Source organism: Salmo salar, chromosome 21 (genome assembly GCF_965601325.2).
Source record: "Salmo salar chromosome 21, fSalSal1, whole genome shotgun sequence".
NCBI lineage: Eukaryota > Metazoa > Chordata > Actinopteri > Salmoniformes > Salmonidae > Salmo > Salmo salar.
Genome location: NC_138311.1, coordinates 34,434,127 through 34,506,215, shown reverse-complemented (window position 1 = coordinate 34,506,215; position 72,089 = coordinate 34,434,127). Strand labels below are relative to the sequence as shown.

General features: G+C 44.0%; 3 protein-coding genes across 3 annotated transcripts; 1 reads left to right on the top strand and 2 right to left on the bottom strand.

Moving 5' to 3' along the window:
* Positions 1–1,705: 1,705 nt before the first annotated feature.
* LOC106582197 (matrix-remodeling-associated protein 5) lies at positions 1,706–12,694 on the top strand. Its single transcript, XM_082967110.1, has 4 exons — positions 1,706–2,162; positions 2,277–6,514; positions 6,677–7,712; positions 9,509–12,694. Exons 1-4 carry the CDS (start codon positions 1,762–1,764, stop codon positions 11,640–11,642), a joined length of 7,809 nt encoding a protein of 2,602 aa, XP_082823236.1. The 5' UTR covers positions 1,706–1,761; the 3' UTR covers positions 11,643–12,694.
* Positions 12,695–21,265: 8,571 nt separating this feature from the next.
* On the bottom strand, positions 21,266–25,773 carry arsh (arylsulfatase H). The gene is made up of 11 exons (XM_014165092.3): positions 25,686–25,773; positions 24,534–24,680; positions 24,230–24,351; positions 23,976–24,098; positions 23,695–23,897; positions 23,306–23,526; positions 23,060–23,196; positions 22,709–22,843; positions 22,461–22,620; positions 22,244–22,365; positions 21,266–22,133 (listed from the first exon to the last, which is right to left on the bottom strand). The coding sequence occupies exons 1-11, from the start codon at positions 25,688–25,690 to the stop codon at positions 21,727–21,729; spliced, it is 1,782 nt and encodes a 593-aa protein (XP_014020567.2). The 5' UTR covers positions 25,691–25,773; the 3' UTR covers positions 21,266–21,726.
* A 14,363-nt stretch (positions 25,774–40,136) lies between these two features.
* LOC106582229 (uncharacterized) lies at positions 40,137–69,267 on the bottom strand. The gene is made up of 10 exons (XM_045704691.2): positions 68,979–69,267; positions 56,830–57,201; positions 56,666–56,719; positions 53,850–53,882; positions 53,514–53,546; positions 47,176–47,259; positions 45,841–45,858; positions 43,845–43,961; positions 43,690–43,743; positions 40,137–42,747 (listed from the first exon to the last, which is right to left on the bottom strand). The coding sequence occupies exons 1-10, from the start codon at positions 69,037–69,039 to the stop codon at positions 42,716–42,718; spliced, it is 858 nt and encodes a 285-aa protein (XP_045560647.1). The 5' UTR covers positions 69,040–69,267; the 3' UTR covers positions 40,137–42,715.
* Positions 69,268–72,089: the final 2,822 nt, after the last annotated feature.

Below are 72,089 nucleotides of genomic sequence, written 5' to 3'. Positions count from 1 at the left end.
GGCTTTTTTTTATGGTGGTTTTGGAGCAGTGGCTTCTTCCTTGCTGAGCGGCCTTTCAGGTTATGTCGATATAGGGCTCGTTTTACTGTGGATATAGATACTTTTGTACCTGTTTTCTCCAGCATCTTCACAGGGTCCTTTGCTGTTGTTCTGGGATTGATTTGCACTTTCAGGTGTTTGGAAATTTCTCCCAAGGATGAACCAGACTTGTGGAGGTCTCCAATTTGTTTCTGAGGTCTTGGATGATTTCTTTTGATTTTCCCATGATGTCAAGCAAAGAGGCACTGAGTTTGAAGGTAGGCCTTGAAATACATCCACGGGTACACCTCCAATTGACTCAAATGATGTCAATTAGCCTATCAGAAGCTTCTAAAGCCTAAAGACATCCTTTCTGGAATTATCCAAGCTGTTTAAAGGCACAGTAAACTTAGTGTATGTAAACTTCTGACCCACTGGAATTGTGATACAGTGATTTATAAGTGAAATAATCTGTCTGTAAACAATTGCTGGAAAAATGACTTGTGTCATGCACAAAGTAGATGTCCTCACCGACTTGCCGAAACTATAGTTTGTTAACAAGAAATTTGTGGAGTGGTTTTAAAATGAGTTTAAATGACTCCAACCAGTGTATGTAAACTGTACCATATCGGAGCCCATGTATCTACATATGTGTAACATATACGCAGGAAGCAGGTGCAGAAGGTGAGTTTAATAATCATGAAGATAATGCAAAACAGGAGAAGCGTACTGAATGTAACCAATACTGTGTGATTACTGAGGCTACTGAGGACTATATGAAAGGAAAGTAATCAGGGTGGTGATGAAGTCCAGGTGTGCGTAATGATGGGGAGCAGGTGTGCGCAATGTTGGTTGCCTGGACCGGTGGTTAGTAGCTCCGGTTATGTCGACCGCTGGAGGGAGGGAGCAGGAGTAGGCGTGACAATACGTACCGAATCTTCATGAAATGGAAAGATGCACATCCCTACCTGCCAGTGGCAGTTGGTGCCGTTTTAGATGAGGGGGGACAAAAAAATATATATTCATGAGCATGGCCTTATTTCTATTACAGCATGTTGAATGACTGTCATTCATATTCCATTCACCCAGTTCAATGTAACAGCGACAGGTTTAGGCTACTACATGATACTCAAATTTTCCCTTTACCCATCATGAGGTTGCTACTACCTAGTCTATGAATGAAAGTTTACAACATAGGCACACAGTGACACATGGACAGACAGTAACAAATTCAATACCGCCTTGTACACTCTTGCCTGCATCTAGCTGATCTAGGTTGAAATCATTAGTCCAACAGTTGCAAACGAGAGTTTCTATTGGACAAATTCAGGTATGTTTATCCCCGTTTCGTTCCGTTTGCGTCAGTTTAAGAAACGTTTTTCAACAGAATTGGTGGAATGTCCTTTTTCTATTGTGTTATTGACTGTATGTCTGTTTAACCCATGTGTAACTCTGTGTTGAGGCTGTTGAGGCTACTGTAGACCTTCATTGCAAAACAGTGTGTTTTATATTGAGTATAGTTTTATCTAAAACTGATAACTTTTTAAATGTTTTACAATTGTAATATTTATGGTCCTCCTCTTCTTCCTCTGAGGAGCCTCCACTGCTACCTACTGAGTCTCAATCAGAATCAATGGAATTGGAATGCTTATTTGGGTGAGGAAATACTGATTCTTCTCTTCTCTCTCAGGGGTGTTGAAATGTCCGGGGCCGCAGTGCCCGGTCTGTGCCTCACCCAAACACATGAAGGGTCATGGCCTTTTGCAGCAGAAAGACCTATCCTGCACCTCGCCTGTCATCTCCACCAATCCCAGAGCCTCATCTCAGGAGGATGGCGAAGTTCAACCAATAGAAACCTTTAGAGAGGCTTTAGGCAACGCCTCCCTGGGGATGTCTGACCAACAGGGGAATGCCGTTGATCTGAAGTGTAACATCACACACTCCTCACAGACTCCTGACATTACCCCACCACACCTCTCCTCCTCCTCCATCCCCCTCTCCATCTCCCTCTCCCTCTCCCTGGACTGTGGGGTGGATGGGCACGGCTATGAGAGGCTGTGGAGGCTGCTGGCCTACTACAGTGAGATGCCTGTCAGGCTTCAAAGAGAAATAATGTTGAGTAAAGCCCCAAGACTTGCCTACAGGTATGAAAATACAGAAGCACACAAGACACATTCCTGTGTTATTTTCCTCTTTACCTGTACAATTTTGTTGTAACCCCAACACATAGATCAAATCTGTCCTTTCTTGTCCTTCAGGTACAGACAGACATCAGAGAAGGAGGGCTACTACCATACAGGGGTCAGGGCCAGTATTCAAGCCCAGCCTGCCTGGTTACTGCAGCCCCATGTCAGTCTAGAGCTCAACAGAGCTCAGTCCAGCGCCCACAGGGTTAAACTGACCCTGTCCACCCTGGTGTTTGCCCCCCCAGACCCCCCATCCCCACAATCCTGGGTTCTCATCCAGACCAACCACACCCACACAGCTTTTACTGCAGCTGCAGACAGACAGATCCACCTGCCCTGTCCTGTCCTCAGCTCTATTGGAGACCTAAGTTCTGGAGACCACAGGCTCCAGTGGGTTTTCCCAGATGGTTCAACAGTCTCCTCTCCCTACCGCAGCTCAGATGGTAGGGTCAGGGTGTCTGGCCAGGGGTTGGTCCTGCAGAGAGTGGATCACTCTGATGCTGGACTGTACTATTGCGTTGCCCGGGCTGGGGGAGATGTTGATGTTCTCCCCCTCCGTCTGGCGGTGGTAGAATCATCCAACCCTCCCCCAGGGGAGGAGCTGGGCCCTGCTGTGACTGGATTGGTTGGAGACCCTGTCAGTCTGCCGTGCGAGGCCTCTGGTACACCGAGGGTTGAGGTGAACTGGGTTCTTCCTGGCGGGAGAGTGGTAGGGAGTAGGAACGAGGGGAGGAGAAAGGACGAGGCAGGGGTGAAGGTCTTGGCCAATGGTTCCCTGTCTCTCCCCAACCCTGCGCTGGGAGATGCAGGCCTGTACCGGTGTGTAGCGGTGAACCAGTACGGTGCTGACTCTCTCTCCACCAGACTGATGCTCACCCCGCGTCCTGACACCTCATCACATATGAGATATCTCATGAGGCCACAATCTGCGGCGGGGGTGTCCAACAGGGTACGAGCCCCTCTAGGGGGTGAGGAGATTGAAGCGGGGGGGTCAGGAGATGATGAGGGGGAGAACATTCTGTCCACTAGGGCAGGTTACAACAGGACACGGCGTCCCCCCATCAGATCCCACATGGTGAGGGTGGAGGGAAGCAGACCACCCCAAAAGGGCAAGAAGCCCTTGAGGAGAGGCTTCCCTGTGGAGCAGAGGAGGAACAGGCTGGCGGGCCGGCGGAGCTTTAACCTGGCCAAGCACAAAATAGACCCTCAGAAATGGGCCGACCTGCTGACTAAGATACGTGAAAGGACTGCCCCTAAAATCACAGACTCCCTGTATGTACCACCCCCAACAAGAGCACAGACAACCACCTCAGCCCCAACTGAAGCACAGACAACCACCTCAACCCCAACTAGAGCACAGTCAACCAGAATACAGACCGATAGCAGACATACAGAAAGCAATCACACAACCAGAAGAAAGCCAGGCAGCACACAGCCAAGTAGCACACAGCCAGACAGAATACAGACAGAGAGAATACAGACAACTAAAACACAGACAACCAGAATACATACAGACACCACAATACCAAACAGCACACCAGAAGTAAGCGTGGGAAGAAACTCTGATCAACGACTTGTATTGGACTCAGAGGCTGATACCTCAAAGAGTTCTTCCACAGATGTCCCCAGTCTACAGGAAGAGTGGTTAAACACCATCCATACATCACTAATCCCAGATCTGCTAACAAAGGATAGAGTGGCCCCAGAGAAACCAAACACTTCAGATCTGAGCAATAACTTCCCCCAGAACCCTAAGTCAAACACAGACACAGACACAGAGACAGGGACAGAAACAGAGACAGAGGGTTCTCCTAAAAGCACAAAGCCAACCTCCAATGTCAATTACACTAGCACAGAGGAAAGGAGACAGAGTGTTATCCCTGTAAGGACTACAGGTGAGGGGGAGAGGACTGGAACAACAAACTCTGGAAGGGTAATGTTCTCCAACTCTGTTCCGTCGCGGCCCAGAATCCCCTGGAATGCCAGCAATAGGCCTGGCCAGAGGAGACGCATCAACAGACTCAGAGGACGACCCATGCCCCGCCAAAGAGTCCCAGGTCCAACCTCCTCTCGCCAGAATACCCTAAATCCCACTACCACCAGAGCAGCACTTACAAAGCCCAGGAAACTGCCAGTACCTGCTACAACCATAACTAGAAGCACTACTACTACTACTACTACTACTCCATCCTTAACTAGGATCACTGCTCCTCCATCAAGCACATCTGTCTCCCCCCCTGCCTCCCTTCCTGCCTCACCCCCTTCACCCCAGACATACACAGACAGGGTGACTCACTTAACAAACACTGCTGCTCCGCTCCCTAAAAGGTCCCAAACGACTATCACACACACACGCACACACAGTAGCACACACACAGGCAAACATACACCCACAGTCACTCACAGTCACACAGAAAAACAGAGTTATGCTATAACAGAGGGTCAGGTCGGGGCCACTCCAAAAGAGCAGGATCCATCTGTCTTCAACCAACACAACCCAGAGGATATCAAAGCAACTACCCCTCGTTCTGGAACCACACCAGGTGGAACAACACCTACTGGTACTGAGAAAGAACCCAGTGAGATAGAATCCAGTGAGATAGAACCACTCTACCCAGAAACTAAGGAAGAACTCAGTGAGATAGGACCACCAGCCACTGAAAAAAAAACCAGTGAGATAGAACCACCAGCAACTGATGAAGAAGAACCCAGTGAGATAGAACCACTAGCAACTGATGAAGAAGAACCCAGTGAGATAGAACCACCAGCAACTGATGAAGAAGAACCCAGTGAGATAGAACCACTAGCAACTGATGAAGAAGAACCCAGTGAGATAGAACCACCAGCAACTGATGAAGAAGAACCCAGTGAGATAGAACCACCAGCAACTGGTGAAGAAGAACCCAGTGAGATAGAACCACCAGCAACTGATGAAGAACCCAGTGAGATAGAACCACTAGCAACTGATGAAGAACCCAGTGAGATAGAACCACCAGCAACTGATGAAGAACCCAGTGAGATAGAACCACTTTACACAATCACTGAAGAAGAACCCAATAAGATAGAACCAGTCTATCTAGCACCTGATGAACCAGAGGAGAGACAGCCAGAGTTAGAAATAGACACCTCTTTTTCATCTACAAAACAACTACTGCCCCCAACTACAGCTAATACAGCAGCTATCACTGCTTCAGCCATCACCTCCTCTACAGTCATCACCTTTATTAGAAGAACTACCACTATAACTATTCCTACAACTACTACCACTATTCCTACAACTACTACCACTATTCCTACAACTACTACCACTATACCTACAACTACTACCACTATACCTACAACTACTACCACTATACCTACAACTACTACCACTATACATACAACTACTACCACTATACCTACAACTACTACCACTATTCCTACAACTACTACCACTATTCCTACAACTACTACCACTATACCTACAACTACTACCACTATACATACAACTACTACCACTATACCTACAACTACTACCACTATTCCTACAACTACTACCACTATTCCTACAACTACTACCACTATACCTACAACTACTACCACTATACATACAACTACTACCACTATTCCTACAACTACTACCACTATTCCTACAACTATTACTACTATACCTACAACTACTACTGCTATACCTACAACTTTTGTTTCTACAAATACCACTACTATTCCTACAAATACCACTACTATTCCTACAACTACTACTACTATTCCCACTACTACTACCATTCTTACTAATACAATAGTCTGGAGGAACCCAGGAGTAAACTCCATCCCAGACTCACATGGTAGTCGCTACCGCCCCCCATCTTACCCCACCTACTCACAACACTCCAGCAGCCAGCACCCCTATGTCATCATTAGGCCTGACCCAGTAAGAACTCCACTTCAAACTCCACCCCCTATAAAACACGCACCCTCTCTACCACACCCTATCAAGCCCAAACTTCTTCTCCCAGACATTTTAGAGACCCCTTCCTCTGCAGTCTCAACCACCAGAGCTCCCTCCAGCTCCCCAAAGACCTCCACACCCACCACAGACAGTCAGGCTGGACTCAACCCTGAGTCCACCTGTCCTCATTCCCCTCCCGCGTCTCCAGTCCATAGTGTGACTGCCCAACGCCCCCCTCAGACCTCCGTCTTGCGTGTCCGGCCCCGTATCGCTCCCCCTCACATGCGCTCCATGTCTGTCCCAGCTGAGATTGATGCCCTCCTGCCCTGCGAGGCCATTGGACAGCCTCCTCCAACAATCACCTGGACCAAGGTCTCCACAGGTACGCTACACACACTACTCTCAGTTATACACACAATACATGCTACTGTCACTCACATATACACAAAATGTACTTTGTCATACCCACACGTTACTCAATACATTCACTATTGCCACTCTTACACACAATACGCCACTCAATATTTATTTCTGTCTGTCCCAGGAGCTGTGATGTCACTGGACTACAAGGCAGAGCGTTTCCAGGTCCTACCCAACGGAACCTTTCTCATCCGGAGCGTGCAGGTCCAGGACCGGGGGACATATATCTGCAGCGCACAGAACTCTGTGGGCCTGGACCGTGCATTGGTGACCCTGGATGTCTGGTCCCGCCCACCCCGCATTCAGCTACCCAACCACAGAGATGCAACGGTGCCCCAGGGGGGTGAGGTGAGGTTAGAGTGTCAGGCTCAGGGGGTGCCGGTTCCTCTGCTGTCTTGGGTACTACCTGACCGCACCGTCCTAACCCCTGACCCTAACCCCAACCCTGCCCTTGGCACTCACCCCCGGGTGTCTATATTCCCTAATGGTACTCTGCGTATCTTGGTGGCCGGCCCAGCAGACAGAGGACTGTATCGCTGTGTAGCCTCCAACCCAGCAGGGGCTGGCAGTCTGTCAGTCCGACTCCATGTGTCCTCTCTTCCTCCAGTCATCCAGGAGCCCAGAGAGGAGAGGGTAACCCGGCCCGCTGGTTTGCCTCTCTACGCCCAATGCTCTGCCCGGGGAGCTCCCGCTCCCTCCATCCGCTGGAGGACCCCTGACGGCACCTTTCTGCTCCCCTCTCAATTCCTCAACGGGAACCTGTTTGTCCTCCCCAATGCCACCTTGCTGATACGCAAGCTAGCCACTAAGGACTCTGGGAGCTACGAGTGCCTGGCGACTAATGCGGTGGGCGGGGATAAGAGGACGGTGAGGGTGGAGGTGACTGGAGATGGAGGAGGAGGAGAAGTTGTCTCCATGGATAAAATTACCTTCTCTTCCATTAACAGTAAATTTGATCTTCCCCCCTCTTCCCCCGTCCTTAACCCTCCCCTCCCACCCTCCTCCCCCCTCAGTAAGGCTAGGATCCTCTCCACCTCTCCATCCAGTTCTATAGTCATATATGGTGAATCTCTGCTCCTTTACTGTTCAGCAACTGGCAACCCAGAGCCTAGAGTGGTCTGGAGGGTACCTGGCAAGAAACTAGTGGATGCCCGCTACAGGTGCGTGTTTGTCCTTATTGATTACCAATCTTTTTAATCGAGTCCAGGACCGCCCCACTTATAGAGAACGCACAAGGTGCAATTTCTAAATGTGGTTGTGCATCAGCAGTTTTTCTCCTGTTATGTCAGTCACTATAAGTCATTCAATTAGCCCATGTCAGCTAAATATTTGTAGATTGGTAAATTAGTCTAGCCTGATATCTAAACTTGTAGTTTACATAGTTGAATTACCAACCGTGGCCCCCACTGATTTCTTTAGTCACTCTCACCCAGATATAATATAAAAAACTGCAAACATTTATGTCCGCCCTATGGCAAAATGGGTAGAATTGCAGGAAATTAGCTGTAAAACAGAAACATTTTCTCTACACCTCATGGAAAAATGTGTATAATTGCATGAAATTAGTTATACAATTGCTAAATCTTCTCTCCACCTCATGGCAAAATGTGTAAAATTGCAGCAAACTTGCTTTAAAACTGCAATATTAGGAACACCTTCCTAATATTGCGTTGCACACCCTTTTGCCCTCAGAACAGCCTCAATTCCAATGCTTCCCACAGTTGTGTCAAGTTGGCTGGATGTCCTTTGGGTGGTGGACCATTTGGGAAACTGTTGAGCGTGAAAAAAACAGCAGCGTTGCAGTACTTGACACACTCAAACCGGTGCACATGGCACCTACTACCAAACCCTGTTCAAAGGCACTTAAATCTGTTCTTGCCTATTCACACTCTGAATGGCAAACATACACAATGCATGTCTCAATTGTCTCAAGGCTTAAAAATCCTTCTTTAACCTGTCTCCTCCCCTTCATCTACACTAACTGAAGTGGATTTAACAAGTGACATCAATAAGGGATCATAGTTTTCACCTGGATTCACCTGGTCAGTCTATAACCAAGTTTCCATCGACAGTTTTTATGCAAGTAAAGTCATATAAAAACAAAATCATGATAGCTGTGATGGAAAGGAAGTTTCGGTGTAATTGAATAAATGCAGACAGATAATTTGTTCGTTCGACATGGTGGGATCTTTTTGTGTCTGTAAAATTAATTGTGCAGGAAATGGCGGTAGAATAATCATCATATTGAGGTAAATTTGGAGTCATGCAATGATATGGTGTGAGGTCCTCCCACTACGACTCCGTAAACCATACAGTTTATTAGGCTACAGATAAAATAAGTTATGATGAACTTCACAGGGGGGTCAAAGTGCACGGTGATCTTGACGCTCCTTTCCAATAAATATCGAGGTTCTTATTCTGGTGACAAGATGATCGATCCTTGACTGCCATTTGACAATTAAAAATATTCTTGCTCTTATCCATAATAATCTCATCATGTAGACTAGCCAACCCACACAGCCTACCCACACTGTATCTGCAAACTGTTGGCTGGAGCGCATGTGATGAGACCAGAGTTGACACATTTGCTATTTAAGGCAACAGTTTTTGTGACAAAGAGTTGAAAATGCGATGGAAACACATTGAACTTTAGATTTGTTTTATTTTTTATTTGATACATGAAAACTTAAGCGAAAAAGTACATTTTGTGTGAACTATGTCGTCACCCGCTGATTTCTATCCGCAACAAGTCCATTTGGTGGAAACATGCCACTGGTGGGAAAATGTACATATTTTCTTAATGCAGATTCTAGAATAATCGCATGAAAATCTGTTGCCGGGACAGAAGGAAACCTAGCTACTGTCATGGAAAGAGCAGTTGTTCCTAATGTTTTGTACACTCAGTGTCTGTGTCTGGTGCTTATCTAACCTTATCCTCTCTGTGTTGTATTTCCAGTTTTGACAAGAGGATGAAGGTGCACAGTAATGGAACGCTGTATATCCAGTCCGTGACGGAGAAAGACGGGGGGGACTATTTATGTGTCGCACGAAATAAGATGGCTGATGACTTCCGCCTCCTCCAGGTCACCGTGGCCACAAAGCCTGCTAAGATTGAGCCAAAGCAGCCATCCAATCTGAAGGTGGTATCGTACGGAGCAGCTCTAAAGGTAGACTGTCTGGCGACCGGCCAGCCCAACCCTGCAGTAAGATGGAGCCTCCCGGATGGAACCTCAGTGAAAAGTCTCCTGTTGCAGGTGGAAGAGAGAGGGAGGCGCAGCCGGCGACTGGTGGTTTTTGACAATGGAACACTGTTCCTCCCCTCGGTGGGGATGGGGGAGGAGGGGGAGTATGTCTGCCACGCTGAGAACCATGGGGGGAGGGACACTATGAGTGTGATGGTCAAAGTCCTCACCTCACCTCCCTCCTTCCCCAGTACCAAATATGAGGTCGTCAAGGTGCAACAAGGGGGCGCAGTGGCTCTGAACTGTGGGGCTAAAGGAGAGCCTGTCCCTACGATCACATGGCTCTCTCCAATGAATCGTGTCCTCCCAGTGGAAGGATCAGGTCCGGTTGCGGTGCAGCAAGACGGGTCCTTGGTGATCCAGGGGGCTAGAGGGGCTGACGGAGGAAACTACACTTGCCGAGCCAGCAATGCTGCTGGGGAGAGGAGCAAGGTGATAGGGGTGGAGGTGATGGTGACACCACCCAGCTTCACTCTCAATGGGGCTGGGGGTGGGATCAATGGGGCAGACAGACAGATAGCTGTTGTTAGTGGTAGTGGACTGAGTGCTGTGATCTCCATCAGTCAGTCTGCAGGGAGGGATCATAGGGTCAGTGCAGGTAATTGTGTCAGTAATAATGGAGACAGTAAAGTAGGGGACCAAAGGGTCTCAGCAGTTAGAGGCCAGACAGTTCTTCTGCCATGTCCATCCCAGGGCTTCCCTCTCCCCCGCCTGGCCTGGTTGCTGCCCGGTAACGGGATTCTCCCGGTGCCCTACTATGGCAGCAGACTCACCGTCCACCGCAATGGAACCCTGGAGCTGAGGGGGGTGAGGGCAAGCGACTCCGGCATGCTGGTGTGTGTCAATCGTGGTGAGAGGGGTGAGACTCGGAGAATGGTACACCTGGAAGTCTCAGACACAAAGGACACACCTCACTCCAGAGGCCCAGTGACCACCGAGAAACCTTGCCCAGTAGGCCCAGTTAGCACAGAACAACCTCGTCCAGTAGTCCCAGTCAGCAGAGAGAAACTTCGCTCAGGAGGCCCAGACAGAGAGGAGACACCTCGCCCCAGAGGCCCAGTGACCACAGAGATATCTCGCCAGGAGACACCTCGCCCTACAGGCCCAGTCACCAATGAGAAACCTCACTTAGGAGGCCCAGTCAGCACAGAGAACCCTCTGCCAGGTGTCCCAGTCCAAGGGGACACACCTCACCCAAGAGGCCCAGTGCCAGAGGCAGGGAGGAGTGTTGTCCTGGAAAGGAAGCCTGTGGTCACCAGCATATCAGGCTCTCTGGTCAGCATCATCAACGGAGAAAATCTACAGCTACCCTGCCCCCAGACAGACAGCCCCAGTCAGGGCTCCAGCCAGACAGAGTCTCTGACCTGGAAGTTGCCCAGCGGGGTGGTCGTGTCTCGGGGACAGGCGGCAGGGACGGGTCGGTACTCAGTCCTGGATGACGGGACTCTGACGGTGCAGCAGGTGTCTGTGTTTGACAGGGGGACCTACTCCTGCCGATCCACCAATCAGGACACATCGTCTATCTTGACAGTTCCAGTGATTGTCATCGCCTACCCCCCTCGCATCACCAACGGACCCCCTCCCCTCACCTACACCCGTCCTGGTGTTGCCGTTCAGCTAACCTGCTACGTCATAGCAACCCCAAGAGCGACCATCACCTGGGAGATGCCGGACCAATCCCAGCTCAGGGTCACAGGTCAGGCCCGTCTCTATGGCAACCGGTACCTGAGTCCCCAGGGTTCCCTGGTGATCCAGAACCCGACCAGCAGAGACACAGGGTTCTACCGTTGTTCTGCACGGAATGTCATCGGAACTGACACCAAGGCCACTTATCTACATGTGATCTAACAGAACACACACACACATCATTTTTGCCCAAAGAAACTGCAAAGTTTAGTGCAGAAAATACTGTTCAACTAAAGACTGAGGTGTTGATTAAAGATTGTAAATAGAGATAAAAACAAACACATGCGTCTTACAGCCAGAGTGTGTTAAAGATGTACAAGAAATCAGCAGCTGAGAAGCAGCAGCATCCATCATCAATAAATAAGTGTCAACACAAACTATACCAGGCTTTAAGGACATCAGCTGTCAAAACACACGTCATGCAATACAACACATTCAGCTCTGTATCACAACCTGTATGTTTATGTGAACCTTTACCTCCATAATATCTCAAAGCTGCCCTATTTATCTTGTTGTATTGTTGTGTACTGTTGAGCAGAGCAAATGTTTGATAGTGGTCACAGAACTGCTCCAGTGATAGTTCTGTGGAGCCTCAGGAGTCTGCAGTGCTCTGTGTCTGCAGCGCTCTGTGTCTGCAGCGCTCTGTGTCTGCAGCGCTCTGTGTCTGCAGCGCTCTGTGTCTGCAGCTCTCTGTGGCTGCAGCTCTCTGTGGCTGCAGCTCTCTGTGGCTGCAGCACTCTGTGGCTGCAGCTCTCTGTGTCTGTAGCTCTCTGTGGCTGCAGCTCTCTGTGGCTGCAGCTCTCCAACCCTGCAACCTCGACCACTCTTCCAGTCATAGGCTTTACATACGTCCCAGATCATGTTAAATAAACACAACAGTTACCAAGTCTTTGAAGATGGTATTTGTAGTAATTACATATGTTTCATATAGAGTAGCATAGATTTGTGTGTGGCTCCAGTGTTACATCAAGTATGTGTAATATCCATGTGAAAGCTGATATCATTCATGTTTTTATAAACACTCCTTTGATGTTTTCATTTTGTTTAAATTATTTGTCTGTAAAGACTGTGATGTAAAGTTGTTATGTTGTGCCTCTTGTCATAAAGAGAGAGATGTACTGTATATCTAATCTCTCAATAGCCTTTTTAAATTATGCTTTATTTTCAACTGCTTTATTTGATAAATAAAATAGAAGAGGAATTCAGTCTGCTCATCAAAACGTGGTTGTGTGGGTGTGTGTTTGTGTGTGTGTGTGTCCTGGGGGGACAGAAACTGGGTTTGCTTGGGAACATCAGGCTTTGTATCCCATGACTCTCAGCAGAAAAACCAGGAAATGGGTCTTAAGGACAGATAAGTCGTGCTTATGACATCATCACACTAACACTTCCCGGGGAGTCCATTTTCCAAAACAGTTGCTTCCTCCATTACTCTTTTATTAGACATTTATAAACTCCATTACTCTTTTATTAGACAGGTATCAACTCCATTACTCTCTTATTAGACATGCATAAACTCCATTACTCTCTTATTAGACATTTATAAACTCCATGACTCTCTTATTAGACATTTATAAACTCCATTACTCTCTTATTAGACATTTATAAACTCCATTACTCTCTTATTAGACATGCATAAACTCCATGACTCTCTTATTAGACATGAATAAACTCTATGACTCTCTTATTAGACATGCATAAACTCCATTACTCTCTTATTAGACATGAATAAACTCCATTACTCTCTTATTAGACATGCATAAACTACATGACTCTCTTATTAGACATGCATAAACTCCATGACTCTCTTATTAGACATGAATAAACTCCATTACTCTCTTATTAGACATGAATAAACTCCATGACTCTCTTATTAGACATGAATAAACTCCATTACTCTCTTATTAGACATGTATTAATTCCATTACACTAGTATTATAGAGACATTTTCTCTATTACAAACAGTCTAAAATCTTTATCAAAAATCGCGATCTGTATTCCTCTCACAGGACATTGCAGCTGCATTATAATAATAGGAGCAATGTTGTCTCACTTATCTACATATCTGATGGGAAGGGTCTGTAGACATGACTAATGTAGATGTAAGCAAATCAATTCAGGTGGATGAAAGTTTTTCATCTGTTTTGATCATTTCAGTCAGCAAGTGGTTTCAGACAGTCGGTCCACTAGACATGACTCAGTCACCATGGGAACCCAGACGATGACTGAAACGATCCAAACATACCAAAGTCTATTGAATCCCATATAGCACTGATACCAAAACAGAGGAGTAAGAGAGTTGGAGGTGGGGGAGCGGGGGGGCTTCGGGGAAACGCTGAGTCATGAAGTGCAGTGCCCAGTGAGACCTGGTCCTGCTTATCCTTGTGTCTGATTGAGGTGGATGATTCCGTACCCTCCCTGACCCCCATGTCTCCCAGTGCTGGACTGTGTGGAGTGTGGTGCGTACGTCCATGTGAGCGTATGTCTGTGCATGCGCATTGTTCTGGTATGGGGAGAGCAGCACACTGGATTCTCACTGAATGGGCCAGACAACACCATCTCCACCATCTAAACTTCTAACACTTAGTTTAGGAAGAGATGGGTTAGTGAGGAGGAAAGGGGTTAGTTTAGGAGGAGATAGGTTAGCTTAGGAGAAGATTGGTTAGTTTAGGAGGAGATGGGTTAGTTATGAGAAGATGGTTTAGTTTAGGAGAAGATGGGTTAGTTAGGAGAATATGGGTTCATTTTGAAAGAGATGGGATAGTTAGTAGGATATGGGTTAGTTTAGGAGGAGATTGATTAGTTTAGGAGATGGATTAGTTAGGAGGAGATGGGTTAGTTTAAGAGGAGATGGGTGAGTTAGGGGATTCGTTTTCAGTCTAGTTGAAGAGGGTTAAGTATGTGACTGGGCTGTAGGATGAGGACGTAAATGGATGAGGTCCATTTGTGACTCAGCGAGTGGCTAAAGTGAGATCTGGGTCAGTCTAGGCTGGGATGCCCCACCCACACACACACACACACACAGGGATAGTTTAGTATGTGGGTCAGGCAGGGGTGGGGCGTTACAGTTGGACAGGCAGATAGAACTGATTCAGTCAGGGTTCTGGGAGTTATTACTGTATTATTACTGTGTGTGTGTGTGTGTGTGTGTGTGTGTGTGTGTGTGTGTGTGTGTGTGTGTGTGTGCGTGCGTGCGTGCGTGCGTGCGTGCGTGCGTGCGTGCGTGCGTGCGTGCGTGCGTGCGTGCGTGCGTGCGTGCGTGCCGTGCCGTGCCGTGCCTGCGTGTGCTGTGCGTGCCTGCCTGCCTGCCTGCCTGCCTGCGTGTGTGGGTGTGTGTGTGCCGTGCGTGCGTGCCTGCCTGCCTGCGTGTGTGTGTGTGCGCGTGTCATGGCTCTGCTAGTTATTACTGTATCACTGTTGTCCCCTCTGCTCCATAGAAACATCTGGAGACAACTGGAGAAACTTCCCCCCTGGACAGAGGGCCGAAGTTACTAGATACAGCCTGCAGCTTTTACACTATAATACTGGATTACAGATGGAATACTGCACGTCTCTGACATTACCCCTGGACAACTTAAAACATCTATTGATCTAAATGTGCATTTGATAATCATGTATGACATTTACGACAATATAGATCTCTTAAAAAATGGGGTGAGTAACCAACACATTTGATCTACTGCATAAAATATAGACCATATCACCCCCATAATATACATTATGATTTCCCTGTGAACAGCAGACAGTAACCCATGGTCACATCTCCACTCTCAGAGACAGTAACCCATGGTCACATCTCCACTCTCAGTGACAGTAACCCATGGTCACATCTCCACTCTCAGAGACAGTAACCCATAGCCACATCTCCACTCTCAGAGACAGTAACCCATGGTCACATCTCCACTCTCAGAGACAGTAACCCATAGCCACATCTCCACTCTCAGAGACAGTAACCCATGGTCACATCTCCACTCTCAGAGACAGTAACCCATGGTCACATCTCCACTCTCAGAGACAGTAACCCATAGCCACATCTCCACTCTCAGAGACAGTAACCCATAGCCACATCTCCACTCTCAGTGACAGTAACCCATAGCCACATCTCCACTCTCAGAGACAGTAACCTCTCCCTTCTTAGAGAGATTATATTTGGGCCTGGGGCAGAGCCTTGGTAGGCTTGGGTTCCCTGTGGAATCTGCTCAGGGGCCATGTTTATGTTACCTATCAATTCAATTAATCAACCGTTTCTGAAGCAGATCCCACGTGAAGACATCCAACCACAGGAATAATATTAAGACAGGGGACCACAACCTTATAGCAACTCCTGATTAATAAGTAGCTACTGTATAATCTTCTTGGAGAGGAGCGGAGAAAGTACAGTCAGGCGAGTAGACCGTACAGTCAGGAGAGGAGAGGAGACAGTACAGTCAGGAGAGGAGACAGTTAAGTCCAAAGTTACAGTAATTCTAGTTCTCCCATTATCACTCCCAAACAGGTGTGTGCCAACCCTAAATCACTCATAGAGAAACATGGAGAGTTGTAGAGACAGATACAAAGAAAGACAGAAAGGAAGACCAAAAAAGAGAACGGCCCAAAGGAAGAGAGAGGAAGAGGTAAGGACAGGAAAAGAACCTCCTTCTTTTCCTGTCCTTACCTCTTCCTCTCTCTTCCTTTGGGCCTTTCTCTTTTTTGGTCTTCCTTTCTGTCTTTCTTTGTATCTGTCTCTACAACGCAGAGGACCATCTGCCTCTGCGTTTCATAACAGAAAGACCTTACCACCACTCCCTTTCTCTTTATCCCTCTCTCTCGCTTTCTCTCCATCCCGCTCTCTCTCTCCCCCCTCTCTGCTCTTTTTTGGCCCAGGCTAGTCTCGAGTAGATGTCATCAACCGGTCTGTCTTTCATCTGACATGCCTGCCTCCTCATCCTCTCCTCTTTCCTCTGATCATCCTACTTCTTCTCTTCATCTCAGACCCTCCCCTGTCCTCACTGTCACTCCATCACACCTCTCCACCGCTCTCTCCCATTATCAACCTCCTCCAGTCTCATCCACCCACCTAGAATCAATGAGATTTTATGTTGTGTGACAGCCTCTCAGACTGCTGGTAAAGGCTTCAACTAGTAGACAGAGCAGTCCTACCAACCCTCTCTGTTCAGTTGGTTCATCTTCACATAGATATGGCATGTGCTTGGTGATTTACAGTTAGAAGAAGACTTCTCACAACAATGTTACCTCATACTAAGTGGTGTCACACCCCACGGCCGGGGGAAAGGCTGAGAGACAGAGGAGAATCAGTAGATTGTTATCATCTCTGGAGGATCAGGAAAGCTGTCCTTCTGCGTGTCTCAAACGACAGCTCTCAGATCAGATGAGGCCGACATTGTTTTAAAAATACTAACCAGCTGTTGCAATATAGCTCTACATCAGATAAAGGCAGGACTGACCTGCTGGAGACAGGACAGGTTCAGTATGTCAGAGTGGACTACAGTATGTCTGTCAGAGAGATAAATGGTAGGGCCAGCAGTCCCAGGGTTACTGTTACTGATAAGTGACCACGCTCTCTTCCCCTCTCCCCATCTAGTGTCCCCCCCTGAAAATGTTATGATCGTATCGCACTGATTCCCAGAAACACAACCCACGACCCAGAACCTCTCTCTAAACCTTTCCATCTTTTGCTGTCTTTATGTTTCTCCCTCTCTGTCCTTCCCTCTCAAAGCTGTGATCATTCATGATAGAAACAGGGTTGAACACACACATACACATACATTCACAAACACATAAACAGACAGCGACAGGCCTGGGGCAGTAGGAAGAAGTGGCCCATAGGGAACCCCTACAGGAAACTGTTTCCATTTACTATTTCCAGGATGTTTCCTATTGGACACAGTTCCTGATGACATCATGGTTGCTGACAGGGCTTTGATGTCTGAGGGTTATGGAGAGAAGAGGAGGAGGGAATCGCTGCATAGGGAAATCACTGGCTGATTAGCAATAGCATATGTGGGGACCAGGAAGGGGGGGGGACAGAACTGTAATTCTGTAATTTACCTTCTGAAACATCAGTCTTGTGTAAAACCAGCACTTAGCATTAAGTGGATTGAAATGTGCTTTGACCATAGTGGTTGTACAATGTGCTAAAGCTATAAACTAAGAAAAGGAAGAACTAGAGATATGGCTGAGGCTGTTTTGACACGGTAATTTGCTTTTTGTATTTCCTGTGGCTGACGGCGTTTTATTCTCACACCCATAGCGCACCTCTTTCCCCTGTAGAGCACTGGCCAATTGAACACAATTATTGACCCAGCGTGTTTAGGAATGCAGAAACTGTTATAGCTGCATTATAGCTGTGTTACTTTGGTAGACTGTGTGTGTGTGTGTGTGTGTGTGTGTGTGTGTGTGTGTGTGTGTGTGTGTGTGTGTGTGTGTGTGTGTGTGTGTGTGTGTGCATGCGTTAAAGCCAGACCAGTGTAGTTATCTGTCCTTCATCAGGCCCCACCTCTGTCAATACTTCCTGTGTTTTTAATAAGCCCAGTAAGCTGTGTGGGGTGAGAGCATGGTAGTTAATCAACGTGCATGTGTGTGTTTGTGTTTGTGTGTGCTTGTGTGTCACTGTGTGCCTGTGGAATATGGGACGTGCAGCAGATGGGGTACTGCTTTGACGGGTCACACACACACACACACACACACACACACACACACACACACACACACACACACACTGGAGCGAGCTCTCTCTTAAAGCCATGTTGCCAGTCACAGGCTGGGTCCCCTGTAAAGAGCATGATAATGCTGAACAGATGGGCCGCCTATCTCCCAATACAACACATCATCACATCACTACACATCATATCACAATATTTAACCACACATATTTTCACAACTGCATGCAAAGTCAAATCCCTGAAACCAACATACACACAAATACATACAGAGGGACTGAGAGGGACTGAGAGGGACTGAGAGGGACTGAGAAGGACTGAGAGGGATTGAGAGGGACTGAGAGGGACTGAAAAGAGGAAGATGTTAGAGAACGAGAGAGAATCAGAGGGAGGAAGGTATTGATTGGAGGGGAGAGAGAGGTAGAGAGGGGAGAAAGGGATGTCTCTGAAAGCACTGAATGATAGTAGAAACCCAGCGAAGCCACAGGGATCATCGTGAGTTAGAACAGAAACTAAAGAAGAGAAACACACACTGGGGTGAACCAGGGGTACAGAATGAAAGCTCTCCAGCTGAGTGTTTCAGTGGTCTAACCCTGGAGCATTCTCACACAGGAATCATTTAGCCTGGACCAACACAGAAAGCTGTGCCAACTCCACCATCCTTACAACCATAAATTGTCCGAAGATGTCCAATTTATTAGACAGTACTGGCAAACTACAGGGCAATATATTCAGAAGCATTTAGCGCAATGCACTGCACCTATCCGGTGTGTGACAATAAAACGTACACAATTTTATGGAATTTGGTGGAACTGTATTCTATTGGAATAGTTCCACCAAACTAAACTAGGGGGTTGGCTACACGCTGGGTACAGAGACACAGTCTTTCTTTCTTATCCCCCCTCTCTCTCTCCCCTTCAGGAGGACATGGTGTCAGCATTTCCACTGAGGTCAGGCCTTACAGTCGATTCTCAGAGTATAGACATGTCATCGTCCCTCTGGTTAAGGGGACTGGGAGCAGGATACAGTATATGGAGAGGCATAAGACAAATCATACAGTAAGGCTCTGGCCAAAAGTCCTGTACAGCACTGTATAGGGAATAGGAAGCCGTAGCCAGTGGACAATGGACTGAGTGTAGTCATTTATACTGAGTCCCTCTGAAGTGCCAGAGTCCAGTTAGACACTACATGACTGAATGACTCCACCCATGCACTGACTAAAAGCCATCTGTGTGGATTTGGCTGACTGTTTGGTTACTGACCATTTGGCAGAACATTTCTGAGTCCACAGCAGATTTTTGACTGAACTCTCTCACTCCTGATGCCAGGGCAGACTGGGGAGGCAGGTGGAGGATGGGGGAGGGAGGGGAGATTAAGGGATGTTGGAAGATAGGGGACAGGGTTGGGAAAAACAGAGGGTTGAGTGGAGTTTGGGTGAGTTGTCAGTATATCAGTTCAGGGCCAGAGATCCATATGGAAGCAGCCCTGTGTGAAATTACAACCATGAAACACTTTAGCTTAAACTTGCTCCATTATCCCAAACAACACTGGAACACTGCCCAAAAGCAAGGAAGACAAATTATTCCATATAGTGTGTGTGTGTGTGTGTGTGTGTGTGTGTGTGTGTGTTTAGGTTTGCAGGTGGAATGGAAGCCATTGCTGTGGGTCTATCAGGCCTAAGTGGGTTCCATCCATCCCTCTTTAGAACAAATGGCAGTTGGCATGATGGAGTTGTTTTGAAAGAGACAAACTGTCTGCAATAAAAAGCCTGTTTCCCTTGATCCTGTATCTGGTTTGGTCAAAGCCATGTCTTAAAGCCAATCAAATGTTAATGTGATAGCCTTCAGTTGCTCTGCTATTGTTCAGTCACTCCTCTCATTCTATATTGATTACTTTACAAAACTCTGGTCTCTGACTCAAGCCAGTTACGGAGACCTTTAGAAGCCACCGTACCACTGAACTCTGCTGCCAAACATTTGTTTCTCACTGGAACGAACCCTATGCCTCATGCGCTGGATGTATGGAAGTGATTTAACTCCTGTGGCTCTCCTGCCACAGCCGTTCTCTTTCTATAGAGCAGCCAGAGTTGGGAAACACACCAGTAAAGATGCTTTATGGTTTCAAGCCATTAAAGGGCCAGTGACCTAAAAGACAGCAGATAGAACCAGTGGTTACAGTTGAGGTGGGCCGGTGCTGACAGAGAGGTTTCTTCCAGTCCAGGTCAGACTAGGCGAGGCTAGAGTAATATGGACATGAAGCACTGAGTCACGCCACTGGCCGGTGATCAGTTCTGCCAGGCTTGGCCCAATGACCACAGGGCTGATTCATGAACACAATGACTGAGGATGACAACTGACCAGGGAGCAACAATAGGCAGGGCACAGCCTGGCTGGCCAGAGACACAGACCCTAAAAATACTCTACAAGAGCCCTAGACTTTACAGGAGGCCTACACACTTCACTCTAACCATGTCTTCTAGTATAACTTCACACTGACTGTGGTCTGTCTATTTAGATAAGAGCAGTCGTGGCCTGTGATTAAGGTAGAGCCATTCATGTCAGTGTGATTTAGAACACTCAAAGAATCCCAGAATAATCATTTAATACAGAACAGACAATATCTTGAAGGAATAACAGAAGCGAGATGAGATTTGAATCTTATCAGAATAAAAATATCATTAGTCTCCTGTCCTCACAGTAGGATAAAACACTTGAGGTCAGTCACCACAATATCAGATGCTCTGTCCTGCCATCACTTTCATAAAATACACACACCACTGACCAGTTGGAAGTCAGTGAGTCCACACATTACCACAGATGAAACATTATCCTACTGATTACTGTACAGCATGCGCATTGTACTGACGTCTATGGCGCTGTATGTCTCTGATACACGTGGCTGCAGTGCCACCTGGTGGTACTAAGATCCACCTACACCTCCAGAGCACAGCTCTCAAACCTCTCACGGGCCATAACCTTGGCCAACTCAGTAACCGTGGCCTGTAATAGCAAAGTTACTGTGACTCAGTGGATTGTTAGACACTCCAGACTACTGGGACCTAATCCTGCACAGTTTCAGGTAAACATAGATGCAGTTGAACTAGATCAAAAAAGAAGACCATACATGTACTGCAGCAGAAAGGAATGTTTATTCCAGGTAGCTGGCTCCACCATGTGGTGAAGAGCAGTAACTGACAGGAGCATACTGTACAGTCACAAACTTCAAAGAAAAAGAACAAACAGGTTTTTCACAGACTGCTTAGGTTATAAAAATAATAATCTATCAAAATCAATATTGCAAATTACAAGATTGGTCAGGATATAAAAACATAAATTATCTTTGAGCAAATTATTACCATCTTTCATATAGCTATGTACAACTGTCTAGACATTGAAAACTTAGTCTGAAAAATATTATAACAATTCAAAAAGCAGTTGATCCATTAAAAGTTCTTCATATTTTTATGTTCCTCATCTTTCTCTTCACATTTCTCTGCCAGAGGTGTGTGTGTTAGGCCAGAGGTGTGTGTGTTAGGCCAGAGGTGTGTGTGTTAGGCCAGAGGTGTGTGTGTTAGGCCAGATGTGTGTGTGTTAGGCCAGAGTAGACGTAGTGTTCTCTTTACAGCCACAGAAGGGGAATGTTCCACAGCATGGCTGCAGCCATGGACGCCACAGAATCTTTTCCCACGACAGCTGGTTGAGAACAGGCTCGGAGTGGGGAGAGTGTGTGTCTGGTTGTGTGTGTGAGTGTGTGAGGGTGGCCCGGTGCTGCTCCACAGCCCTGGCAGTTTGCTGTAGAATTTCCTGGTAGCGTGGCTCAGTGTCTGGGGTCAGGGGGCTGGACTCCGAGGGGTCAGTGTGAAGGTCAAAGACGATGGGGGGACTGTGGTGTGTCACATGACTTCCATGACACAAACAAATCTTGGTGTCATAGCAACCGCCAGCGCCCGGTGGGGAGAAGTTAGGGGTAAAGAAGTGGACCTTATAGACTGACTCACCTGGGGAGACACACATGTAATGAGACAGATGATGGTGTGTGTTGTAGTGTATAGTGGTGTGTGTGTGTGTGTGGTGTGGTGTGTGGGTGTGGGGGGGGGGGGGGACTCACTCCCAGGTGGGTGCCAGCGTACTGCGTTGAGGTAAGCACCACAATAGTGGAACATGAACTCATGCTGCGACCGCTCGGTCCTTCCTTCTAGCACAGGCATCAGATCATAGCCATCTAACAACCTGGAATATACAGACATGAGGATAGGCAGACACACACAACAAGTACACACACACACAAAGCACACACACACACACACACACACACACACACGTACCTGTCGCTGTGTGTTGCATTGGCCAGGTGTGTGAGTGTGGGGTAGAGGTCCATGAGACTGGTGGGTGTGTCAAACACTCTGCCTGCTGACAGCCTTCCAGGCCACCGGAATATACCTGGCACCCTGATACCACCCTCCCATCCACCCATCGCCTTCCCACCTGTATGAGAGGAGGAGACAATCAACGTTTTTCACATCTGTTTCATTTTTTCTGATTGCTCAAATGGCTCTATTTGATTGGTTGTTACCTTTGTAGATTCCGTTCCAGCCTCCTTTCTGTCCTCGTTCATCTGCGTCTTCAATATAGCCACCGTGGTCAGAGGTGAAATACATCATAGTGTTGTTGGCCAGACCCAACCTGTCCACTGTCTCAGTCATACGACCTGACAGAAGATCAATCATTAATACATATCAGAAACATAACTCATTCTAATCCAACAGAGTGTTGTTGGCCAGACTCAACATGTGCACTGCTTCAGTCATACAACCTGAGAGCATATAAATCATAGTAAGATCATTAATACACATCGTAAACATAATAAAACATTCTAATATATCAATGTGTTATTGGTCAGAGCTTTCACACACAAACCGCTCACCTATCATATAGTCCACCTCCTCTACGTTGTCTCCATAGAGACCATGGCGACTCTTCCCAGCAAAGCCAGGAGAGGAGAACAGAGGAGTGTGTACGTGGGCCAGAGACAGGAACAGGAGGAACGGTCTGTCAGCATTCCTATCCAACACACACAAACAAGATTTGAACTCTCACCTAGGTATAACCAATGTGGGGAAAATCTAAAAGAATGTAATGTTTGATTGAGTGACTGATTGAGTGTTCTGACCTCTCTATGAAGCCTTGGGCCTCTCCCAGTAGTCTTTGTGATAACGTGTCTAGGTCCATGGGCTGCTCCACCACTTCCTGGTTCCTCATGATGATGCAGTTCCAGGTCATCAGGAGTTCAAAGGGCACGAACCACACACTGAACGCCAGCAGGCTCAGACAAGTCACCGCCACGATGACGGACACACTCACCTCAAGCAGACCACACACACGCACACACACCTACAGACAGGGAGAGAGGTGTTAGACACACCCACAAAACGTTCATAAAACCATGTGAATCATTATCATCAAGGCCAGTGAACTGTTTGAGGCACTCAGATAGAGATAGAATATGTAGAACAGACATGATACTCTGTCATGTGGAATAAGGAGTCATTGGAACCCTACCAGGCTGAGCAGGGCCAGGGCCCCCAGCAGTGTTAGCTGCCACAGTGTGTTCTGCAGGTCAGCTAGTACATCTTTCCCCTCCCCTGGTCTACAGTCATTGAACAGGGTGAAAGGCAGGCCATAGAAGTAGCTGAAGCCGTGTGTGTTGGGGTGGTGGCAGTGGTCCCCTCGAAGCTCACAGTTCACACCCAGGTGCCATTTACCTATAGGTACACATCAGTGTGTTAGTGTTTGTGTGGGTTAGTGTGTGTGTGTGTGTGTGTGGGGGGGCTTTCTCTTACCCACTAGTCCGGTGGTGTATCCCTGCTCCTGTAGTCTCTTAGCGAAGGTGGTCTCAGTGGGGGGTAGACCCCCAGAACCTCCCAGAAACAACAACACCTGCACACGCCCTGTACTGCCCAGACCTACACACACACACACACACACACACACACACACACACACATTCCATTAATTCCAATAACTCCTCTAATGCTTCCAAAATTGTCTTTGTACATGTGGGTGTGCGTGTTACATGTATACTTGTGTGTACTACCTGAGCGCAGTGCGTAGCGTCCTGTGTGGAAGGCAGCTCTACTGGGTGTACAGAGAGGAGCAGCAGCTATATGCTGAGTCAACTTCACTCCCTCTGCTGCTAAACGGTCGATATTAGGAGTCCTGAGAGCGAGAGTGAGAGATAGCGAGAGAGAGAGAGAGAGAGAGAGAGAGAGAGAGAGAGAGAGAGAGAGAGAGAGAGAGAGAGAGAGAGAGAGAGAGAGAGAGAGAGAGAGAGAGGAAGCAAGTGTTATAAACTCAAACTGTAGTTGTTTTTTGGGAAGGCTGCAGATTGCCTCTGTTACCTGATGGTGTCATTGCCGTAACAACCAATGTCCCCAATGCCAAGGTCGTCCACCATCATCAGGACGAAGTTGGGCTTCCTGTCCCCCTCTGACGCTGTGACATCACTTCCTGTGGCCAGGAGCAGCAACAGGGCAAGTAAGCAGAGCCTGGGGGTCAGGGTTAAAGGTCAGGAGGAAGCAGTTTTACAGAATGTTCACCGATATGTATTATGTATATTGTAGAACAGACGTGATCATCTGTTAGTCAGCTAAATTAACTGTGTTTCTATCTCTAATGGTTCTAAACATTTCACCTCGTGGAACAACAGGGGGACAGCCTGATGGAGAGATATAGATCATACCTTAGAGACTAATGGTGCTCTAACTTTCCTACTGTATCACAACCGGCAGTGATTGGGTGTCCCATAGGGCAGCGCACAATTGGCCCAGCGTCGTCCCATAGGGGAGCGCACAATTGGCCCAGCGTCGTCCCATAGGGCAGCGCACAATTGGCCCAGCGTCGTCCGAGTTTGCCCGGTATAGGACGTCGTTGTAAATATGAAAGTGTTCTTAACTGACTTGCCTCGTTAACTAAAGGTTAAAAAAATGATCACCCATCTGTCTGGGGTGTGTGTGAAGTCACACTAACTTAACTCAGTGATCTATAGCATGAGGTATGTTCAGGAGGGTGAAACGTTATAGAACGTTAGTTTTGTCAAGAACATATAAGATTGTCCTCTTATTTTCCTCTGATCTACACTGGTGGCCGATCGACTGACTGATACCTCCACGCAGATAAAGGCACAAAGTAGACTATGGCCTGCATAGCCTAATATAGTCTGAACAATTAGTTATTTCAGCAAAACGTACACTTTTTTGCGTAAGGAAACAGTCACGCATTAACTTCAGTGTTGTGTAACAGCGCGAGGACTTCCTTTATACTTTATGGGTGAACGTCTTAGTTTATGCCAGTCCAGAAGGTCAAACCATTCAGTAAAATAACCTGATAGAAACACCGGTTGAACGTTCGAAACAAAACCAAGCCATACGGTTGATCGACTTGCATCTACACACTTATAGATCGCTAAAGGTTATAATCAATGCAACACATAAATTATGCTTTTCGAAATGATGCGCTCAATCCATACCGTCTGCCACATCACCATCTCTTACCTCATTCTGAAACACAATAACGCGATTGATTCAAATTGCAAAGATGTAACACCACTATGCTACTGTCCCCCATTTACCGTAGTTACAGGAGTATGTGCTATATCGTTTTACCGGTGTCTTGGTATTAAATGCGCGGATGTGAGTCTGAGGGGGGCAGCTGCTCAGTTGCTTGCAGAACTACAGAATCTAAAGCCTTGTTCACACTGGCAGTTTGAAGTGACACAAATCCCATTTTTTTGTATATCCTTTTCGAATCTATTATTTTTCTTGCAGCCTGAACATGGAATTAGATATTTCAAGCCAAAATCTGATTCCTGGCCATGCCAAGTGTTTTTTAGACTGATATCTGACATATCTTGCTAGCTAAATTGCTTGTTAATTAGTGAATGTGGTAGACAAATAAACAGCTACTGTACCTAGATAGTACTTGACTGCTGTGGTTAGCTAAAAAGGACTAGTTTTGAAAGTTGGATCATCTTATCCGTTGAGGCTTTAAAACTGTTCTTAAACTACGCTCTTACAAAGGGAAGGCAAATAGGGACTTCCCTGTGGCTCAGTTGGTAGAGCATGGTGTTTGTAATGCCAGCATGGTGTGTGCAATGCCAGGGTTGTGGGTTCGATTCCCACGGGGGGCCAGTACAAGAATATAAAAAATAATGCATGAAATGAAATGTATGCATTCACTACTGTAAGTTGCTCTGGATAAGAGCGTCTGCTTAATGACTAAAATGTAAATGGTCAGGAGTCTTATGACTTGGGGGTATAAGCTGTTTAGAAGCCTCTTGGACCTAGACTTGGCGCTCCGGTACCGCTTACTGTGTGGTAGTAGAGAGAACAGTCTATGACTAGGGTGGCTGGAGTCTTTGACAATTTTTAGGGCCTCCCTCTGACAACGCCTGGTATAGAGGTCCTGGATGGCAGGGAGCTTGGCCCCAGTGATGTACTGGGCCGTTCGCATTACCCTCGGTAGTGCCTTGCGGACGAGGACGAGCAGTTGCCATACCAGGCAGTGATGCAACCAGTCAGGATGCTCTCAATTGTGCAGCTGTAGAACCTTTTGAGGATTTGAGGACCCATGAAAAATCTTTTCAGTCTCCTGAGGGGGAATAGGTTTTGTCATGCCCTCTTCAGGACTGTCTTGCTGTGCTTGGACCATGTTAGTATATTGGTGATGTGGACACCAAGGAACTTGAAGCTCTAAACCTGCTCCATTACAACACCGTCGATGAGAATGGGGGCGTGCTAGGTCCTCTTTTTCCTATAGTCCACAATTATCTCCTTTGTCTTGATCAGGTTGAGGGAAAGGTTGTTGTCCTGGCACCACACGGCCAGGTCTCTGACCTCCTCCCTATAGGCTGTCTCGTCGTTGTTGGTGATCAGGCCTACCACTGTTGTGTCATCGGCAAACTTGATGATGGTGTTGGAGTCATGCCTGGCCATGCAGTCATGAGTGAACAGGGAGTACAGGAGGGGACTGAGCATGCACCCCTGATTGGAGATTGGAGTGGGTCTAGAGTTCCTGGGATAATGGTGTTGATGTGAGCCATTACCAGCCTTTCAAAGCACTTCTTGGCTACAGACGTGAGTGCTACGGGGCGGTAGTCATTTAGGCAGGTTACCTTAGTGTTCTTGGGCACAGGGAATATGTTGGTCTGCTAAAAACATGTTGGTATTACAGACTCGGACAGGGAGAGGTTGAAAATGTCAGTGAAGACACTTGCCAGTTGGTCAGCGCATGCTCGCAGTACACATACTGGTAATCCGTCTGGCCCTGAGGCCTTGTGAATGTTGACCTGTTTAAAGGTCTTACTCACATCGGTTGCGGAGAGTGTGATCACACAATCGTCCAGAACTTCTGGTGCTCTCATGCATGTTTCATTGTTATTTGCCTCGACACGAGCATAGAAGTAGTTTAGCTCGTCTGGTAGGCTCGTGTCACTGGGCAGCTCTCGGCTGTTATTCCCTTTGTAATCTGTAATAGTTTGCAAGCCCTGCCACATCAGACGAGTGTCAGAGCCGGTGTAGTACGATTCGATCTTAGTCCTGTATCGATGCTTTGCCTGTTTGATGGTTCGTCAGTAGGCATAGCGGGATTTCTTATAAGCTTCCGGTTTAGAGTCCCACTCCTTGAAAGCGTCAGCTCTAGCCGTTAGTTCAGTGTGGATGCTGCCTGTAATCCATGGCTTCTGGTTGGGGTATGTACGTACGGTCACTGTGGGGATGACGTCATCGATGCACTTATTGATGAAGCCATTCACTGATGTGGTGTACTCCTCAATGCCATCGGAGGAATCCCAGAACATATTCCAGTCTGTGCTAGCAAAACAGTCCTGTAGCAAAGCATCCGCTTCATCTGACCACTTTTTAATTGATTGAATCACTGGTGCTGTCACGGGTGTCGTAGGGTAAAGACCAAGACGCAGCAGGAAAATATATACTCATCTTCTTTTTATTTGGTGAAGAAGGGAAACACAATAAACGTATACAAAACACAAACGAACTGGACAGTCTTGTCAGGCACACAGCTAAACAAGCACAATCTCCCACAAAATCCCATGAAAAACAAACTCCTAATTATAGGACCCTCAATCAGAGGCAACAATAACCAGCTGCCTCCAACTGAAGTTCCAGCCCCAATTAACTAAACATAGAACACCAAAAGACTAGATAGAACATAGAAATATACTAACATAGAACAAGACTAACAAACCCCGGACTAATAAATCAAATCACCCCTCTACCTAAACACATACACAAAACACACCCTGAACCACATAAAACAAACACCCCCTGCCACGTCCTGACCAAACTACAATAACAAATAACCCCTATACTGGTCAGGATGTGACAGGTGCTTCCTGCTTTTATTTTTGCTTGTAAGCAGGAATCAGGAGGATAGAATTATGGTCAGATTTGCCAAATGGAGGGCGAGCGAGAGCTTTGTATGCGTCTCTGTGTGTGGAGTAAAGGTGGTCAAGAGTTTTTCCCCTCTAGTTGTACATTTAACATGCTGATTGAAATTTGGTAAAACGGATTTTAAGTTTCCCTGCATTAAAGTCCCCGGCTACTAGGAGCGCCGCCTCTGGGTGAGCGTTTTCTTGTTTGCTGATGGCGGAATACAGCTCATTCGATGCGGTCTTAGTACCAGCCTCTGTCTGTAGTGATATGTAAACAGCTACGAAAAATACAGATGAAAACTCTCTAGGCAGATAGTGTGGTGTACAGCTTATCATGAGATACTCTACCTCAGGCGAGCAATACCTCGAGACTTCCTTAGATATTGTGCACCAGCTGTTATTTACAAAAATACATAGTCCGCCGCGGCTTGTCTTACCAGACGCTGATGTTCTATCCTGCAGGTACAGCGTATAACCAGCTGTATGTTGTCAGTGCCGTCGTTCAGCCACGACCCCGTGAAGCATAAGATATTACAGTTTTGAATGTCCCGTTTTGTAGTTTAATCTTCCGCGTAGGTCATCTATTTTATTTTCCTAAGATTGCACGATGGCTAGCAGAAGGAAACGAAGTGGGGGTTTATTCAATCGCCTACGAATTCTCCGAAGGCATCCCGCCCTTTGGCCCCTTTTTCTCCGCCTTCTCTTCACGCAAATCTCGGGGATCTGGGCCTGTTCCCGTTAGAGCAGTATATCATTCACGTAGGGCTCGTTAGACTCGTTAAAGGAAAAAAAGGATTCTGCCAGTCCGTGGTGAGTAATCGCAGTCCTGATGTCCAGAAGTTATTTTCGGTTATAAGAGACGGTAGCGGCAATAAGAAATGTTACAAAGAAACAAACAAAAAAACACAATTGGTTGGGGACACGTAAAACGTCAGCCTTCTTCTCCAGCGCCATCAATGACGCTATTTAAAAAATATATTTAGATATTTCACCTTTATTTAACCAGGTAAGCAAGTTGAGAACAAGTTCTCATTTACAACTGCGACCTGGCCAAGATAAAGCAAAGCAGTGCGACACAAACAACAACACAGAGTTACACATGGAATAAACAAGCGTACAGTCAATAACACAATAGAAAAAAATAAAGTCTATATAAAGTGTAGGCAAATGGCGTGAGGAGGTAAGGCAATAAATAGGCCATAGTAGAGAAGTAATTACAGTTTAGCAAATTAACACTGGAGTGATAGATGAGCAGATGATGGTCTGCAAGTAGAAATACTGGTGTGCAAAAGAGCAGAAAAGTAAATAAAAACAATATGGGGATGAGGTAGGTAGATTGGGTGGGCTATTTACAGATGGACTATGTACAGCTGCAGAGATCGGTTAGCTGTTCAGATAGCTGATGTTTAAAGTTAGTGAGGGAAATATAAGTCTCCAGCTTCAGTGATTTTTGCAATTCGTTCCAGTCATTGGCAGCAGAGAACTGGAAGGAAAAGCGGCCAAAGCAGGTGTTGGCTTTGTGGACGACCAGTGAGATATACCTTCTGGAGCGCGTGCTACGGGTGGGTGTTGTTATCGTGACCAGTGAGCTGAGATAAGGCGGAGCTTTACCTAGCATAGACTTATAGATGACCTGGAGCCAGTGGGTCTGACGACGAATATGTAGCGAGGTCCAGCTGACTAGAGCATACAAGTCGCAGTGGTGGGTGGTATAAGGGGCGTTGGTGACAAAACGGATGGCACTGTGATAGACTGCATCCAGTTTGCTGAGTAGAGTATTGGAAGCTATTTTGTAAATGACATCGCCGAAGTCGAGGATCAGTAGGATAGTCAGTTTTACGAGGGCATGTTTGGCGGCGTGAGTGAAGGAGGCTTTGTTGCGAAATAGGAAGACGATTCGAGATTTAATTTTGGATTGGAGATGCTTAATATGAGTCTGGAAGGAGAGCTTACAGTCTAGCCAGACACCTAGGTATTTGTAGTTGTCCACATATTCTAAGTCAGAACCGTCCAGAGTAGTGATGCTAGTCGGGCGGGTGCAGGCAGCGAACGGTTGAAAAGCATGCATTTGGTTTTACTAGCGTTTAAGAGCAGTTGGAGGCCACAGAAAGAGTGTTGTATGGCATTGAAGCTTGCTTGGAGGTTAGTTAACACAGTGTCCAAAGAAGGGCCAGATGTATACAGAATGGTGTCATCTGCGTACAGGTGGATCAGGGAGTCACCCACAGCAAGAGCGACATCACTGATATATACAGAGAAAAGAGTCAGCCCGAGAATTTAACACTGTGGTACCCCCATAGAGGCTGCCAGAGGTCCGGACAACAGGCCCTCCGATTTGATACAGTGAACTCTGTCTGAGAAGTAGTTGGTGAACTAGGCGAGGCAGTCATTTGAGAATCCAAGGCTGTTGTGTCTGCCGATAAGGATACGGTGATTGACAGTCGAAAGCCTTGGCCAGGTCGATGAAGACGGCTGCACAGTACTGTCTTTTAACGATTGGCAGTTATCATATCGTTTAGTACCTTGAGCGTGGCTGAGGTGCACTCGTGACCAGCTCGGAAACCGGATTGCACAGCGGAGAAGGTACGGTGGGATTCAAAATGGTCAGTGATCTGTTCATTAACTTGGCTTTCGAAGACTTTAGAAAGGCAGGGCAGGATGGATATAGGTCTATAACAGTTTGGGTCAAGAGTGTCACCCCCTTTGAAGAGGGGGATGACCGCAGCAGCTTTCCAATCTTTAGGGATCTCGGACGATACAAAAGAGAGGTTGAACAGGCTGGTAATAGGGGTTGCCACAATGGCGGCAGATCATTTTAGTAAGAGAGGGTCCAGATTGTCTAGCCCAGCTGATTTGTACGGGTCCAGGTTTTGCAGCTCTTTCAGAACATCTGCTATCTGGATTTGGGCTAAGGAGAAGCTGGGGAGGCTTGGGCAAGTAGCTGCGGGGGTGTGGGGCTGTTGGCCGGGGTAGGGGTAGCCAGGAGGAAAGCATGGCCAGCCATAGAGAAATGCTCATTGAAATTCTCAATTATCGTGGATTTATCGGTGGTGACAGTGTTACCTAGCCTCAGTGCAGTGATCAGCTGGGAGGAGGTGCTCTTATTCTGTATGGACTTTACAGTGTCCTAAAACGTTTTGGAGTTCAAGCTACAGGATGCAAATTTCTGTTTGAAAAAGCTAGCCTTTGCTTTCCTGACTGACTGCATGTATTGGTTCCTGATTTCCTTTTGCGAGGAATGGGAGATTTGATATAGGCCGATCGATTTTTATATTTTCTGGGTCAAGGTTTGGCTTTTTCAAGAGAGGCTTTATTACTGCCACTTCTCGTGAGCTTGGTACACATCCGGTGGATAGAGAGACGTTTATTATGTTCAACATAGGAGGGCCAAGCACAGGAAGCAGCTCTTTCAGTAGTTTAGTTGGAATAGGGTCCAGTATGCAGCTTGAAGGTTTAGAGGCCATGAATATTTTCATCATTGTGTCAAGAGATATAGTACTAAAACACTTGAGTGTCTCCCTTGATCTTAGGTCTTGGCAGAGTTGTGCAGACTCAGGACAACTGAGCTTTGGAGGAATACGCAGATTTAAAGAGGAGTCCGTAATTTGCTTTCTAATGATCATGATCTTTTCCTCAAAGAAGTTCATGAATTTATCACTGCTGAAGTGAAAGCCATCCTCTCTTGGGGAATGCTGCTTTTTAGTTAGCTTTGCGACAGTATCAAAAATACATTTTGGATTGTTCTTATTTTCCTCAATTAAGTTGGAAAAATAGGATGATCGAGCAACAGTGAGGGCTCTTCGATACTGCACGGTACTGTCTTTCCAAGCCAGTCGGAAGACTTCCAGTTTGGTGTGACGCCATTTCCGCTCCATTTTTCTGGAAGCTTGCTTCAGAGCTCCAGTATTTTCTGTATACCAGGGAGCTAGTTTCTTATGACAAATGTTTTTGGTTTTTAGGGGTGCGACTGCATCTAGGGTATTGCGCAAGTTTAAATTGAGTTCCTCAGTTAGGTGGTTAACTGATTTTTGTACTCTGACGTCCTTGGGTAGGCAGAGGGAGTCTGGAAGGGCATCTAGGAATTTTTGGGTTGGTTATAGCATGACTTTTGATGATCCTTGGTTGGGGTCTGAGCAGATTATTTGCTGCGATTGCAAATGTAATAAAATGGTGGACGGATAGTCCAGGATTGTGAGGAAAAACATTAAGATCCACAACATTTATTCCACGGGACAAAACTAGGTCCAGAGTATGACTGTGGCAGTGAGTAGGTCCGGAGACATGTTGGACAAAACCCACTGAGTCAAGTGTGGGCTCCGAAAGCCTTTTGGAGTGGGTCAGTGGACTTTTCCATGTGAATATTAAAGTCACCAAAAATGCGCGGGGATATGGTCACTAGTGTAACCAGGAGGTGAGGCCTAATTTAACACAGTAAATTCATCAGGCTTAAGCCATGTTTCAGTCTGGCCAATCACATCAAGATTATGATCAGTGATTAGTTAATTGACTATAACTATCTTGGAAGTGAGGGATCTAACATTAAGTAGCCCTATTTTGAGATGTGAGGTATCACAATCTCTATCAATAATGGCAGGAAAGGAGGAGGTCTTTATCCCAGTGAGATTCCTAAGGCGAACACCGCCATGTTAAGTTTTGCCCAACCTAGGTCGAAGCACAGACACGGTGTCAATGGGGATAGCTGAGCTGACTACAATGACTGTGCTAGTGGCAGACTCCACTAAGCTGGCAGGCTGGCTAACAGCCTGCTGCCTGGCCTGCACCATATCTCATTGTGGAGCTAGGGGAGTTAGAGCCCTGTCTATGTTCGTAGATAAGATGAGAGCACCACTCCAGCTAGGATGGAGTCCGACACTCCTCAACAGGCCAGGCTTGGTCCTGTTTGTGGGTGAGTCCCAGAAAGAGGGCCAATTATCTACAAATTCTATCTTTTGGGGGGAGCAGAAAACAGTTTTCAACCAGCGATTGAGTTGTGAGACTCTGCTGTAGAGCTCATCACTCCCCCTAACTGGGAGGGGGCCAGAGACAATTACTCGATGCCGACACATCTTTCTAGCTGATTTACACGCTGAAGCTATGTTGCGCTTGGTGACCTCTGACTGTTTCATCCAAACATCGTTGGTGCCGACGTGGATAACAATATCCCTATACTCTCTACACTCGCCAGTTTTAGCTTTAGCCAGCACCATCTTCAGATTAGCCTTAATGTCGGTAGCCCTGCCCCCTGGTAAACAGTGTATGATCGCTGGATGATTCGTTTTAAGTCTAATACTACGGGTAATGGAGTCACCAATGACTAGGGTTCTCAATTTGTCAGAGCAAATGGTGGGAGGCTTCGGCGTCTCAGACCCCGTAACGGGAGTAACGGGAGGAGTAGAGACCAGAGAAGGCTCGGCCTCTGACTCCGACTTGCTGCTTAATGGGGAGAACCGGTTGAAAGTTTCTGTCGGATGAATGAGCAACACCGGTTGAGCATTCCTACAGCATTTCCCTCCACAAGCCATGAGAAAGTTGTCCGGCTGCGGGGACTGTGCGAGGGGAATTATACTACTATCTGTACTTGCTGGTGGTACAGATGTTGTTTCATCCTTTCCTACACTGAAATTACCCTTGCCTAACAATTGCGTCTGAAGCTGGGCTTGCAGCACAGCTATCCTCGCGTAAGGCGATCGTTCTCCTGTATATTATGAGTATCGCGACTGCAATTAGAAGGCTGGTGGAGGTCCTGACGAACCACGTCCAGATAAAGCGTCCGGAGTGAAAAGGTTAAATGAAAAAAAGTAGAGTGGGGGAAAAACTAAAAATATAAACGGTAATTAAAAAGTAAAAACCGTAAAGTTGTCAGGTAGCAAAGTAAGGTTGGCAACAAAACGCACAGCAGCACGTAAACAAGTCTACAAGTTGTGACCGGCAATGATCAATCAACCCACCATTACTGGTGGCAGAAGTGTTTTAGGGAGCGTTTGACAGTGATGAGGGGTGGTCGTTTGACAGCGGACCCATAGCAGATGCAGGCAATGAGGCAGTGATCACTGAGATCCTGATTGAAAACAGCAGAGGTGTATTTGGAGGGCAAGTTGGTCAGGATAATATTTATGAGGGTGCCCATGTTTACAGATTTAGGGTTGTACCTGGTGGGTTCCTTGATAATTTGTGTGAGATTAAGGGCATCTAGTTTAGATTTTAGGACTGCTGGGGTGTTAAGCATATTCTTAGCTATGCGCTCGTGCCAAAAGCCTATCTCTTATGGAACGTCGTTTGGGTCTTTGCTTGTCAAAAAAGATACACATCAAATAACACTAAATAAATAAATAAACTTTTCATTTGACACGTCAAATAACACAGTTCTATTATAGAATGTTGTGTGTTCTGAATTTGCATGTACAAGCCAAGCGCCACCACTACCATCAGTAACACTCTCAAAGCTGTACAAAAAAAGTCTGTTAACAAGCCTACACCGGCCACAAACAATGTGTTTACAATACAGCGTTGGAAATAAAGCATTATTTGTTTGACCGCAACTTCTGGGGTAGCTAGCTAGCTTTAGCTTGGTACCTAGCTAGCATCTAATAACCTCAGCAGCAGGGAGGGACATCCCCAGCAGTCAGCTGGCTCAGTCACCAGGGCAACAGGAAGAAGAGGGATCAGATGGAGCAGAAGCACCAGCAGTAGTGCCACAAAAGTCTGCTGTTTGGATGCTGTTTGACGAGAGAGCAACTGGGGATGCAGCACGAAGGAATCCCTCAGCAGATGCCATAATGGAGGTCCAATCATAGTCAAACTATCGCCAATTGTTTGACTTCTAAAAATACAAAACATATATTTTTTTAAGAGCCGCTTGGGAGCCAAAAGAGCCGGCTCTTTTTGGTGAGCTGAGCCGAATGAGCCGGCTCACTGAAAAGAGCCGGAATGCCCATCACTACTACTTAAATCTGTTGCCCAAAACTAACCTTATAAGCAGCCAGCTAGCTTCATCTGGCTAGTGAGATTCGACCGGACAAGGCTGTGTGTTGTGAAGCTAGTAGAATAGTAGTAAATAGCAGAATTATGCCATAATTGAATATATAATGCTAAATGAGGTTGGAATGTTGTTATATAAAATCAACAAAATATAATAATTTGTTAATTTGACAAAAATCTGTTGAAATCACACTGGATGTATTCTACTTTAGAATTGCATTGGGGGCATACTTATTTCACTGTACAGCCTTACCTATGGATTGTGGATCAATGACATGGGGTATCAGTCTGCTCAGTGACACCAAGAGAACATTAGCGTCGTAGCTCTTATTGCGGGACTCTGAAACAACTGTGAATTGAGCCACATTTATTGTCAACCTATGTGTATTGAACACTATTCCCGAGGAAAAACAATACTGCATGGATGTTTTGGAGTCTGATAACTCTGAGAAGGAAACATTCTAGGGAACATTCTCTTGGGTATTGAGTAGACTGATACCCCATTTCATTGATCCCCAATCCTTGATCCTCAAGCCTTAGGTAAAGCTGTACAGTGCAATATGAATGTCAATACACACGATAGGCTGACTGGGAGGTGATTTCACACGGTCACAGTCAGACCATAACAACTACAATGCTAATATTTGCGTAAACTCTTCACAGTTGTGTTCTGTGGGTGTCACCGAGTAGACTGATACCCCATTTCATTGCTTCACATTCCAACCTTGTTTAACATTATCTAGTCTAAATATGGCATGATTCCACCAATTGTAACCATCTGCATCACTTTCAAAGAGGTACTGTTATTTTGAAGGTAAACCGCAAATTTCACTATTGGGCCTAATCCTTATTGTGGCTAGCTTCACAACACAACCCGGTCCGGTCGAGCCTCACTAGATAACGCCAGATAACGCTAGCTGGCTGCTTATAAGGTTAGCTTTGGGCAACAGGGTTAAGTAGCTGGCAAGCTATTTATTTTCATGAACTGAAGTTCAATTTCAATAGGCGAACAACAAGTGGCTGCTTAGCTAATACTTACTCATAAGGATTCCTAAATCATTGCTAAGAATAATGAAAATGACTGCAGTTTCTACTGGTTATTGTTTTCAGGCTGGTTGTATTGGCGCTAGCGAGGTACCCCAGAACTTGCGGTCGAACAAATAATGCTTTATTACCAATGCTGTATTGTAAACACATCGTTCGTGGCCGGTGTTTGCTTGTTTGCAGACTTTTTTGTACAGCTTTGACAATGCTACTGATACTGACAGTGTTATTTGACGGTCAAACAGTGTTATTTGACGTTCAGTCAGTGTTATTTGACGGTCAGACAGTGTTATTTGACGGTCAGACAGTGTTATTTGACGGTCAGACAGTGTTATTTGACGGTCAGTCAGTGTTATTTGACGGTCAGACAGTGTTATTTGACGGTCAGTCAGTGTTATTTGACGCTCAGTCAGTGTTATTTGACGGTCAGTCAGTGTTATTTGACGGTCAGTCAGTGTTATTTGACGGTCAGACAGTGTTATTTGACGGTCAGACAGTGTTATTTGACGGTCAGTCAGTGTTATTTGACGCTCAGTCAGTGTTATTTGACGGTCAGTCAGTGTTATTTGACGGTCAGTCAGTGTTATTTGACGGTCAGACAGTGTTATTTGACGGTCAGTCAGTGTTATTTGACGGTCAGTCAGTGTTATTTGACGGTCAGACAGTGTTATTTGACGGTCAGACAGTGTTATTTGACGGTCAGACAGTGTTATTTGACGGTCAGTCAGTGTTATTTGACGGTCAGTCAGTGTTATTTGACGGTCAGTCAGTGTTATTTGACGGTCAGACAGTGTTATTTGACGGTCAGTCAGTGTTATTTGACGGTCAGCCAGTGTTATTTGACGGTCAGCCAGTGTTATTTGACGGTCAGACAGTGTTATTTGACGGTCAGACAGTGTTATTTGACGGTCAGCCAGTGTTATTTGACGGTCAGACAGTGTTATTTGATGTGTATTGTTTTTGACACGCAAAGACCCAAACGACATTCCATAATCTCTCTCGGTTAAGTTTGTTAAAACAATGCTGTTCACTCATAGGCCTATTTGGAAGTTGATCAAATATTTCCGTAGCCTACATATAGATAAGCATTGTTGTTTCAGCAGGAGCCATTTGCTTTCTAACTTGTGCTATCCCATGATTGTACTTGAAATATTGCGAAAGGCCTGTTTTGGGTGCATGCTGTTCACTGACAGATTTGCCACTCGTTCCCAACTGAATGCAATGGCTTGTGACTAGGCTACTCACAATCCAAGCTAGGCAAAAACAAGAACAAAACCCATTGATCCTCGGTGCAGCACCCTTCCCATGGTTATGATTCTATACGGAAATAAATGATCAAGTACAACTATGGAGAGATGGTAGTTGCGGGTTCATGTCTATCAGAGCAGAGAGGGAAAGAGATCATAGAAAGTGAATCTCATTCTGGTTCTGAGAGATACAGGCATGCTTCTCGCACCACAGCAACTGCCACAAGTTGGACTCTAGGCTACAATGTTGCGCAAATCATAAACCTGTGCTGGCCCAACCCGAATCAATTCTTAGAATATCAGGCGCGGGCTGAAAGTCTACGTCTTCACATTACGCTACTTTTTTAAGATGTAGGATAATTAGAGGCAACTCGAATTAACTCTGATCGCTTTTATTCAAATGTTTACATTGCAAACAGTGAAAATGATGTTTCATGCCTCGAGAGGTACCGGATCCTGGCAAATAGGTTCAGGAACGAAACAGTCCAAAACTGAGAGGTGACTCAAATTAAACACTGAGTGAAGGGAAATCTTAATGCTACAGCATTCTAGAAGATTCTGTGCTTTCAACTTTGTGGCAACAGTTTGGGGAAGGCCCTTTCCTGTTTCAGCATGACAATGCCCCTGTGCACAAAAAAAGGGTTCTACAGAAATGGTTTGTCGAGATCGGTATGGAAAAACTTGACTGGCCTGCACAGAGCTCTGATCTCAACCCCAGCGAACACCTTTGGGATAAATTGGAAAGCTGACTGCGAGCCAGGCCTAATCACCCAACATCAGTGCCCGACCTCACTAATGCTCTTGTGGCTGAATGGAAGCAAGTCCTTGCAGCAATGTTTCCAACATTTAGTGGAAAGCCTCCCCAGAAGAGTGGAGGCTGTTATAGCAAAGGGGGAACCAACTCCATATTAATGCTCATGATTTTGGAATGAGATGTTCAATGAATAGGTGTCCACAAACTTTTGGCCATGTCGTGTATCTAGAACCTAAAATGGTTCTTTGGCTGTCCATATAGGAGAACCCTTTGAAGAACCCTTTTTGGTTCCAGGTAGAACCTTTTTGGGTTCCATGTAGAACCCTTTCTACATGAAACCCAAAAGGATTCTCCCTGGAACCAAAAAGGGTTCAGCCGAAGAACCCTTTTTTCTAAGAGTGTATGATTTTGAACACTCAAAGCAACTGAAAAACGTCCATGGCAGGCATTGTTGTTACCAACCTTATCTTTCTACATGACTTCTGAGTGATAGAAAGCACGAGCACCACCACCCATCATTACTATGACAACTAGCATAGCAATGTCAGCAAATTATTGCTGTCTGACACACATAAATCCGATTTTGTCACTTGTAAATTGCTGTTTGGACCGTCAGTATTCCAAAACACATTAAAAAAAATATTTAATCGTTAAGGCCTGCAGTGTGAACAAGGCAAATGCTTTAAAAACCAAATTATTCCCCTCCTTGATTGATAATACCAAGTGAATCATTATCGTCAAGACCAGTGAACTGTTTGGCACTCCTTCACATACAGACACACTTATTTATCATGTGGAATAGGGAATCTTGTCAGTTCTGCTGCAGAGAATTCCTCCAGCACCAAGGTCAATGCCATGTGCAAAGGAAGCATTACATTTGATAGGTTAGGACAAATATTCATATGTACAATACACATAAATACATTTGAATAATATATATTAAGATGGCTGTGAGTCTGGCCAACAACGCATTCTGACATTTCAGCTCTAATTCATTCATGAATTGGCCCAATGTAATACAATAGCCTCGATTTTCAATATTTATTACCAACACCTGTCTTGCCTTGAACTACTAAAGTTTATTAGTCTGTCGTGACACCAACTAACATATTTGTTTTTGCATTCCATGATCACAAGTTTGTTGTCTGTTTGAATTACAATCAAATATTCCAAAACACCATTTACGCCCGTGTGCACTTCCTGATCTAATTAGCAGGTGAATGCTTCTGGATGATATGATAATGTCCACCCGTAAGGTGAGAAGTTATTCAGCGCAGGTTCCCACATATACCTGTAGTAATGCACCTGACGCTCCAGGCCTTGCTTTATGTGCCTGTCACTATCAATCACTACAACCGTGTGTTTGTGTGTCCGCCCTCTGATGATGAATACCTGACATATCAAGCTGTCCTGGTCATGTCTGATTCATACAGGCAGCTGTGTCTCTAATAGCACTGATCCATATGTTACTGACTGGGTTTGAACCAGACTTTGCCACACCCTTCACACACAACAGGCACATGACACATAGTTCCCCCTTAACAGCTCCTTTATTCAGGTCTCCAACATTATTCAAAGCAAAACAAATAAGTGCTAAAAGATTAAAATCACACAATTCTCAAACACAAGATAAAGACAGATTCCTTAAATAGAAGACCGTAGGTCTCTGTATAGCAACTTGTATCATCATTACTCAAAACATGACCAGATTGGGAAAGTGCTTCTCCAAAAGAGGCCTTGTCAAGACAATGATATTCAGAGCAGTTAATTGGCTAAAGGACACACAGATCATGGGACCAGGCTAAACAGAAAGTGCTTCTCCGGAGTTTTAGTCTTCGACTGTGAAGCTGTACTGGGCTGGCCTGGTTACACATCCACCATAGTTGCTGGAGCCTTGTTAGAAAGGACAATATGAAAAGAAAATATGCTGGCCAGCACAGTATTGTTCGGGTCAGCCCGATAGTGTGAAGCAGGCACTGGGTTCTCCAATTCTGATCTTGGAGAGCTGCTGGGTGTGCAGGCTTTTGTTCCAGACCTGCGTTAACAGCACAGTGCACCCAGTAGCTCTCCAGGACGGGCGTTGGAGACCCCTGACAGTCTCCATGGTGATGTGTGTGACAGTCCTGCCTAAGTCTAGAGCAGGGGTGGGCAAACGTTGCTCGAGGGCCACATCGGGATTTTGATATTCAAGAATTGGGGGACCAATTGTTTGTTAAAATCAATTTGCGGAGGCCTCCCAAGTGGCACAGCAGTCTACGGCACTGCATTGCAGTGCTTGAAGCATCACTACAGACCCGGGTTCGATCCCAGGCTGTGTCACAGCTGGCCGTGACTGGGAGACCCATGAGGCGGTGTACAATTGGCCCAGCGTCGTCTGGGTTAGGAGAGGGTTTGGCAGGCCGAGATTTCCTTGTCCCATCGTGCTCTTGCAACTACTGTGGCGGGCCAGGCACATGCATGCTGACACGGTCGCCAGGTGTACGGTGTTGCCTCTGACACATTGGTGCGGCTGGCTTCCGGGTTAAGCGGGCATTGTGTCAAGAAGCAGTGCGGCTTGGCTGAGTCGTGTTTCGGACGACGCATGGCTCTCGACCTTCACCTCTCCCGAGTCCGTACAGGAGTTTCAGCAATGGGACAAGACTGTAACTGCCAATTGAATACCACGAAATTGGGGAGAAAAGGGGGTATGTCTCACGGGCCGGATTGAAGTGTCGGATACGGCCCGCAGGCCGTACTCCTCGAACCCCCCCCCCCCCCTGAACTATGTCCAAAATGGCACCCTATTCTTTTCATAACAGGGCTCCAAAAGTATTCCACTATAGAGGAAACAGGGAGCCATTTCAGACTGGCACTAGTAGTGAGATAGAATCGTGGTCAGGCCTGCCAGGTGAACCATCTAATGTAAGGCATTTACAGAGCAGTACAGCATTATATTGTAACACAGACTATTTCAACAGAGCTCTTTGACCTGCATTTTTGGCGCTCGGAGCATAAAAATTTCACTGTACCCTGCAATTACATCTGCGACCCTTTGCATGCAACTAATAAACTCTGATTTGATTTGATAAATGTTCACATTCATTGTTACATTTTAGACAACCCACCAGTAAAGGTCTCCAAGCCCCCCAAATACCAAGCAAACACACAACAGGGGTGACTTCTTCTGTCCTCTTAACCAGCTCTCATACAGCTTCCACTTACCAGCTCTCATACAGCTTCCTGAACAACACTACTTGCCAGGTGGTCCAGTCTGTTGCTGCTTTAGCCAACTCATCTCGGAGTTCCTTAATTGTTACCCCAAATGTGTATGGCTTGACAATGATAGAAGAGTTGGCTACATTCATTATGGGACCAGGCTAAAAGAGTTGGCTACATTCATTATGGGACCAGGCTAAAAGAGTTGGCTACATTCATTATGGGACCAGGCTAAAGGAGTTGGCTACATTCATTATGGGACCAGGCTAAAAGAGTTGGATATAGCACAATCAACACGGGACCAGGCTAAATCATTGCAAAGAAACCAACAACAAACAAAGGTACCATTTCAAATAGAGGAGCCATTTTATCCAAAATAGTCTAGGAACTAATAATCATGAGCTGTGCCTATACACATTGTTTACGTTAGATCCATATAAATTGCCTTGCCTTCTCATAGACAACATAGAATGAGGTTCTGAGCTACAGTACAGTACATCCCAGTACTAGTATTAGGAGAAATAGGCTTACATTGTTTCGGTGCGGTTTAGTGGACAGAAAATGTCACCCCTTTAAACAGATTACAAATGTGATCATTAGAAGACACAGAGATACTACTGATTGGTCTCACACTCTAACGTGGTGCTGAAGGTTCATAACCCCACACAACTATCTCACAGTTTTACAGCTATATCAGTTCAAGGCCTAAAGATTGAGACGAATCTGTGTTTGAGTGTTTGCGTATGCGCGCGTGTGTGTGTGTGTGTGTGTGTGTGTGTGTGTGTGTGTGTGTGTGTGTGTGTGTGTGTGTGTGTGTGTGTGTGTGTGTGTGTGTGTGTGTGTGTGTGTGTGTGTGTGCGTTATGGGAAACTCTGCCGCTGGTCCTGGTTCTTTTCCAGTGGAATCTCAGATGATCTAGGATGAATTAGTCAGCAAGTTGCTGAGTACTGCAACCAGAAAAGGACACGCTGGATTAACACCGGACAAACACAACACCAGACAAACACAACACCGGACAAACACGGACAAACACAACACCGGACAAACACAACACCGGACAAACACGGACAAACACAACACCGGACAAACACGGACAAACACAACACCGGACAAACACAACACCAGACAAACACGGACAAACACAACACCGGACAAACACAACACCAGACAAACACAACACCGGACAAACACGGACAAACACAACACCGGACAAACACAACACCAGACAAACACAACACCGGACAAACACAACCCCCGGACAAACACAACACCGGACAAACACAACACCGGACAAACACGGACAAACACAACACCGGACAAACACAACACCAGACAAACACAACACCGGACAAACACGGACAAACACAACACCGGACAAACACAACACCAGACAAACACAACACCGGACAAACACAACCCCCGGACAAACACAACACCGGACAAACACAACACCGGACAAACACGGACAAACACAACACCGGACAAACACAACACTGGACAAACACAACCCCCGGACAAACACAACACCGGACAAACACGGACAAACACAACACCGGACAAACACAACACCAGACAAACACAACACCGGACAAACACAACACCAGACAAACACAACACTGGACAAACACAACCCCCGGACAAACACAACACCGGACAAACACAACACCGGACAAACACGGACAAACACAACACCGGACAAACACAACACGGACAAACACAACACCGGACAAACACAACACCGGACAAACACAACACCGGACAAACACAACACCGGACAAACACAACACCGGACAAACACAACACCGGTCAAACACAACACCGGACAAACACAACACCGGACAAACACAACATGACTTGTTTGATTTATTAAGACATTACGTACTACGTACCCTGGGGATCTGACTGGGTCTCAGCCTTCTCCTTAGGGGCACTCACTACGTCCCCTGATGGAGAGACAGGAAATTCATTTCTCTCTCTCTCTCTCTCTAGGGGTGAATGTAGCTACATTAACAGACTGTACATTATGTAGTTGATGGTATCTCACCTCCACTGTTCTTGAAACAGAGCTTCTTCCTCTGATAGGCGAAGTATCCGGTGGCAGCTCCAACGATCGCGACGCCGATAGCACACAGAATGCTCACAACCGAGCCAGAGCTAGCCCCTATAGCGACAACAGTACACTGGTTATAACACTGTTTTAATGCAGCTTGTTGCATGGTTCTATTAGGTGCTTCTGTACAGTATTTTCACAGCAGATTTCTTTCATATCAGGTAGTGCAGTGTGATGCTGTTTCATTCAGACATACAGTATGTTGCATCCAGACATACTGTTCATACACTGCAGGGCTCTGCTTGTGTCCAGAGCAGTGGCGTTCCTTGTGAAATGTGGCGAGGTTGTATGTGTGTGCATTATAATGCGTGTCTTTAACGCCAGAGAGTATTCTGAAACATACATCCAATAATTACAGTCAGCACACTACACTCCACACAACTGTCAGCAGGTACAGATACTAACTCTGTCAACACATCCAGTTCTTAACTCTGTCACTGCGTCAATCGAACTCTTCCCACATACAGTGAGACAATACGACACAGCAGAATACCATCACAACAGTCACTACACACAAGAAATAACAACCATAGTTTAAATGAATGGAACCCTCCGCACACTTCACTTGCTATCACTTAACTTTTCTGCCTTTCCACCACTGTCAGAGGTCCCAGTAAACAAGGGATATTTTGAGAGTACAGTGTGAGGGAGTTTCTTTTCTTTTGAACGTGTTTAAGAGAGAAAGAGAGAGAGAAAGCGAGAGAGAAAGAGAGAGAGAGCAAGAAAGAAAGAGAGAAAGAAAGAGAAAGAAAGCGAAAGAGAGAGACAGAGAGAGAGACAGAGAGAGAGAGAGAAAGAAACAGATAGTAAGATAAGATAGGAGTAAAATGATGAAAGAGCGTATAGCACAAGTTGAAATTTGAGTTCTGTTGTTTGCTGTAGTTATAGCTATCAGTAATAAACTGCACGGTGACAGTTATGTTTGAGAAGAACGTTCGCAGGTGGGCGGTTTAGGCAGGTACTATAGAAACTACACATCCCCCCACACACACCGTCTGCACGTGCTCAGTAGTGTCTGAGAGGACACCGTGTCCTCATACGCACATACACATACACACACACATACGCGCACACACACACGTCTACACACATGCACGCAGACACACACACACACACACACGATGGAAATGGAATGTGGAGGAGAGAACCCTCTGAGACAAGAAGGGACAGGTAAGACACTTGGCCCCCATCACTGATCCCCGCTATCACAGTATGGAAACTAAAAACCATTCCACCATTCCACAACCATTCCACAACCATTCCACAGTATGGAAACTAAAAACCATTCCACAGTATGGAAACTAAAAACCATTCCACAGTATGGAAACTAAAAACCATTCCACAGGATAGAAACTAAAAACCATTCCACAGGATAGAAACTAAAAACCATTCCACAGGATAGAAACTAAAAACCATTCCACAGTATGGAAACTAAAAACCATTCCACAGTATGGAAACTAAAAACCATTCCACAGGATGGAAACTAAAAACCATTCCACAGAATGGAAACTAAAAACCATTCCACAGTATGGAAACTAAAAACCATTCCAAAGTATGGAAACTAACAAACCATTCCACAGTATGGAAACCATTCCACAGTATGGAAACTAAAAACCATTCCACAGTATGGAAACTAAAAACCATTCCACAGTATGGAAACTAAAAACCATTCCACAGTATGGAAACTAAAAACCATTCCACAGTATGGAAACTAAAAAACCATTCCACAGTATGGAAACTAAAAACCATTCCACAGTATGGAAACTAAAAACCATTCCACAGTATGGAAACTAAAAACCATTCCACAGGATGGAAACTAAAAACCATTCCACAGGATGGAAACTAAAAACCATTCCACAGTATGGAAACTAAAAACCATTCCACAGGATGGACACAGAGAAAAAAGACAGAGGGAGGGAGAAGGACTTACCTTGAGCTTCCGCTGTGCCTGTTCAGAAGAGAACAGAAAGAAACACACAATTATGAACATAACACACACACAAATAAAACACACACACACACTAACACACACACAATAATTCACACATTATAAACTGGGTGGTTTGAGCCCTGAATGCTGATTGGCTGACAGCTGTGGTATAAATGACAAAACATTTATTTTTACTGCTCTAACTACGTTGGTAATTAGTTTATAATAGCAATAAGGCACCTCTGGGGTTTGTGGTATATGGCCAATATACCACGGCTAAGGTCTGTATCCAGGCACTCCGTGTTGCGCATAAGAACAGCCCTTAGCCGTGGTATATTGGCCATATACCACACCCCCTTGTGGCTTATTGCTTAAATATATCATTAAGGGAAGCAAGGCTCTTACGTTCTGCTTCTGCGGTATGGGCTGGAAAGGGAGGGAGGGAAAGAGTGTCTGTAATGTAGTTGATGCCCTTAGGCTAGTACTACTATAGAGTTTCTGCTCTAACCGGTTCGGAGAGGACCAGATCTACATGCAAACACACACACATACTTAACTAACATTTATATTTGCATATGGATAGTAGTGACTATGAGCCATTAATGACTGGAGCAAGTTTTAGTGAACAGACATGTGTCTGGTTCTATATTGCGCTTTAGCCAGCTCTTCTAGCCTGCCTGGTTCTATATTGTGCTTTAGCCAGCTCTTCTAGCCTGCCTGGTTCTATATTGTGCTTTAGCCAGCTCTTCTAGCCTGCCTGGTTCTATATTGTGCTTCAGCCAGCTTTTCTAGCCTTCCTGGTTCTATATTGTGCTTTAGCCAGCTCTTCTAGCCTGCCTGGTTCTATATTGTGCTTTAGCCAGCTCTTCTAGCCTGCCTGGTTCTATATTGTGCTTCAGCCAGCTCTTCTAGCCTGCCTGGTTCTATATTGTGCTTTAGCCTGCTCTTCTAGCCTGCCTGGTTCTATATTGTGCTTCAGCCAGCTCTTCTAGCCTTCCTGGTTCTATATTGTGCTTTAGCCAGCTCTTCTAGCCTGCCTGGTTCTATATTGTGCTTTATCCAGCTCTTCTAGCCTGCCTGGTTCTATATTGTGCTTTAGCCAGCTCTTCTAGCCTGCCTGGTTCTATATTGTGCTTTAGCCAGCTCTTCTAGCCTGCCTGGTTCCATACTGTGCTTTAGCCAGCTCTTTTAGCCTGCCTGGTTCTATATTGTGCTTTAGCCAAGCTCATCTAGCCTGCCTGGTTGCATATTGTATGTGTTGTAGCTAACTCTTCCAGCCTGGCTGATTGCATACTGTATGTACTGTAGCCACCACCACCAGTATAAGATACTAACCAACTGAGCCCCCTCTGCGGCTCTTCCCTCCCGTGGGTGTCTTCTTTGTGGGCTCGCTCTCCTCTTGTGCTTCAGGCTCAGCTTCTGTAAAGGAAGGAGGGAGGAGAGGTGAGACAGGTGTTGTCAGGGAGGATCGAAGAGAGGTGAGACAGGAAGAAGAACAGAGACTCTGTTGTCCTTCAGCCGTTTTAACTATATATATATATCTCTCTCTCTCCTACTTCCTTAGCAACCGTATCCGGAGTGGAATACTGAGACACGTACCTTAGTGATACTCGCCGCGAGGCATGGCTTAACGTACCGTAGGGTACAGCCGTAGGGTACTTCCGTTACTATTATGTGAAATGTTCTTACTTTACTCATAATCCGTCAACGGCAATATTCTTTTTTTTATCATTCTAATTAAACATTTTGGATATGCTTGGTTAGTCTTTAAAAAAATGTTTGTTGATTCTATTTACATTTTTTTTTTCAAACAATAGAAACCAAAACATACACATACAAAAAACAACATACAGACAAACACAAACATCAACAACATCACCCCTGCCCAGACCCACCTGTTCTCACCCCTGCCCAGACCCACCTGTTCTCACCCCCATCTCCAGTGCCTGTACTACTCTCTGCCACGTCCTCAAATTTCACCATTTGGTTTCTCTCTGTCTCTCACGCTCTTTCAATATTCAGATAATGAAGCATATGATTGTTCGATTTTCTTAATGAGGGAGAATTGGTTGATGTCCAGTTTTTAGTATATGTTTTTTCAAGACAATTGACAAAAAGAGCATCAGTCAACCCATCGCGAAAGGTTGTTAGATTGAATCCCCGGGCTGACAAGGTAAACATCTGTCATTCTGCCCCTGAACAAGGCAGTACACCTACTGTTCCTAGGCCATCCTTGTAAATAAGAATTTGTTCTTAAATGACTTGCCTAGTTAAATAAAAAATAAATATGTGACCCGTTTCAGAGCCATTTGAATGTTTTAAATTTTTCTCAAAATGCCATTTTTGGCAGAAATGCCTTCTGGAACATGTGAACTTTCATGTGCCTTAATAACAAACTTGTATGCCATCTGTAAATACGAATACAATTGTTAAATTACAAGCCTTCCTTCACTAGCCATGATTGGCTGAGATAATGAGTGGGCTGGACTTGCCGAGTTCGGAGTTCGGATTGGTCTGCCATATAGAAGGCTTCTGTCTATTTGAGCTAGTCAGTTTGAGTTGGTAATCCTGTCGAACGCGTCTTCTAAAAAAAAAAATTATCGCGTAGTGGAGCTACATAAGTGTTGCTCACTACTTTCTGGAGGCTTGAGTTTTAAAATCAGTGGAATTAGAATATGATAGCTAAAGAGATGGTGAAAACACCTGTCTCCGGATTACATCTTCAAACTAAGGGCAACCGTGGCATGGCATCCGTGACAGGGAGACGCGTCCATCATGCATGATGATGTATACGGGTAAGATAGTCTAGCTAGCTACATTTTCAGATATTACACGTTTCAAATTTTTGAAAAGGGGTTTTCATTTTAGGCTAACGTGTACTGTTAGCTAGCTAGCTAACTTTAGCTGGCTGGCTTCCTAATTAACGTTACGTGTATGACCTTATTATTCGTATCCCAGAGCCGTTTGCTTTGCTAGTTAGAGCCAAATGTTAGCTAGCTAACATTGAACATGGTTGGTTAGCTCCCAGCAGATTCATGCAGAGTAGTAACAACATTATTTGGCATTATGTTCATTGATGTTTAACTAAGTAAAGTTAGATGGCTGGCTCATTAGCTAACGTTACATGATGTGTGTGATCTTACACATAGTTTACCTAGCTAGGTTCATTGTTTACCTAGCTAGATAGCTACATGTCTTAAGCAAAAGGGTACCACACCCGTTGAATATGGCCGGTGCCAGTAAACTTAGGCAAAAAAAGCATGGCTGGCTGAATAACTCTCTGTCTGACTGGCTGGTTAGGCTGTTTTCATGTTATCTAGAGGTAAACAAATCGTTGGCCAGAGCATCTAGTGTGCGATCTGAACGCTCCGAGAGTGAAACGAGATGGGTGGGCTTAAGCTTAAGAGGGTGTAAACGATGCTGAATGGGTGCAGACAAAGAAGAGCTCTTCACTAGATACCAAAATATTCAAAGGCCATTTTCTCAAAAGTGTGTTTACAAGTTTATCAACTTTCAAAGCAGAATTACTTTCTCATTGTTCCTCAAATGCAGCATATGATATACCATTTTGTAGCTCCGAGTCTCTACTTTTATACAATGTAAAAAACACAATTTCAAATGTTGCTACATAATACCAAATCCAGGTGGTGAGTCACATATGACGTCTTGAAATAAGCAGACAGATTTAAAGCACGTTTACATTGTAATACTTATGACAGCCAACTTTCTAACTCTGCCGATAACTTTATATCATTCCCAGAAGGCATTGATTATTGAGTTATTGTTCGTTTTACACTTATACATGACTCTGTCGTTGTGCTATAGAATTTGTGACTTTTGTATCTTGTATAATAAATTCTATACATTAGTTTATACTGGATTAAGTGTACATTTTCTTTACCTGTAATTTTGTTAGATATGTTCCATCATTCCCTCCATCTTGTGCCAATATCAGTTATTTTTATGTCTTGGTTCCAATAGTTTATATTTCTTTCTAAGATGTAGTCAGATGGATAGGCTCTCTGCAAGGTTTGTATATCTATATTGGCCAGTCCAAAATTGATTTTTAATTCTGTCATGGAAATAAATCTATTTCCTATAAATGCATGTCCTATCAAGTCATTTCTGATTTCTATGCCTTTAGTTTTCCATATGGACCAATTTATCTGTGAATTCTGAAAAGCTATCCAAGGATTGTTCCATAGGGTTTTGTTTTTTGGGAGTGATAGTGGTTCTTGTAGAATCCATTTCATTTTCTTACATATTGTTATAGTGTTCTTAACTATGAAGTTGTTAATGTTCTTAGCTTTTATCCTTTGAAAATAGACACGTGAAAAGATTATGGGGGTGAGCATGCGTATCTTCAATATATACCAATTGTTCCTCTTTAGTGTATTTAACAATGTGTTTCAAGTACAAGTCCTGGGTGGTGAGTTGATACAATTTCAAATCTAAGCGGTTAAAACTACCCTCTGACTTAGGAAGACGTAAAATGTTCCTTTTTATTCTGAGTTTTATTTGCTCATATAAAGTATGTTATGGCAGAGTATACTTTTTTAAAGAATGTCTTTGGTGAGGTAAATGGTATTACCAAGTATAAATATAAAAACTTTGGAAATCATGCCATTCTGTAGAGGTTTATTCTACCTGTAAGATTTATGGGAAGATTGTTCTGTTTAAATAGATCTGCTTTCATATTGTTGAGTAATGGGATAAAGTTATCTGTATGTGTTGTCTGTTGTCACTTCTTAAACATCTTAAGTATTTCATATTTTTTGTGGTCCACTTAAAGGATTGCTGTGTAGATCTTTACTTTTTACATTTGAGTCATGTAGAAGATGTTCTTATCCAGAGTTACTTACAGTTATGGCATTCATCTTCAGATAGCTAGGTGGGACAACCACATATCACAGGCATAAAAAGTACATTTTTCCTCAATAAAGTAGCTATCATGTGCAAATGCTTGTTCGGCATATTTTTTTTTGGGGGGGGGGGGGGGGTGTTGAGGTGAGGAGGAGGATTAAGATACTGTTTGGAAGATATGCTGTCCTAGCTTCAGGGGGAAGCTAGTTCCACCATTGCCATGTGCCAGGACAGAGAAGTGCTTAGATTGGGCTAAGCGGGAGCTGCTCTCCTGTAGGGGTGGGTGGGCCAAGAGACCTGAGGTGGCAGAACGGAGTGCTCGGGTTGAGGTGTAGAGTTTTGAGCATAGCCTGAAGGTAGGAAGGGGCAGTTCCTCTTGCTGTTCCGTAGGTAAGCACCATAGTCTTGTAGAGGATGCGAGCTTCGACTGGAAGCCAGTTGAGTGTGCGGAGGCACGGGGTGACATGAGAGAACTTGGGAAGGTTGAAAATCAGGCAGATTGCTGCATTCTGGATAAGTTGCAGGGGTTTAATGGCACAAGCGGGGAGCCCAGCCAACAGCGAGTTGCAGTAGACCAGAAGGTAGAGGACAAGTGCCTGGATTAGGACTTGCGCCGTGAGTTATTATTTTGCCATTATAACATTTTCCACGTTAGTTTTATATCCTGAGATTTTAGATTATTCTGAAAATATTTTTTGCAAGGGGGCATTGAGTTTTCAATATCGGTCAGGTACTGTATATCAGGAGTTCATCTGCAAATCAAATGAGTTTATATTCATGTTTACCAATACTGATACCTGTTATGTTTGGGTCCTGTCTAATTCTTTCTGCCAGCAGTTCAATTGCCAGTGCAAACAGGAGGGGGGAGAGAGGACATCCCTGTCTTGGATATTTATATAATATTTTTATTAAATTAGTATTTCAGCTGGTAAGTTGAAAGCTTACTAAGTTTTTAATAGAAAAGGCCATTCAAGACGGTCGAAAGCCTTTTTGGCATCTACAGCCATTATTGATAAATGTATATCTTTTTTATAGCGTATTGTATTATACTGAAACATGTTCATCTATTTGTTTGTTAATGTCTATTTTTAATAAACCCTGCTTAGTTAATTCATATGTATCAAGTCCGGTTGGTCATTTTTTAAATACTTTGATGTCGTCTTAATCAACAAACTACATTATACCTAAAAACACTTTCATTCTAAACGTAAAAATGTTAGCATGAACAGACTGTTGCATGGAATGTACGTCATGATTATCAGCCAAAGAGCCTATTGAAATTTACTTTCTTCAATTAGCTAACTAACCCTGCTTTTAAGATGCGAAAAGCTGTTGGGTACCGTTTTATTTGAGCAATAGTAGGAGAAAAGACTACCAAATTAAGTTTCATCAACTGCCCAAGTGCCAGGTTATATGAACCTCATGGTTTCAGGCAATTACGCCATGTTGATGATAGAAAGCTGTGTGATCCTAGTCACCGTGCTTCTACATCTACATTGCTTGCTGTTTGGGGTTTTAGGCTGGGTTTCTGTATAGCACTTTGTGACATCGGCTGATGTAAAAAAGCTCTTTAAAAATAAATGTGATTGATTGATCCGGTTACTTGATACATTTATGTGTATTCAAAGCACTTCATCACTGGTAAGTCGCTAACACTTGTTTGCATCCAACTAGCTTTGCAAGTTAGTCCAACTAAAGTTGGCAAGTTAGCTTGTAGTAAGGACTAGTGAGTTGTATCCGCCCAAATAACAGCTATAATATTCTTCTGCATTTGGATATTTATGCAAACCTGGAGATTCCACCAAGTAGGTGTAGATATTGCCATAAGCTATTTTGAGCCATTTGGTAGGGTTGTCTCTTCAGCTGGTCTCCGGCAAGTTGAAAGGACATATAGGCAAGCCAAAAATAATCACCTTTTCTATATACCTAGACCGTTCCAAGGGCAGGCAAAGACTGGAAGTAGTTACGTGACATGTCTAAGACTAGCAAATTAGATTGAGATTAACTTCTCTCGCTAGCCAGCCAGCTAACGTCAGCTAACCAGCCAAAAATCTAGGAGTTAACAAACAGTGACAAAAGTATAATATGACAGCTTTACTAGCTTTACTAGAACAACTGTCAGTGTTAGCAGGCCGGTTAAAACATTTGAGAGGCAGAATAAGTATCATGCAAATCATTTGTTGTAACAGCCAATTATGTTAATAACGATATGTGAGGCTGCTGAAAACTCGTGTCAATAGTTTGCTTAGGATGACGCTAAAGCTAGGCTAATTACATTGGAGTAACGGGAGTACCCTACAGCTGTACCCTACTCTGGGGCATGGTCACACCTCTGCGGGTGAATCTATGCTGATTGTTGACAGAACCAGGCTGTGGCAGTCATTATGGTAAAGAACAACATCCAGAACTGGAGAGAATAGGTGGAAAGTCCCTTGAGGATGAGAACATAGAGGACTGCCCTGGAATGGATGTCAGTACAGATAGGACTGCTGCTTTAATGGCCAAGCTAAACACATAGAGGACTACAGTAGCACTACAGACTGCACAGACTAGTGGTATCTGTGACTCCAATGTTGTAGGCCTAGCTGTAACTGCAGCAGTGGAAGGTGAGCTGGATTACCTAACATTAATAAATGCCACCTCACTAAAGTCTGATAACAGAGCTTCTCAAACACAGTAACTGTTTTTTCTACTAGTTCTATAGTAAACCATCTTTACTGTCTCATCAGAAATCTGAAGTCTTATAAATGCAGAGGGGAATACTGATATTTTTGGTATTGACAGTACCACAGTAAGTAAACCATCCTTACCTGGTTCAACAGCTTCAGACAGATCTAGTTCACCTGCAATGGAAACAGACACACAGAAACAAACATAAACACAGATAAATATAAGCAGCGCATGCAGGTTGATTGATGACTGTCTGAGAGGCAGAGTTGTTTGTTCAGCATACCGGGGAAAACGCTTTGAAAACAGTGCAGGTACTACCTGAGCTATATATTTCCATTTTTCCATTTCAAGTGTTTTGTGTTTTGGGCCTAATGAACACCACTCAGATGTCAATGTCTAACTGTAGATGTGTGCAGGTGAGAGGTGATGGGGTTTACAGGTAGGAGGGGTGTGAATGTGTTGACGTTGTGTTTTACCTCCGTCTTCTGGTGCAGGCGCCGCTTCCGACTCTGAAAAACAAACAGACCATTATCAGATACCATGACTATACTGAGAGGACATCATTGGCAAAGTTCCATTAAAACAATGTGATACTTATTACAGTAATACTATTTTAACCCATCACACTTACACACTCACAGACAACAGATCTAAACTGGGATTTAGGCTGGGATATAATCTGATCGCCCCTTTTCGGCTATGCACCTTCTAAAGGGCAGCTGAACTCAAATAACAACTTAACTGGTTGAAAACATCCTATATTTACACAAAGTGTAAATAGCATAATTCTGGTCATAAAGTCAGTATCTTCCAAAACTGAGATTTACGAGATTTAGGGAATCTGTTACGTTCCGAGATACATTGGATATTTGAGGGTTGGGTTTTGATTTCAATGATGCCCACTAACACGGGGATGGTAACGCCTAGGAAGAATTGTCATGCACAGAGAAACAACTGCGCTGATTGCACTCTATCTAATAATAGCAGAACCTACAGACATCGAGACAGACCTGTCTATTATGCAGCGCCTCAGACTTGTTTACATAAGAAAATACGTTGCCATTGTTATGTTGAAAGGACACTTGGCCCGTAAGCCCTTTATCGAGTGGCCACTTGCTGATGTGACAGTGATCACTCGAATCTGCCACTCTTTTGGGCAAAATGAGAATTTAGACAGTGTACACTTGCATCCCAAATGCCAATTGTCAATATTCCAAAATTCAAAACCCATTTGCGAGTGTCTTGTGTCCAATCACAACCTGTTCTGTAGCATGATTCCCTATGAAACACTGCCAACTAGATGGTAATAGATAGTGAGAAAGTTGTAAAAACAAAACAGCACCGAAGCACACAAGCTGATTTAGCTAACGTAGCCTGCCTGCTCAATGTGCCTGCTAGCTACTAGATACTTGACAAAAATGGAACTTAGCTAGCTGTTGATTTTGGGCACTGATAAACCGTGTGTAGCTTGTCCTTTATTAAGGATAGTTTAACAGCTTGCTGATGAAGTTGTAGACATATTCTCAGAAATCAGTCCGTACTAACAGCACGTTTCTAAGCAATGGTGATTTAGCTTAGCACCACAGCAGCTGACTCGATATTGTCTGCATTGACTCGTTTTCATGCAAAAAATGTTACTTCAGAAATACTGCACAAAACAGCTTAGCACAATGTCAAATTTCACGACTAAGACCTCCTCGACAGAAACGTCAAAATGTATTACAGATTTATTGATTTACATACACTACATGACCAAAAGTATGTGGACCCCTGAACATCTCATTCCAAAATCATGGGCATTAATATAGAGTTGGTCCCCCTTTGCTGCTATAACAGTCTCCACTCTTCTGGGAAAGCTTTCCACTGGATATTGCTGCAGGGGACTTGCTTCCATTCAGCCACAAGAGCGTTAGTGAGGTTGGGCGATTAGGCCTGTCTCGCAGTCGGCGTTCCAATTCATCCCAAAGGTGTTCGATGGGTTTGAGATCAGGGCTCTGTGCAGGCCAGTCAAGTTCTTTCACACTGATCTCAACAAACCACTTCTGTATGGACCATTATTCCTCCTCCATCAAACTTTACAGTTGTCACTATGCATTCAGACAGGTAGCGTGCTCCTGGCATCCGCCAAACCCAGATTCATCTGTCGGACTGCCAGATGGTGAAGCGTGATGCATCACTCCAGAAAATGCGTTTCCACTGCTCCAGAGATCAATAGCGACGAGCTTTACACCACTCCAGATACACCTGTCAGCAACGGGTGTGACTGAAATAGCTGAATCTACTCATTTTAAGGGGTGTCCACATACACTATATATACAAAGGTATCTTCAATTAATAAACTGTTTTGAGGGTGAAGTGGTTGTGGCTATGTTGTTGCTACGGGGATTCAAGAGGGACAAACAACAATAACTTCCAGGGTATGATATAGCGATCATAGCACACCCACATCGAACCACACCCCATGAAGCAAATCACATTTTTTTTAATGAGCAGCAGCAAACCTAGGAGCAAGCCCAGGCAAAAACGGTGAGTTCAGCCGCCCTTTAAAGGCTATGTTCCCATGTTCGACTGCATTGCAGCGTTTTCCGTGCATGCAGTCTCTGTGAACATGGGAATGTGGGGGCGGCTGAGCTCATTATGCCGGCTCAATCGTAAATGATCTTTAAATGTGAAGTGAGCCATGAGGTCGATCTTCCACGGTCCGGAGTGAATCTAGGCATTCAACACCCATTTCATAATAAAGTAAGAACTGCACAGAGAGGGATGGGTGTGTGGGTGTGAGTGTGTACGCCAGCATGTGTGTTATGAAGGAGAAAACTAATATCAATTAATTTGAATTTACACTGTTAGAGGAGAGTGCATTGAGGCCTACACACTGGCAGAATCACAGTATCAATATATTTGGATATACAGTTTGAGTTCAACAGTTTAAGACTTCTTTCAGGACACTTTGGCCTTGCATTCCAACATACATTTTGTCTATAATTGAATTTCTACATTGTCCTGTGGGAACTCTAAAAGGTCATTGGCTAGAATGTCAGGGTCTGTTGCTGTGGCAGGCTGTTGACTGTCAGTCAGAGTCCTCAGAAGGAAAACTAAATTGACTCTCCCCACCGACTTCACCTGAACCTCCAGCCCCTCCATTCTAGATTCCCAAAAGTAAGGACAAACGAATCCAAGAACTCGTTCATACACAACACCACCATACAGCTAAATGAATGGAAACGGGTCACATACACTTAACAGACATGTAAAGGCCATGAATGTACTGTAGTTATATGGGGTGTCTGACCTGCAGCTTCCTCTTCTACAGCAGGTTCCTCTGCTTCTGGTTCTGCCGCCTCCGCTTCGAAACACAACAATAACCATTAACAACTGTGTGTGTGTGTGTGCGTGCGTGCGTGTGTGTGTGCGTGCGTGTGTACGTGCGTGGGTGTGTGTGTGTGTGTGGCTCACCTGGTTCTGGCTCAGCTTCAGGGGCCACCTCTACTTCCACTGCTGGTTCTTCTACTACTTCTGTGTCCTCTGTCGGAGCCTCTCCTTCTGCAGCTGCAGCCTCATCCTTTGTAGCCGGAGCCTCTCCTTCTGCAGCTGCAGCCTCTTGGTCTGTAGCCGGAGCCTCCCCTTCTGCAGCTGCAGCCTCTTGGTCTGTAGTCGGAGCCACCTCAGAACTTGCAGCCTCCTCCTCTTCTGCAGCCTCCTCCACTTCTTCTGTCGGAGCCTCCTCAGCTGCTGGGGCCTCCTCTGCGGCTACTTCCTCTGCTTCTGCCTCGGGCTCTGCTGCTTCTGCCTCTGCTTCCTTTGTTTCTGGCTCAGCAGCAGGGTCTTCTGGAGAAAGGAACATATTTTTCCTTTAGCAGGCAGCAGGTATGGTGTCCCACATCACATTTTATAACATCATCAATAAATATTCAGGCAGACGTCGACTTTCAGATGGCAGGACTACTCTAGTGTGTGTGTGTGTGTGTGTGTGTGTGTGTGTGTGTGTGTGTGTGTGTGTGTGTGTGTGTGTGTGTGTGTGTGTGTGTGTGTGTGTGTGTGTGTGTGTGTGTGTGTGTTGCAGTCATAGGGGGCAGTGACATTCCCCTATTGTAAGTAAGGTGCAGCATTGTGCCAGAGAGTGTAGAGGCGAAACAGCAGACTACCTTCTCACTCCAACCCTCTTCTTTCTCTCAACCAGGCATGGCCAGCTGGCCCTAGTGGGTCACAGTGTGTGCAGGCTTTTGTTTCAGCCCTACTCCTGATCCACCTTCTGATTTAATGGGCCACACTGAATAGCTGACCAGTTGAATGAGGTGTTTGAGCTGGGTTGGAACAAAAGTCTACACACTCTATGGCCCTCAGAGACTGGAGTAGCCCATCCCTGTTCTAAAGAACAGAATCAATAGTCCTGAAACACAATCCATCAACAATGACCAAGGCAGGCATGTCATAATATGTGTGTACTGTACCGTATGTGGGAGTTTCATCAGGAAAAGAGAGACAGGGACTTAAGATTACTGTTCCTTAAGACTACTGTTCCTTAAGGAACAGTATGAATTAGGTACAGTAGTCATAAGGTACAGTTTGAATTAGGTACAGTAGTCTTAAGGAACAGTATGAATTAGGTACAGTAGTCTTAATGAACAGTAGTCTTAATGAACAGTAGTCTTAATGAACAGTAGTCTTAAGGAACAGTATGAATTAGGTACAGTAGTCTTAAGGAACAGTATGAATTAGGTACAGTAGTCTTAAGGAACAGTAGTCTTAATGAACAGTAGTCTTAAGGAACAGTAGTCTTAAGGAACAGTAGTTTTAATGAACAGTATGAATTAGGTACAGTAGTCTTAAGGTACAGTATGAATTAGGTACAGTAGTCTTAATGAACAGTAGTCTTAATGAACAGTAGTCTTAATGAACAGTAGTCTTAAGGAACAGTATGAATTAGGTACAGTAGTCTTAATGAACAGTATGTATTAGGTACAGTAGTCTTAAGGAACAGTATGTATTAGGTACAGTAGTCTTAAGGAACAGTATGTATTAGGTACAGTAGAATTAATGAACAGTAGTCTTAAGGAACAGTATGTATTAGGTACAGTAGTGTTAAGGTACAGTATGTATTAGGTATAGTAGTCTTAATGAACAGTAGTCTTAATGACCAGTAGTCTTAAGGAACAGTATGAATTAGGTACAGTAGTCTTAAGGAACAGTATGTATTAGGTACAGTAGTCTTAAGGAACAGTAGTCTTAAGGAACAGTAGTCTTAAGGTACAGTATGAATTTGGTACAGTAGTCTTAAGGAACAGTAGTCTTAATGAACAGTAGTCTTAAGGAACAGTATGAATTAGGTACAGTATTCTTAAGGTACAGTATGAATTAGGTACAGTAGTCTTAAGGAACAGTAGTCTTAAGGAACAGTAGTCTTAATGAACAGTAGTCTTAAGGAACAGTATGAATTAGGTACAGTAGTCTTAAGGTACAGTATGAATTAGGTACAGTAGTCTTAAGGAACAGTAGTCTTAATGAACAGTAGTCTTAACCTGTCTGGGCTAGGGGTTAGTATTTTCACGGCCGGATGAAAAACGTACCCAATTTAAACAGGTTATTACTCTGGCCCAGAAACTAGAATATGCATATTATTAGTAGATTTGGATAGAAAACACTCTGACGTTTCTAAAACTGTTTGAATGGTGTCTGTGAGTATAACAGAACTCATATGGCAGGCAAAATCCTGAGAGAATTCCAAGCAGGAAGTGGAAAGTCAGAATTGTAGTTCTTCTTTTGATTCTCTATCGAAACTACAGTGTCTATGGGGGACATTGCACTTCCTAAGGCTTCCATTGGCTGTCTAAAGCCTTCAGAAAGTGGTTTGAGCATTTTCCTGTCACTGGGCAGATAATAGGAGCTCAGTTACTGAGTGGTCTGCCTGGCAACAAAGGGATTGGATATGCTCGGTCCCGCAAGCACGCCCCTCCTTCTTTTTCTTCTTGAATGAATATGCTATTGTCCGGTTGGAATATTATCGCAATTTTACGTTAAAAATACCATAAAGATTGATTTTAAACAGCGTTTGACATGCTTTTAAGTACGGTAATGGAACATGTTGACTTTTCGTCTCTCGTTCCGCGCTCGCGCGTTATGCCTTTGGATAAGTGATCTGTACGCATGAACTAAACAGAGGTATTTGTACATAAATATGGATTATTTCGAACAAAAAACACATTTGTTGTGGAAGTAGCAGTCCTGGGAGTGCATTCTGACAAAGATCAGCAAAGGTAAGAGAATATTTCTAATACTAATTCTGAGTTTAGGTTGCCCCGAACTTGGCGGGTGTCTGAATAACTCGTCGTGATGGCTGAGCTCAGTACTCAGAATATTGAAAAATGTGCTTTCTCCGTAAAGCTATTGTAAAATCTGACACAGCGGTTGCATCCATGGGTAGTCTATCTATAATTCTTAAAATAATTGTTATATATTTTGTCAACGTTTATGATGAGTATTTTTGTAAATTGATGTGCACATTCACCGGACGTTTTGGTGGGAATACATTTTCTGAACATCACGCGCCAATGTAAAATGCTGTTTTGGATATAAATATGAACTTTAGCGAACAAAACATACATGTATTGTGTAACATAATGTCCTAGGAGTGTCATCTGATGAAGATCGTCAAAGGTTAGTGCTTCATTTAGCTGTGTTTTGGGTTTTATTGACACATGTCCTTGCTTGGAAAATGGCTGTGTGATTATTTTTGTCTATGTACTCTCCTAACATAATCTAATGTTTTGCTTTCACTGTAAAGCCTTTTTGAAATCGGACAATGTGGTTAGATTAACGAGAAGTTTATCTTTAAAATGGTGTAAAATAGTTGTATGTTTGAGAAAGTTGAATTATGACATTTTGTTGTTTTTGAATTTTCCGCCCTGATATTTCACTGGCTGTGTCCCGCAGGTGGGACGCTAGCATCCCACCTAGCCCATAGAAGTTAAGACTACTGTACCTAATACATACTGTTCCTTAAGACTACTGTACCTAATTCATACTGTTCCTTAAGACTACTGTACCTAATTCATACTGTTCCTTAAGACTACTGTACCTAATACATACTGTTCCTTAAGACTACTGTACCTAATTCATACTGTTCCTTAAGACTACTGGTCATTAAGACTACTGTTCCTTAAGACTACTGTATCTAATTCATACTGTACCTTAAGACTACTGTACCTAATACATACTGTTCCTTAAGACTACTGTACCTAATACATACTGTTCATTAAGAGTACTGTACCTAATTCATACTATTCCTTAAGACTACTGGTCATTAAGACTACTGTTCCTTAAGACTACTGTATCTAATTCATACTGTACCTTAAGACTACTGTACCTAATACATACTGTTCCTTAAGACTACTGTACCTAATTCATACTGTTCATTAAGACTACTGGTCATTAAGACTACTGTTCCTTAAGACTACTGTTCCTAATTCATACTGTTCCTTAAGACTACTGTACCTAATACATACTGTTCATTAAGAGTACTGTACCTAATTCATACTATTCCTTAAGACTACTGTTCCTAATTCATACTGTTCCTTAAGACTACTGTACCTAATTCATACTGTTCCTTAAGACTACTGTTCATTAAGACTACTGTACCTAATACATACTGTTCCTTAAGACTACTGTTCATTAAGGCTACTGTTCATTAAGACTACTGTACCTAATTCATACTGTTCATTAAGACTACTGTACCTAATACATACTGTTCCTTAAGACTACTGTACCTAATACATACTGTTCATTAAGAGTACTGTACCTAATTCATACTATTCCTTAAGACTACTGTACCTAATACATACTGTTCTTAAGACTACTGTACCTAATACATACTGTTCCTTAAGACTACTGTTCATTAAGACTACTGTACCTAATACATACTGTTCCTTAAGACTACGGTACCTAATACATACTGTTCATTAAGACTACTGTACCTAATTCATACTATTCCTTAAGACTACTGTACCTAATACATACTGTTCTTAAGACTACTGTACCTAATACATACTGTTCCTTAAGACTACTGTACCTAATTCATACTATTCCTTAAGACTACTGTACCTAATACATACTGTTCTTAAGACTACTGTACCTAATACATACTGTTCCTTAAGACTACTGTTCATTAAGACTACTGTACCTAATACATACTGTTCCTTAAGACTACTGTACCTAATACATACTGTTCATTAAGACTACTGTACCTAATTCATACTGTTCCTTAAGACTACTGTACCTAATACATACTGTTCCTTAAGACTACTGTACCTAATACATACTGTTCATTAAGAGTACTGTACCTAATTCATACTATTCCTTAAGACTACTGTACCTAATACATACTGTTCTTAAGACTACTGTACCTAATACATACTGTTCCTTAAGACTACTGTTCATTAAGACTACTGTACCTAATACATACTGTTCCTTAAGACTACTGTACCTAATACATACTGTTCATTAAGACTACTGTACCTAATTCATACTATTCCTTAAGACTACTGTACCTAATACATACTGTTCTTAAGACTACTGTACCTAATACATACTGTTCCTTAAGACTACTGTTCATTAAGACTACTGTACCTAATACATACTGTTCCTTAAGACTACTGTACCTAATTCATACTGTTCCTTAAGACTACTGGTCATTAAGACTACTGTTCCTTAAGACAACTGCAACTTAAACATACTGCACATACATGTGGGTGGGGGATCCACATACAATTATACAGCGTGTTGCTGTTCTCTGATATCAGAGCTTTTCTTAGCTGTATGACGTGTGTGTGTGTGTGTGTGTGTGTGTGTGTGTGTGTGTGTGTGTGTGTGTGTGTGTGTGTGTGTGTGTGTGTGTGTGTGTGTGTGTGGTGTGTGTATGTATGTGTGTGTGTGTGTGTGTGTGTGTGTGGGTGTGTGTGTGTTAAATAGACAGCCTCCCCCCTATATTCCATGTGTGTGTTAAATAGACATCCTCCCCCATATATTCCATCTGTGTGTTAAATAGACAGCCTCCCCCATATATTCCATCTGTGTGTTAAATAGACAGCCTCCCCATATATTCCATCTGTGTGTTAAATAGACACCCTCCCCCATATATTCCATCTGTGTGTTAAATAGACAGCCTCCCCATATATTCCATCTGTGTGTTAAATAGACAGCCTCCCCCCTATATTCCATCTGTGTGTTAAATAGACAGCCTCCCCCCTATATTCCATCTGTGTGTTAAATAGACAGCCTCCCCCCTGTATTCCATGTTTGTGTTAAATATACAGCCTCCCCCATATATTCCATGTGTGTGTTAAATAGACAGCCTCCCCCCTATATTCCATCTGTGTGTTAAATAGACAGCCTCCCCCCTGTATTCCATGTTTGTGTTAAATATACAGCCTCCCCCATATATTCCATGTGTGTGTTAAATAGACAGCCTCCCCCCTATATTCCGTGTGTGTGTGTGTGTGTGTGTGTGTGTGTGTGTGTGTGTGTGTGTGTGTGTGTGTGTGTGTGTGTGTGTGTGTGTGTGTGTGTGTGTGTGTGTGTGTGTGTGTGCGCTAAATATATATATTTGAGGATGTCGGGCGATGACATGGAAACCGGCCAGTAGAAGTAACTATTACCTTCAAGTAGGTTTCAGTTTTGCATCTGCCTCCAAAGGTTGCATGTTCGAATTCAGCGAAAGTAATTTTTTATATTTTTTGGTTTTAAGCTTACCCCAAACCTTAACACTTAACCATTCAGAGTTAATGCCTAACCTTAAGAATTCTGAGTTAATGCCTAAACTTAACCTTAAACACTTTGTTTGAAACAACTTCAAAATTGGACATTTGAGAAACATGGATGAACGTCTAATTCTGACATGAGACTTTTAGAGCTTGTATAAAATCCATACTGTACAATAAGCTGTGAGAGTTAATGAGTAATTGTGTGGGTAACCTTGCCAATGCGTGAGGTGGTTGACAGGTAATGTTCAGGTGAGTTAGAACAGGGGTTCCTAAACTCGGTCCTGCATGGGAGCCCCCTGGATGCAGTTTTATTTTGTTGCCCTAGCACTACACAGCTGATTATAATAATCAAAGCTTGATGATGAGTTGGTCATTTGAATCAGCTGTGTAGTCCTTGGGTAAAAACCAAAACGTGCACCCAGGGGGGGCCCTAGGACCAAGTTTGGGAAACCCTGAGTTAGAACAATGTGTTCTCAGGTATTACTATTGTGTGGCGGCGTAGACCCCTGTTGTTGTTTCTGCCTGTTTCAGCTGGCCCTGTAGAATAACACACTACTTTTGGCCAGACAGAGCACAATGGACAACAGGATAATGCACTGTGGGGAATAGCGTGCCATTTCATATGTACCAGTTGTTTAGATTTTCTGGAGGTTCACAGTAGAATCCAGGTGGTTCACAGAACTACTGATCTAGAAAATTCTACGGAACCACTGATCTAGAATAGTTACTGCTGCTCCTGTCTTTACATGAAGACATGTAGGAATGTAGGACATGTCTATGTAGGAATACCCATACCTGCATTCTAAATAGAAGCCATTTTTGGTATGTAAAAACTGAAAGTTTTATAGTATGAGACATTTAAAAGATTGAGTATGCTTTAAATGCCAAGATGTCGTACTCATTTCACCCTTTTATCTAGTAGGATTCGCTGCACAATATTGAGGAAAATAATAGTATTTTCAGATTCATGTGTGTTTGACAACAGCTGATAATCAGCTGATGATCAAAGAAGGGGATGGGATGTAGCAAAATGAACAAATGGTGTGAAACAACACAATTGTCCATTAGTTGACACATTCTCAGTACACTGTAAAAAATTATGTGTTGAATCTACTTTAAAAAGGCAACAATTTAAACACAATATTATTGAGTATATGTCATTTCCTATATTCAAATTTACACAATTAAAGTAAGTCCAGGGAAATAAGAATAACCATAAAAAGAATTTGGTTTAATAATATAAACATAGGCCTATATGAGTTTTACTTCATCTCCTTGATGAGTTACTTTTAGTGATTGTGTCTTAACATTTACATTTAAAAAATGTATTTGTTAATTTGCTATTTAACAGCTTCGGCAGGCATTGTTGAGCGCAGTGCTCAATCCATCTGCAGTAACTGGAGGTAGAACTGCAAGCATTGCAATGTGCTGCATTTGCCTCTGTCATTTGGAAATGGGCAGTCTCATCATTGAATGTAAATTTGCCTGTGAAATTGTGAAAATTATGATAATGCCCTTTTAGTGTAAGTGCTGTTTGAAAAGACCGCCTGAAATTTTTTGCCTGTTTTGGTGGGATGGATTTTGGCCTTCGATGGTGACATCACCATGGAGTAAATTTGTTAATAGACTGATAAGAAAGATAGTTCCAAACCTCTCTGCCAATAACAGTTTTCCTCTCCCCACTCAGACCACTCCCAGTCAGTCCAAGCAAACTTATTGCTTGAGAAATTGCACATTTTTTCTCCATTTTAATTGAAAACAATCACAGTAAGGTACTTAATTGTTACCCAGAAATTATTTGATTGTAAGCGGTGCGTAACTGGCTGCAGGGAAGTCAGGCGCAGGAGCGCAGAAATGGATAACAACCGGAGCACTTTAATGAGGCAAAACAAACTGCACCCAGAACAGCGAAATATGGGTTGAAATAACCCGTCGCCAAACCAGTCTGAAGTGCACAAACACTTACAACTAACAATTCCACACACAGACATGGGGGGAACAGAGGGTATTATACACGTCAAGTAATGAGGGAAATTAAACCAGGTGTGCGGGAAAACAAGACAAAATAAATGGAAAATGAAAGGTGGATCGGCGATGGCTGAAAGACCGGTGACGTCGACCGCGGAACGCCGCCCGAACAAGGAGAGGAACCAACTTCGGCGGAAGTCGTAACATTGATATTGAGATAAAATGGCTGCATTGAACCTTTAATGAACTGGCTTCAGATCCCAGCCAGAGTCTACCAAAGGGTGGGTGTGGCAGCCAAGAATAATATTAATAATAATGTATCACAACATTCACCAACATGACTAAAGCCAGGTGAGACTAATAACTCATATATCAACAGATTGTGACCAATACTGGTATTAGTTAATCATTCTTCAAGCCAGATGCCTGTGTCCCTGCTAGTTGTGGACTTGAGGCTGTTCAGAGGAAAACACAAAGGTCTGCTGGTGAGAGAGAGAGAGAGAGAGAGAGAGAGAGAGAGAGAGAGAGAGAGAGAGAGAGAGAGAAAAAAAAAGAGAGCGGGGGAAGTGAGAAAGCGAAAGAAAGAGAGGAGACAGACAGACAGTATAGGAGTAGAAAGAAAGAAAGAAAGAAAGAAAGAAAGAAAGAAAGAAAGAAAGAAAGAAAGAAAGAAAGAAAGAAAGAAAGAAAGAAAGTAAAGAGAGCGGGGAAGTGAGAAAGCGAAAGAAAGAGAGGAGACAGACAGACAGTATAGGAGTAGAAAGAAAGAAAGAAAGAAAGAAAGAAAGAAAGAAAGAAAGAAAGAAAGAAAGAAAGAAACAGAGCATGGACACAGCTAGACAGTAAAACGTCACATGGTCCACACCCCACATAACATTTCCAGTGGGACACACCCTTAAGAGACTCAATCAAATGTATTTTATGAAGCCCTTTTTACATCAGCAGTTGTCACAAAATGTTTTATTAAACACATTTCTACCAGTGTCCACACGCTATAGAATAGACACATGCAGTAGGCCACAACCTATAGGACTATATATATACAGTAGAACACATCTACACAACAGCATCATATCTTGGTAAATAACATTTTACATAAATACATGATGATATCTGACACACAGCCAAGTGTGTATATAATGATAAATTAGAGCAGGTTTATAAACATTTTTTATTTTATTCTGCATTTCAGCCTCAGGTACAGATAGACAGACAGTATGTACTAGAAGTGGCAGGTGTGAAAGGTTTGTACTTAAAGACCCAGTGAATTCCAAAACGTGATTTTCCTGTGTTTTATATACACTGAGTGTACAAAACCTTAGGAACACCTTCCTAATATTGGGTTGTACCCCCTTTTGCCCTCAGAACAGCCTCAATTTTTCAAGGCATGGACTCTATAAGGTGTCGAAAGTGTTCGACAGGGATGCTAGCCCATGTTGACTCCAATGCTTCCCACAGTTGTGTCAAGTTGGCTGGATGTCCTTTGGGTGGTGGACCATTCTTGATACACACGGGAAACTGTTGAGCATGATAACCCAGCTGCGTTGCAGTTCTTGACACAAACCGATGCGCCTGGCACATATTACCATACCCCGTTCAAAGGCACCTAAATATTTTGTCTTGCCCATTCACCCTCTGAATGGCAAACATACACAATCCATGTCTCAATTGTCTCAAGGCTTAAAAATCCTTCTTTAACGTGTCTCCTCCCCTTCATCTACACTGATTTGAAGTGGATTTAATCAAGTGACATCTTTAAGGGATCATGGCTTTCACCTGTATTCACCTGGTCAGTCTATGTCATGGAATGACCAGGTGTTCCTAATATTTTGTACACTCAGTGTATATTTCCACACTATGAGGTTGGAATAATACTGTGAAATTGTGAACATTATGATAACGCCCTTTTAGTGTAGAGGAGAGTAGGCTAAGTTCGAGGAGGCAGGTAGTCTAGTGGTTAGAGTGTTGGGCCAGTAACCAAAAGGTTGCTAGATCAAATTCCTGTACTGACAAGGTAAAAATCTGTTGTTCTACCCCTGAACAAGGCAGTTAAACCACATTCAGCATCACTTCGTCAAGGGAAATATAGTGTTCTTTCTAACAAAGATATCAACATATAATTAGAATTCTGTGGTCTAAAGTACTTAAGTAACAATACTTTATAGTACTACATGAGTAGTGTTTTTGGGGTATTTGTACTTTACTTTACTATTTATATTTTTGACAACTTTTACTTTTACTTCACTACATTCCCAAAGAAAATCTGGTAGTTTTTGCTCCATACATTTTACCTGACACCCAAAAGTACTCATTACATGTTGAATGCTTAGCAGGACAGGAAAATGGTCCAATTCACGCAAGAGAACACATGGTCATCCCTACTGCCTCTGATCTGGCAGACTCACTTAACACAAATGCATAGTTTGTAAATTATATCTGATTGTTGGAGTGCTCCCCTGGCTATCTGTATATTTGAAAAACAAGAAATATAAGGAATTTGAAATGATTTATACTTTTACTTTTGATACTTAAATATATCTTAGCAATTCTATTTACTTTTGATACTTAAGTATATATAAAACCAAATACTTTTAGACTTTTACTCAAGTAGTATTTTACTGGGTGACTTTCACTTTTACTTGAGTAACTTTCAATTAAAGGTATCTATACTTTTACTCAAGTATGATAATTGGGTACTTTTCCCACCACTGCTAGAATTCATGTAAACATTACAGTATTTAAAACATAGCTTGTCCAAAAAAAAGTGGTCTCTTGGCACAACTTGTTGAGCCGCGGGACAGGGTAAGTTAAGCCACCTACACATTTCTGTACTGAATACAATATTACCACTACCTTTTTAAAACCATGTTTATCTATATTAACCAAACACAATTCAACACCATCACAATAGCTTTTTTGCCTCTTAATAATTGTAATCATATTTTAACACAGGATTACACCTAACAAACACACAAAAAATGTAAACACTTTTAACATAGGCCAGACCCTGTTGTCACCTCATATCCCAGAGATAATGCCTTGCATTATACCTGGGAAGAAAATACTTTAATTTGCTCAACTTGTCATTGGCTCATCCATTGGCTCATTTTACGCCATGGCCATCGGCTCAACTTACACCAAAGGCAAACATTTTGACTATTTTAGACAACACAGCTACAAGGATGCATTTTCATGCTAGGTTTAGGATCTTATAATTAAGCTTATACACCCAACTGATGTATAGAACAATCTTAAAATGATCTACTTTGTTTTAGAAACAAGCATCATGAAACCTCCAACACAATAAATTCATTTGACCTGGTGAAAATCTTTTTTTGGAGCTAAATTGCTTGCCACTTTTTCCATATGGACCTTGTCCTAAATATTTTGTCAAATGATCAATTTTGTGTATGGCCTCCTAGAAACAAGGGTGGCTCAACTTACCCCACTCTCCCCTAAGAGCTTTTTTAAAAGATTGGCTGAAATTTCGACCTGTTTTGGTGGGATGGCGTTTTGGCGTGCCTGGTGACACCACCAGGCAGTAAATGAGTTAATAGACCACCAATAAAGAGAGTTCCAAACCTCTGCCTATAACAGCTAGTTTTCAGTTTCCCCCTCCCCACTCAGACCACTCTCAGACAGTCCTAGCTAAATTCTTGCTTGAGAAATTGCTCATTGCTAAGAAACAATTTTAGACAATTTTAATTGAAAACAATCACAGTAAGGTACTAATTGTTACCCAGAAATGATTTGATATTGAGATAAAAATGGCTGCATTGGGCCTTTAACTAACCTCTCAAGTAGAAACAGAAACATAAAGCACCATAAAACCAGTTGTAAAAATGCTTACCAAAGTACATTAGTGGATGTAAAAGTGCTTACCTTGTGTCTTGGCTCCAATCACCAAACTGCCCAGCAGGAGAATCCACAGGTATGACATCATGGGAACAGTGTTCTGAATTACAAAACTGGAGTTTTAAACTTCTCTATTGAATAGTGAGCATAAAATAATAAAAGTAGTAATGATGATGGTGATGATGTTTCTGGTAATGTATACTAGCTATGTGTATGATGTGGTATGATGTGCGATGGCTATATTCTCATGTTGCCTTCTCCTCTGCTGCAGCTCCAATCTTCTCATGTATTCTTTTGTCTGTACATGGACCCAACTTTAGGGGGTGTGTCTTTGTCCCAGCCACACCCCAGACAGAGTAACTGATAGTTGAGTGGCAGGGTTGGGGAGTAACAGATTACATCGAATCAAATCAAATTGTATTTGTCACATGTGCCGAATACAACAGGTTACAACCTTACAGTGAAATGCTTATTTACAAGCCCTTAACCAACAATGCAGTTTTAAGAAAAATACCTACAAAAATAAGAAATAAAAGTAACAAACAATTAAGAGCAGCAGTAAAATAACAATAGCGTGGCTATATACAGGGGGTACTGATACAGAGTCAATGATCGGGGGCACCGATTAGTCGAAGTAATTGAGGTAATATATACATGTAGGTAGAGTTATTAAAGTGACTTATGCATAGATAATAACAGAGATTATCAGCAGAATAAAATAGGGGGGGGGGGCAATGCAAATAGTCTGGGTAGCCATTTGATTAGATGTTCAGGAGTCTTATGGCTTGGGGGTAGAAGCTGTTTACAAGCCTTTTGGACCTAGACTTGGCGCTACCGCTTGCCGTGCGGTAGTAGAGAGAACAGTCTATGACTAGGGTGGCTGGAGTCTTTGACACTTTTTAGGGCCTTCCTCTGACACCGCCTGGTATAGAGGTCCTGGATGGCAGGAAGATTTGCCCCAGTGATGTACTGGTCCATACGCACTACCTTCTGCAGTGCCTTGTGGTCGGAGGCTGAGCAGTTTCCCTACCATGCAGTCCCACTGTAGCTCAGTTGGTAGAGCATGGCGCTTGCAACGCCAGGGTTGTGGGTTCGATTCCCACGGGGGGGGGCGGTATTTAAAATGTAATAAAATGTACGCACTCCACTATAAGTCGCTCTGGATAAGAGCATCTGCTAAAATGACTAAAAATGTTTTTTGGGCCTTCCCTGTAGCTCAGTTGGTAGAGCATGGTGTTTGCAACGCCAGGGTTGTGGGTTCGATTCCCACGGGGGGCCAGCACAGGGGGAAAAAGTATGAAATGAAATGTATGCATTCAATACTGTAAGTCGCTCTGGATAAGAGCGTCTGCTAAATGACTAAAATTTAAAAAAAAAAAATGTAAATGATGCAACCAGTCAGGATGCTCTCAATGGTGCAGCTGTAGAACCTTCTGAGGACCCATGCCAAATCTTTTCAGTCTCCTCAGGGGGAATAGGTTGTGTCGTGCCCTCTTCACGACTGTCTTGGTGTGCATGGACCATGTTAGTTTGTTGGTGATGTGGACACCAAGGAACTTGAAGCTCTCAACCTGCTCCACTACAACCCATTGATGAGAATGGGGGCGTGCTCGGTCCTCCTTTTCCTGTAGTCCACAATCATCTCCTTAGTCTTGATCACGTTGAGGGAGTGGTTGTTGTCCTGGCACCACAGGGCCAGGTCTCTGACCTCCTCCCTATATGCTGTCTCGTTGTTACTGGTGATCAGGCCTACCACTGTTGTGTCATCGGCAAACTTAATGATGGTGTTGGAGATGTGTCTGGCCGTGCAGTCATGAGTGAACAGGGAGTACAGGAGTGGACTGAGCACGCACCCCTGAGGGGCCCCCGTGTTGAGGATCAGCGTGGTGGATGTGTTGCTACCTACCCTTACCACCTGGGGGCAGCCCGTCGGGAAGTCCAGGATCCAGTTGCAGAGGGAGGTGTTTAGTCCCAGGGTCCTTAGCTTGGTGATGAGCTTTGAGGGCACTATGGTGTTGAACACTGAGCTGTAGTCAATGAATAACATTCTCACATAGGTGTTCCTTTTGTCCAGGTGGGAAAGGGCAGTGTGGAGTGCAATTGAGATTGCATCATCTGTGGATCTGTTGGGGTGGTATGCAAATTGGAGTGGGTCTAGGGATTCTGGGATAATGGTGTTGATGTGAGTCATGACCAGCCTTTCAAAGCACTTCATGGCTACAGGTGTAGTCATTTAGGCAGGTTACCTTAGTGTTCTTGGGCACAGGGACTATGGTGGTCTGCTTGAAACATGTTGGTATTACAGACTCAGTCAGGGACAGGTTGAAAATGTCAGTGAAGACACTTGCCAGTTGGTCAGCGCATGCTTGGAGTACACGTCCTGGTAATCCATCTGGCCCAGCGGCCTTGTGAATGTTGACCTGTTTAAAGGTCTTACTCACATCGGCTGCGGAGAGCGTGATCACCCAGTCGTCCAGAACAGCTGATGCTCTCATGCACTCAATTAGCCATGTCAGCTAACAGTTTTTAGATTGGTAAATTAGTCTAGCCAGTTATCTAAACTTGTAATTATGATGGACGAATGCCAACCGGGCACGCAGGGGACGTGCCCATGGACACTGACCTCCAGGGGGCCCACATTAATTTTGTTAGTTACTCCCACTCAGATAACATTAACATAGCATAAGCCATGGTAAAATGTGTAGCATTGCAGGAAATTAGCTTTAAAACTGCTACATTTTCTCTCTGCCCCATGGCAAAATTAGTAGAATTGCATGAAATGTTTTAGAAAATGTCTAAATGTTCTCTCCGCCCGTGGCAAAATTTGTAGAACTGCAAAAATATCTCTCTGCCCCATGGCAAAATGAGTATAATTGCATAATTTTTTTTATACAATTGAAAAAGGATCTCCGCCCCATGGCTAAATGTGTAGAATTGCAGAAAACGTGCTTTAAAACTGAAACCTTTTCTCTTCGCCAAATCTTGCTTAGGGCCCCCAAAAGGAGTAGTACTACCTCTATGGTAGTGAGACTAGCGCAACTTGGAGAGGCCACTATATGGAGACAGCAGCCTGTTGTCGCCATCTAGTGGTTCATAAAGGTACTGAGATTAATGAACGCTGAATTGGTGCACGCCGCT

What these genes read in the sequence shown, in the direction of transcription:
- LOC106582197 (XM_082967110.1), top strand. Translation starts at nt 1,762, where the DNA reads ATGAAGGGTCATGGCCTTTTGCAGCAGAAAGACCTATCCTGCACCTCG. An exon ending in CTGGACCAAGGTCTCCACAG is followed by an intron (nt 6,515 to 6,676) that starts GTACGCTACACA and finishes TGTCTGTCCCAG; the next exon opens with GAGCTGTGATGTCACTGGAC. An exon ending in CTAGTGGATGCCCGCTACAG is followed by an intron (nt 7,713 to 9,508) that starts GTGCGTGTTTGT and finishes TTGTATTTCCAG; the next exon opens with TTTTGACAAGAGGATGAAGG.
- arsh (XM_014165092.3), bottom strand. An exon ending in AATGCAACACACAGCGACAG is followed by an intron (nt 22,366 to 22,460) that starts GTACGTGTGTGT and finishes TGTATATTCCAG; the next exon opens with GTTGTTAGATGGCTATGATC. An exon ending in ACGCTGGCACCCACCTGGGA is followed by an intron (nt 22,134 to 22,243) that starts GTGAGTCCCCCC and finishes GTGTCTCCCCAG; the next exon opens with GTGAGTCAGTCTATAAGGTC.
- LOC106582229 (XM_045704691.2), bottom strand. Translation starts at nt 69,039, where the DNA reads ATGATGTCATACCTGTGGATTCTCCTGCTGGGCAGTTTGGTGATTGGA. An exon ending in GATTGGAGCCAAGACACAAG is followed by an intron (nt 57,202 to 68,978) that starts GTAAGCACTTTT and finishes TCCTTTCTCCAG; the next exon opens with AAGACCCTGCTGCTGAGCCA. An exon ending in TGTAGAAGAGGAAGCTGCAG is followed by an intron (nt 53,883 to 56,665) that starts GTCAGACACCCC and finishes TTTGTTTTTCAG; the next exon opens with AGTCGGAAGCGGCGCCTGCA.